This window comes from Rhinolophus hipposideros (assembly GCF_964194185.1).
Source record: "Rhinolophus hipposideros genome assembly, chromosome: X".
NCBI lineage: Eukaryota > Metazoa > Chordata > Mammalia > Chiroptera > Rhinolophidae > Rhinolophus > Rhinolophus hipposideros.
The window spans coordinates 83,233,079-83,294,026 of NC_138046.1; the positions used below are offsets into that span (position 1 = coordinate 83,233,079).

At 40.7% G+C, this 60,948-nt stretch overlaps 1 protein-coding gene across 3 annotated transcripts; it reads left to right on the forward strand.

Moving 5' to 3' along the window:
• The first annotated feature begins 36,497 nt into the window (after window positions 1–36,497).
• ALAS2 (5'-aminolevulinate synthase 2) lies at window positions 36,498–60,533 on the forward strand. Of its 3 annotated transcripts, XM_081043192.1 has the most exons (12): window positions 36,560–36,595; window positions 38,261–38,321; window positions 41,745–41,940; window positions 42,364–42,486; window positions 43,293–43,403; window positions 45,986–46,208; window positions 46,754–46,938; window positions 49,446–49,625; window positions 52,261–52,425; window positions 52,992–53,260; window positions 54,349–54,511; window positions 60,203–60,526. In XM_081043192.1, the coding sequence occupies exons 3-12, from the start codon at window positions 41,760–41,762 to the stop codon at window positions 60,364–60,366; spliced, it is 1,764 nt and encodes a 587-aa protein (XP_080899318.1). In that variant the 5' UTR covers window positions 36,560–36,595; window positions 38,261–38,321; window positions 41,745–41,759; the 3' UTR covers window positions 60,367–60,526. The 3 variants fall into 3 exon arrangements, with proteins under 3 accessions (XP_080899317.1, XP_080899318.1, XP_080899319.1); XM_081043191.1 differs by lacking the exon at window positions 38,261–38,321 and having other exon boundaries at window positions 36,498–36,595; window positions 60,203–60,533; XM_081043193.1 differs by lacking the exons at window positions 36,560–36,595; window positions 38,261–38,321 and adding an exon at window positions 40,478–41,590.
• The last annotated feature ends 415 nt before the right edge of the window (window positions 60,534–60,948 follow it).

Sequence of the window (60,948 nt, forward strand, 5' to 3'; positions counted from 1 at the left end):
AGGCATAAGACATGCAAGGCAGTTCCTCTGGGATGGCCGCTCTGACTCCATTTTAAAGTGACTCGTTTATATAAGTTTTAAACAACAGTTATTGTTTTACTTTGATGCTTTTGCAAAAGTGCTTCATCTTCAGAAAGATTAATGTAAAGGACTCTTGACAAGTACTCCAGAAATACAGGTTTCTGATAACTTTAAGATCATATTGCTGAACTGGGTAAGAATTTCCAGAACTAATGAAAAAAACTATTCAAGCCAAACAAGAATTAATAACATGGGATTAAATAAATTATGAGGATGATTATCATTCTTTTATTACAATTTTTGCTTTGAACCAATTACTGGTTCCTTAATGTTTTGCTTTTTCCAGATTTAGGGAAAACTTCTCTTTTCTCTTGAGCTATCTATGACTTACAGCAATTTAAAGTATACTTTTGTATATAGAATTGAAACATTTGCCTTTTCTCCCTACCTGATCCCTCCATAATTCAGAAACTTACTGAGTATTCTTATTTTGATGGCAATACAGTTATTGCATAAGGTCAATAAAAATTCGTTCTCATAATAGGACACAACTGGTTATACAGGAATCCCCCTTATCCACAGGTGATATGTTCCAAGAACCCCCAGTGGATGCCTGAAATGACAGCTAATGCTGAGCTCTATGTACACTACATTTTTTTCCTATCCATATATACTTTTTCACTTAAAGGAAGCACTTTACAGCTTCCCTTTGGCATGTCCAATTTGCCAGCATCACTACTCTTGTGCTATAGGGCCACTATTAAGTAAAAGAATGGTTATTTGTACACAAGCACTGTGATACCACGACAGCTGCATAGAGCGTGTAAAATGTATTATATATGTTGGATTGAGGTTTGCAAAACAAGTTGTTTATTAGTAGGGACAGGACTATGGCTGCACATGTGTGAGACTGATAAGAGTAAAGTGAAAGTAAACATGTCTGTGTAGAGCATATACATGAAAGTAAACATGTTTATGTTTATGTATGAAACTGAGCACAACAAAATTGAGTGATAAACACATTTACCAAAACAACTTCTGGTTACCACCTAAGAGGTAAACAACTCCTGGCAAACAACTTCTGGTTATCACCTAAGAAGTAAACAAATCCAAGGAAAAGAGGATAAAAGCAGAACTCCAGAGCAATGCCATGAGTAGTCTGACTGGGCACTCCAGCTAACACCCTCTGCAAGGCTCTGAGCAAGACACTCCGGAACAATCCTCTGGGACATGCGTCTGGGCGATCTGACACAGTCCTCTGCAAGGTGCAAGCCGTGATATTCTGGGACCGGGACTCTCCGAAATTCTTCCTTGCAAGACCAGCTTGCCGTAGACCCATTGTGGGCCCAGTCATCTCTCTTGGACCAGGGACCTTCTCCACCTCGATCTACTCTGGGACTTGGTTCGTTAATAAATTCTGTTCTATTCTATTCTATTCTATTCTATTCTATTCTATTCTATTCTATTCTATTCTATTCTATTCTATTCTATTCTGTGTAACCTTTTGTGCTTACCAGAGCATTGGCCTCTGGAGAGACATTGGTTCCCAAATAAAGCTGTGTTACTCACTCTGTCTGAACCTGTGTGTCAGGACTTTGTTCTTCACTTGCATCACGAGTACAACACAGGGATATAGGGCCCTGCTGAGAGGTTAACGCTCCCTTAACTTTCAGAAAGAGACTGAAATGTGGCGACTGCCCTTATAGGCACTCACAACAATAGTCAATCTGATAAATGAAACAGCTACTAAGTAACTAATAGCAGGTATTGTGTATAGGATAGATAATATTAAACAAAGGATGATTCACGTTCCTGGTGGGATGGAATGCAACACAAGCTTTCAACATGCTTCTCAGAATGGTGTGCAATTTAAAATTTGTGAATTATTTATTTCAGGAATTTCGCATTTAGCATTTTTGGACTGCAGTTAACTATGAGTAACTGAAACCATAGAAAGGAAAACCGAGGATGGGGGGGACCAAGGCTTTGACTATAATGTGAATTTAAAGAATATGCATAAAATCAGATATGACTAGACAGCTTTAAGGAACTAATGTTGACTTTATGGGGCCAATAAAAGCCCCTTGGAAAAACCAGCCTGGTTTGAACCCTTGCTTATAGGGTTCCTGGCAGCCTTACCAGGTGGGTAAGGATCATCACTTTCATGTAGGTCCAGGAACCTCAGGATATCTTGGGGACCTCAAGAAGAGAGGAAATAACTCAAATCCTTCAAGGAAAAGTCTGATGGTGACTTCTTAGCTTGGCTTCATAGCCTGGAGAGGCTTTTAAAAATTCAATCTAAGATTCCCTGTGAAAAGTTCCAGCAGGGTAGATTTAATGTGTCTATATGGTTTATCACTATTCTTGCTGCACTTATATAAATAATCAGGCTAGTGTCAATAAGACTAGACTTATTTTGCAAGCAAATTAATATTACTGAAATTATCTTTGATAGAAATGAGGGTGATTTTAGAGAAAAAAAATTTGTTTTAGTAAAAAACTATAACACAACCTTGTAGATATAAGATTCTAATCCTGTTCATTGTCTTTTGAGGTTTTGTTACATTCCTGTACTTGTAAACTGGACTGGATCCTGAATTCTTTTAGTATCCTCATATATCTGCCTACAGCTCTCCTAACAAACATTTAAGTTTTCTCCCACCCTTCTGATTTAGAATCACTAAGAAGAAAGACTGCCATTTAACTTCCTTGGATGGGACCATACCATGTCCTCCTCACTACGCAAACAGAAGCCAAACTTTAAGGACTTGAACCTTGGATCCACATCTCCCAATTAAAAAGGGTTCCTCCAGACTCTTGGGTAAGCATACCAGCTGGAGAGCTAAAATTAAAATTGAATCAGGAGACTCCTCCCCAGCAGATGGCATCTTGAGGTAAACATCTCTCCCAAGATCACAAATCAAAATCTTCATCTCTGATATAAAACCTTTATTCTTTTTGCCTTTTTGCTACTTGATTTTTCTCTGTTAATTCACAGGAAGACAATGCTCCCTAACTCTGATAACTATCACTAAATCTACCGCTAAGGCTATAGCTGCACAACCAAAGTCCCTAAACTTTCTTGATAAGGTAGTTTTGAACAATAGAATTGTTTTAGATTACCTGTTGGCTGAACAAAAAGGAGTCTGTGCTATAGAAAATGCCTCCTGCTGTACCCGGATCAACACCTCTGGTACTGTAGCAAATACAAGACATTAACCAACAAGCCATTTACATAAAATAGGTTGGTGACCCTTCAGGTACATTCTTTGATTTATTTGATACCAACTGGTTTGGTTCAGGGGGGCCCTGGCTAAGGACCATATTTCAGTCTCTTGGTATTATCCTCCTGATAGTCATCACTGTAGTCTCTCTGGTGTACTATAGTCTCTCAAAGATCTTAAATGCATGTTTGCAGCCATCAGCAGTACATCAGATGATCTTACTGTGTTTGGAGAAACAGAAACAAAATGAACAGTAAAAACAATGCTTCCATATATCTGACATCATAACCTATGAGTTTCACAATGAGATCAGAGCAACTTAACTCTGTTGGTGACGAACAGTGGCACTAATACCAAATTTTGGGTCAATCTTTCACATATGAATGGATGACCAAAAGGGGGAATTATCAAATTAGTTAACCAAAGAGGCCATTAGACTGATTTGGCTCTAATGCTATGGCAGCCTGCATAAACATACCAAAATCTAAGCCTGTAAATGCTTCAAGGTTATGAAATCAGAATGCTAAGGAGAGCCAATCACAGGTAATTAGGCTTAAAACTGTAGCCAATCAAACAATTTCATTTCCTTGCTTCTGTATTTTCTCTATAGAAATCTTTCTCCTGGCTTCTGTCAGCAGAGCACTCCTAACCACTCTGGTTTGGCACTGTTAAATTTGAATTGTTTTTTTCTCAAACAAACTTTTAAAATTGTTAATATGATTCAGCTTATCTTTTAAGAAGTAATACGTATAGGCAACATCATGAAACACAGCAATAAACAATGATGTTTATGAGACCTTCATTTCTTCAAGTAAGGAATCGTTTAAGAAATAATTGAAGGGTATCTCAGGAAGCAATAAGAGTTGAGGAAATAATGCACTAACAAATAGGTACCTCTACTAATCAGAGTGTAAAATAACAGCAATTTTATGTTTAAAAAGCCAATAACCTAATCATCTAATTGTACTTATTTGGTGCCTTATTCATGTTAGGTATATACATAATATCATATGAGTCTGACAATTAAGTTTGCGAACTTGTTGCAACAATGTTGCTAACCTTTTTTTGATATCAGAGGGATTGTTCATTATTAATTTGTACCAACTAGACCAGGGGTGTCCAAACTGCGGCCCCCAATCCGTTTTTTATTGGCCCGCAGCAAATTCCAAAAATATATTTAGTTTACTTAAATAAATCAGGTGAGGCAATACATATGTGGGGACAAAGCCCGCAAAAAACAGTTTCCAGGCTCTTGGCCTCACATAGAAAGGTGCTGGCTCGGGTAGTAAATGGCCATCAACTGTGATCAGATAGCCAGCAGCTGTGGCTAGTTGGCCGTCAGCTGTAACCCGTAAGCCATTGGCCACTAATATAACGGCTGTGGCTACGCTAGCAGAAGGAATGGGGGCTAGCAAGAAGATGGTGACTGGGCTGGCAAGCACGGATTGCAGTTAGCACGGAGGAGTGCGGGATGCAGATTGCGAGCAGTGTGGCTCCTGCTTCCTGTTCCTCCAGCCCAGCCGCCAGCGAGAATATATTGGTTTGACTCCCCTATATATGGCTCCTTGGGTGTTCCTTTTTGGCCTCACCATGTCCTGTGTTCTTATGTGGGGAGCGGGACCAGAGACCCCGCAGGCCGCCCCGCCAGACGCCCTGCACTACAAATGGCGCAGCGAGCAGGGTCCCCTGCGTGACAACGTAATTCACCTCGAGTGAGTGGCCCGGCTGTTTGTGTATTTTACCGCATATGGCCCTTGGTGAAAAACGTTGAAAAAAGTTTGGACACCCCTGATGTCACGCAGGGGACCCTGCTCGCTGCGCCATTTGTCATGCAGGGTCTCAGCTCCCACTCCCCGCCAAAGAACGCAGGACACGGTAAGGCCAAAAAGGAACACCCATGGAGCCATAAGTAGGGGAGTCAAACCAATATATTCTCGCCAGCGGCTGGGCTGGAGACACAGGAAGCAGGATCTACATAATCTGCCTAACAGCAGTCCGTGCTCACCAGCCACCATCTTCTTGCTAGCTCCCATTCCCCTTTCTGCTAGCGTAGCCACAGCAGTTATATTAGTGGCCAATAGCCTACGGGTTACAGCTGACGGCCAACTAGCCACAGCTGCTGGCATCTGATCACAGTTGATGGCCATTTACTACCCGAGCCAGCACCTTTCTATGTGAGGCCGAGAGCCTGGAAACTGTTTTTTTTGGGGTTTTGTCCCCACACTCCACCCCTACAGGGTCTCGCCTCACAATCTACGCAACAAGCGTCTTCTGCGAGGGGCCCTGTGCAAGGAGCCTGGAGGTAAATGCAATATCCCAGACACAGCCAGGCTCTCTGAGCACAGCCAGGGTTTCTCAGGGCACCACCAGTACTTCTGGGCACAGCCAGACTTCCTGGGCTTCTTAAGGTACCACCAGTCTCCCCGGGCACAGCCAGGGTTTCTCAGGGCACCACCCCAGTACTTCTGGTCACAGCCAGACATCCTGGACTTCTTAGGGTACCACCTGTTTCCCCGGGCACAGCCAGGTTTTCTCAGGGCACCACCACAGTACTTCTGGGCACAGCCAGACTTCCTGGGCTTCTTACGGTACCACCAGTCTCCCCGGGCACAGCCAGAGTTTCTCAGGGCACTGCCACTCTCTCTGGACACAGCCAGACTTCCTGGACTCAGCCAGGGCTCTCAGGGCACTGCCACTCTCTCTGGACACAGCCAGACTTCCTGGACACAGCCAGGGCCTCAGGGCACTGCCACTCTCTCTGGACACAGCCAGACTTCCTGGACACAGCCAGGGCCTCTCAGGGCACTGCCACTCTCTCTGGGCACAGCCAGACTTCCTGGACACAGCCAGGGCTCTCAGGGCACTGCCACTCTCTCTCTGGGCCTCTCGGGGTACTGTGTTGGAACAACAGCGGCTCACATCAAGGTGCTTACATATTCTCAATGGCGGCCAGTCAAGACACAAAAGCAAACATCAAACCAGTCCCACTACATGGTGGTATGTTCCCAAACAGTCAAGCGTCCAATAAATTAGGGATGGAAGGCAATTCTTCATAGTCCATAGTCATTCGCCAGGGCTGTCCTGAGGGTGAGGGATGACCTTGACCTCATCCTCATCTCCCACGGAGGACTCAGCAAGCGTTTCCTCCTGGGACTAAAAGTCCTGCATCCAGGCTGCCTCAGCAAGCAGTTCCCAGCCCACAGGGCAGCAACAACCTCTGCTTTTTTTGCTTTCTCCGGCCTCTGCTGGTTGGGGAACCATTTACTTCTTTCCACCCCTCCACGGGAATCGAGCTCTCCGGCAGCTGCTCCTCCTGGTCTTCCTCAGACTGAGCTTTTATACGCACAAACTGCTCCACTGCCCTTCGGAAAGCTTTGGCCAGCACCGTATCCTGCCGACTACGCCATGTGTCACGCAGGGGACCCTGCTTGCTGCGCCATTTGTCATGCAGGGTCTCAGCTCCCACTCCCCGCCAAAGAACGCAGGACACGGTAAGGCCAAAAAGGAACACCCATGGAGCCATAAGTAGGGGAGTCAAACCAATATATTCTCGCCAGCGGCTGGGCTGGAGACACAGGAAGCAGGATCTACATAATCTGCCTAACAGCAGTCCGTGCTCACCAGCCACCATCTTCTTGCTAGCTCCCATTCCCCTTTCTGCTAGCGTAGCCACAGCAGTTATATTAGTGGCCAATAGCCTACGGGTTACAGCTGACGGCCAACTAGCCACAGCTGCTGGCATCTGATCACAGTTGATGGCCATTTACTACCCGAGCCAGCACCTTTCTATGTGAGGCCGAGAGCCTGGAAACTGTTTTTTTGGGGTTTTGTCCCCACACCTGAACTAGACAAACAGTTAACCAAGTTTACTATTTGGAAGTGCTGAAAAGGCTGCATGAAGAAGTTAGACGACCTGAACTTTTCACCAACAATTCTTGGCTCTTGCATCACGACAGTGCACCAGCTCACACGGCACTGTCTGTGAGGGAGTTTTTAGCCAGTAAACACATAACTGTATTGAAACACACTCCCTCCTCACCTAATCTGGCTCCCAGTGACTTCTTTCTTTACCTGAAGATAAAGGAAATATTGAAAGGAAGACATTTTGATGACATTTGGGACATCAAGTGTAATATGCCAACAGCTCTGATGACCATTTCAGAAAAAGAGTTCCAAAAATGCTTTGAAGGGTGGTCTAGGCACTGGCATTGGTTCATAGCTTCCCAAGGGGAGTACTTCAAAGGTGACCATAGTGATATTCAGCAATGAGGTATGTACCACTTTTTCTAGGATGAGTTCACGAACTTAATTGACAGACTATATATATATATATATATATATATATATATGTGTATATATATATATATATATACACACACACACATACATCAGCATATACATTATCAGAACATATCTGTGGGAATATACATGTTTAGAAATAAAGCAATTAATTACAGAAAATAAATTTTCATTGGAAACGAGTCTCTTAAAGAGATGGATGGAAGGAGCTTATGCCAGGGATCTTCAAATCAAAGTATGCTTGCTAACATCAATATTCAAATACTTCCTTTGATACCTCCAAGATTTTTAAGCCTGATTCCAATTCACCATTATAACATTAACATGAGTTAGATATAGGATTTTCTTTTGAAATGTGGGAATAGGAGAATTATGAAAAGGGAAGTGGGAAATGGAAGCCCGTAAGCCATTCTCCAGGAGATCAGCTTTAGGAAAGAGCACTTATGGAAATGCACTTGTGGAAGAGCACTTGTGGAAGATCTGGAAATAGAATCCCTGAAGTCACCTGTGTTCATAAAATCTTGGAAAGACTTTGTGAATCCCCAGAGGTCCCACAAGTGTGAGGCAGTTGTTAGTTTCCGTTGTACACCTGAAACTAATAAAAAAATAAAAAAGTTTCAAAAAAAAAGATTTCTGCTTGCTCTACATGATTTCATGTCACAGGCAACTGTGGAAGTGATGAAGGTACAGTTAACACTAATGGTGCCATACACCAACATAGAACCCCAGGATGGCCTGTTGATGACTGGCAATGATGAGGACTTCACCCTGAAATTCTCTGTTCCATCCTGCATTTTCTCTAGTTAAGAAAACAATATATTGGACTGTCTCTCTATAAGGGAGAATACATATACATGCAAGAACCAAATGGGAGAAGAGATGGGAAGACCCTTTCTCAAAAGGTTTCCTTTTCTTTTCTTTTCTTTTCTTTTCTTTTCTTTTCTTTTCTTTTCTTTTCTTTTCTTTTCTTTACTTTTCTCTTTCTTTCTTTCCTTCTCCTTCCCCCTTCCCCTCCCCTCCTCCTCATCCTCCTCTTCCTCTTTCTTCTTCTTCTGCTTTTTCTTCTTCTCCTTCTCTTCCTCCTCCTCCTCTTCCTTCTTCTTCTTCCTCTTCTTTTCCTTCCTTTCATTCATGGATAGGATAGACATAAGGGAAAATGCTGGCCTCTACAGTGGGTGTGTTGGTAACTCTGTTCAGAAAAGGAAAAGGATCCAATCAGATAAATACTATGAGCATGACGAAAGTGCATCTTTAGAGCTCAGAATGTCATTAATATTACAGGGTTGCTGGATTGTTGAGATTCTCTGTGAGGCTTGATGTCTCTCCCAGACTGGAAGGGTAGGCACGTTGAGGGATTCACACCTAAGAAGCAAACAAAATTCCCTTCTCCCTCCTTTTCCCTGGTATTCTTTCAGTAAGTCCCTATTGCCCAGGTAGTTTTGCAACTTTAAAGAAACTGACTGGTATCTTCACAAAAGAGAAACATTTCCTCTCTTACAATAGCACTTGGGTATTTATAAATGAAAGAAATCTACCTTCTGTGTGAGCATCCCTTGCATCCTTCACCTGATATCTACCCTTCTGGCAGTCTGTCACGGGCTCTATTGTCAAATAAAGAGTATTCTACCCTTTTTTCATTCTGCAAGCAGTGAACAGAAAGTTTGGGGTCCATAATCGAGGAAACAAAGAAGACTGTTTTCCCATGGGCAATGTCTTTCCCACCACATCACGGCCTACACATTTTTCAATTTCCTGTCTGCCCAGAGCATGCATCTCAACTCACAACAAGACTATCTGTGACACCTCTCTGCAAATGAGGATAATAATAAGCTCACTCCCATAACCGTGGGGTGATGACTATATGAATTAAGTAATGTAAATGTTGGTGTTTCCAGGCATAATAATGACTGATTGGACTAACCATTAACATTCATCAGGAAGTATGATCAATTATATTTCAATAAAACTGGAAAAGTAATAGAGAGGGGGAGGGAGGGTAGAAAGGAAAGAGAGAGAGAGAGAGAGAGAGAGAGAGAGAGAGAGAGAGAGAGAGAGAGAGAGAGAGAGAGAGAGAGGAGACAGAAAAAGGAAGGAAGGAAGGAAAGAAAGAAGGAAGCCAGGCTGCCTGAGTTTCTAATCCCATCTCAGCAACTTCCAAGCACTTTAAATTTGTACAAAGTTCTGAGTTCTCTGAGTTGATTTCTCCGAGCTTGATTTCTCCCCCTTTGTAAATTGCAGATAGTGATGGTAACAAAAGGTATGTGGCTTTCGTGAATGACTAACTGAGGTCAAGCAGGGAACACAGGATGTAATTCGTACAACTCAATCACTTCTTCCACACATGTAAAACATTACTTTAACTCTCTAGTTCAATTTTGAGTCTGTGAGCTACAAATATAGCAGTCCTTTACTTTCCTCCCTTCCCCTCGACTTTGGGGACAAACCTTGTAAAGTCATTTGGATTTCATGCAACTCTTCCGTGCAAAACTCAAATGACCATTAGTGTGGAAATGGTAACAATTCTGGTAAGTGGGAGCTACCACTCTAATTCAAGCCCTCTCATCATTTCTTCCTAAAAGAGTAAAATCATCTCTTACCTGCCTCACCCCAACCCCTCCAACTCGTGACATCTGCCATCCTTTCTGAAAATGAGTTCTGTTTCCACAGCAGCCACCTTTGTCTTCATACTTGGAGTTTAAAATAGTCTTCAGTCATGCCTAGGTGACATACAGACCTACTAAATCAGAATTTTCAGAGATGGGTCCCCAGGAAATTCTCTTTTAAACTGTTCAATGGTTGATGGGAAGGGATGATCATAGCACACTCCCAAGGACCTCTCAGTTACTCTAAGAAGAACAAGGTACCAACCAAGGATCTAGTGGTCATACAGAACATGTAAGAGGCCAGGGTTCAGGCATCTGGCCACCATAAAGCCTGATTTTCAGCAGTAAGCAATAAAGACATGATGAGGATTAAATCAATTCATTCATGTAAATTGCACAAGGCCTGGCTACTAGGATATGTTCGGTGACTATCAGCTACAATTAGATTAGCCATGGTTCCTATTCCTTAAGGAGCCAGGCAGTTTTAAAGCCTGATCAGTAATGGGACCCCAATTATGCTTGTAGGCAGTGGCCTACCATGGTGGGATATGCAGAGCACTAACCAGACGCCACTGCCTCAAAATCCCTTCCCCAATCCCAGATGTCACAATGCCACACTCCTCATAGGATGGACGGTGAATACATAGCACTTGTTCTGAGGATCCCACCTCCTGCATGCAAAACAGATATAAAAAATGAGGCACTCTGACCCACTGAGCCTAGATGGGACCTCAGATAAGGCTTCTTTTCTCTGGGTAGAAATTGCCAAGAGATCTGAGATGGCCTAGGAGCTCTACCACTTGCTTCCCTGATTTACAGGTTTTCTTCCATTTCTTTTATTAAAAAAATGTTAAAATTTACTTGTCTTGTTGATGATAGCCACTTTAACATGTGTGAAGTGGCATCTTATTGTGGGTTTGATTTGCATTTCACTAATAGCTAGTGAAGTTGACCATTTTTTCATATTCTTGTTGGCTGTTCGTATGTCTTCTTGGGAGAAGTGTCTGTGCAGCTCCTTTGCCCATTTTTTTTTAAATTAAAGTTTATTGGGGTGACAATTGTTAGTAAAGTTACATAGATTTCAGGTGTACAATTCTGTATTACATCATCTATATCTCACATTATATGTTCACCTCCCAGAGTCAGTTCTCCTTCCACCACCATATATTTGATCCCATTTGCCCTCTTCTACACCTCCCTCCCCCTTTACCCTCTGGTAACCACTAAACTATTGTCTATGTCTATAAGTTTTGTTTCTTCATTTGTTTGTCTTGTTCTTTTGTTGTTTTCAGTTTTATATCCCACATATCAGTGAAGTCATATGGTTCTCTATTTTTTCTGTCTGACATATTTCTCTTAGTATTATAATCTCAAGATTCATCCATGTTCTTGCAAATGGCACTATTTCATTTTTCTTATGGCAGAATAGTATTCCATTGTGTATATATACCACAACTTCGTTATCCATTCATCTATCAAAGGACACTTAAAACCTATATAATTTTACTAAGCAATGTCATCCCAATAATTTTAATAAGTAAAAAAAGTTCAGATTTTGTTTTACAATTAAGTTTATCTGTCACTATTTATAATATATTTCTATTGGAATCGTTGTTGAGATAATTGTAGGTTCACATACAAATGTAAGAGATTATATAGGGAGATCTTATACCTTACATTGAGGCACCGCCACGGATAATATCTTGGAAACTGTAGTACAATCAAAATATTGACATTAGTACTATCCACTGATCTTATGCACATTCCCCCAGTTTTACTTGTCCTAAATTTATGTGTGTACATGTGTGCAGTTCTATGTAATGTAATCATATATGTAGGTTCATGTATCTATCACGACAATCAAGATACTCGGCTGTTCCATCGCCACAAGGATCCTTCTCGATGCCCTTGTGTAATCACAAGCACTTTCCTCCCAGAACCCAACCCCCATTCCTAATCATTGGCAAACACTAATGGGTTTGTCATTTCTATAGTTATGTCATTATCAGAATGATATATAAATGAAATCATAGAGTATGTAACCTTGTGGGATTGGCGCTTTTCACTCAGCATCATTCCCTGGCAGGACATCGACATTGTTGTGTATCACTAAGTAATTCATTTTCATTGCTGGGTCATATTCCATGGTACTACAGTTTATTTAACTGTTCACCCACTGAAGACATTGAGCTTTTACTGTAATTGTTTCCAATTTTTTGCTATTAAAAATAAAAATGTTATGAACATTCATGTAAAAATGAATGAATGAATAATTAAATAAATAAATAATTCCATAGGAGACTGTGATGTACAGCTGGAGACCCACAAGTGGGCACCCCATTTCATCTCTCTTGATTTTTTCATAATATCTCCTATTTTATTTTTAGTATCTCCTATTTTAAAAAATATTTTTTATTAAAATATAGCTATCATATAATATTATACTAGTTTCAAGTGTACACCATAGTTATTCAACATTTATATACTTAAAGAAGCGATCACCATAAGTTCAGAACCATCTGATATCATATCACACTATCACAATATTATTGAAAATATTTCCTATGCTATACATTTCATCTCCATGACTTATTTGTTTTATACCTGGAAATTTGTACTTCTTGTTTCTGTTCACATTTTTCCCCCTTTTAAAAAATTTTCAATTACAGTTGACATTCAATATACTCATACTTTACATTAATTTCAGGTGTACATTATAGTGGTTAGACATTTATATGTATAATTTAATAAGTGATCCCCCTGAGTAGTCTAGTCGTACCTGGCACTATATATAGTTATTACCATATTATTGACTATATGCATTTACATCTTCATGACTAGTTTGTAATTACAAATTTGTACTTCTTAATCCCTTCACTTTTTGACCCTGACCCACCCCCTCCCATCTATCACCCTGATAAATTTACTACCCCTCTGACGCCATACACAGATATTACAATATTATATTCCTTAAGCTATACCCTACATCCCCATGACTACTTCATAACAACCAATTTGTACTTCTTAATCTTTTCCCTTTTTTCATTCACCCCTCAACCCCCTCCCATCTAGCAACCATAAAAATGTTCTCTGTATCTATGAGTTTGTTTCTGTTTTGTCTGTCTGTTTATTTTGTTCTTTTGATTTCACATACAAGTGAAATTACATTGCATATGTCTTTCTCTGTCTGACATGCTCCACTCAGGATAATGCCCTCCAGGTCCATCCATGCCACTGCAGATAGTAAGATTCCATTCCCCTTTCATGACCAAACTATATTCTATTGTATATATGTACCATCTACTCTGTATCCATTCATCCATTGATGGACACCCAGGCTGCCTCCACATCTTGGCCATTGTAAACAATGTTGCAATAATCATATGGATGCGCATATCCCCTTGAAGTAGCATTTTGGGTTTTTTTGGATAAATACCCAGAAGTGGGATTACTTGGTCCTTCTTTGTATCTTGTTATAGCCTTTGTTTTAAAGTCTATTTTGTCTCATATAAGTATTGCCACCACAGCCCTTTTTTTTTTCATTTTCATGAAAATGAAATTTTCTCTTGTAGGCAGCATATGTATGGGTCTTGTTTCCTTATCCATTCAGCCACCTTGTATTTTGATTGGAGCATTTAACCATTTACATTTAAAGTAATCACTGATAGATATGTAGTTATTGCCATTTTATTATTCATATTTTTGATCTTTTTAAAATCGTTTTAACAAAGTCCCTCTGGCATTCCTTGTAATACTGATTTGGTGGTGATGAACTCCTTTAGCTTTTTTCGTTGTTGTTATTAAATTTATTGGGGTGACATTGGTTAGTAAAATTATACAGGTTTCAAGTGTACCCTTCCATAATACATCACCATATATTTGATCCCCTTTTCCAACCCACTCCCACTGGGAGAAAGGAAGAGGCCGCTCCTCCTAGCGCCCTCCTCCAAATCCTTTAGGACCTTCACCTTCTCACTCAGGAAATCTGCCCCCTCCAGATGAATGGAGGCCTAGGAGGACATCCTAGAATGGCCTGCTACGACCTTCTCCAGACTAAATTAGACCTAGGGAGCTATTCCATGCAGGATATTCTCCAGATTAAATTATACCTAGGGAGCTATTCAGAAGTTCCTGAAAAATGTATTGGCGGGTTTTGGAGACTTGCTCTTACCTTTGATCTCACCTGGAGAGATGTTAATGTTATCATAAGACAGACCCTCTCCAAGGCAGAAAGGGACACTATTGTAGAAGGTGCCACTCATCACACCAATGGTCTCTTTATGACTGACCTTAACTACCCAAAAGGAGCTATGACCATTCCCAGAACTGACCCCAACTGGGACTATAACACCACAGAAGGCACAGAAATAACCTAGTCCTTTGTTTGACTGAGGGTATAAGGCAGAGCAAGATTAAGCTGACCAACTACCACAAGCTAGCCACTATAGATCAGGGTTCCACTGAAAACCCCACGGCCTTCTTCGAACAACTAAGAGAGGCCCTGACTAAACACACTAATATAAGCCCTGGTTCTCCAGAAGGGGAATTAATGCTCAAGGACCAGTTCATCACACAGTCTGCCCCTAACATAAAGAGAAAGCTATAGAAACTAGCACTAATCCCCAACACCCAGCTAGGGGAGCTTCTCAAGGTTGCCTCTTCAGTCTTTTACAATAGAGATCAGGAGAAAGAGAGTGCCAGGAAGAGAGAACAAGAGAAAGAAAAACAAAAAGTTAAGAGACAGGTTCAATTATTGGCTGCTTTATGAGTCTGACAGTCAATTCCAGGTCGTCCAGGGAACAAGGCCCCAGGAAAATGCCACAACTACAGAAAGCCTGGACACTGGAAACGCAGACACCATGCCCCAAATGTAAGGAGTTCGGACATTGGGGAAAAGACTGCCCAGAGCACTGAAGTGCCCTCCGGACTACCAACCCATCATGGCCTTGAACTGAAGGAGCTTGATGCTGCCTGCAGTTCCTGGAACAAATACAAGTATTATCATCAATGGGACAGAGCCCAGGACAACATTGGACATGGCCAGTAGGACCATATATGTCTTACTTGATATGGCAGCCGCCTATTCTGTGCTAACATCTTTTTTCGGTACTCTCTTAAGTCTTGTCAGATAATTGGGGAGGGGCAACCTACAACCAGGAAGTTTACCCCTCTTTTGTGTTGCTCATGAGGAGAAATCCTATTTCACTCATTTCTAGTTATGCCAGAATGTCCCAGACCCTTCTGGGGTGGGATGTCCTCCAGAGGGTAGTAGCACACTTAATTTTTGAAAACCGTCTCCCTCACCTACTTGCTTTACTCTCTGAGGTGGAGAGTAATAATAGAATATATTCCTCTCCTCCAGAGGAACATAAATGGTTAGATCAGGTAGATTCAGGAGTCTGGGCAACAGACACCCCGAAAAGAGCACAGAATGCCACCCCAGTTACGATTCAACTTAAAGATCCTTCTTTCTTTCCCCATTAATGGCAATACCTGTTAAAACCAGGTATTAATACGTTAAAAAACAGGTATAACAATACCTGTTAAAAGCTAGCTTATAACCTCTATTGACAAATTTCTCAAGCATGGCTCCTTAAAGCCTTGCTCTTCTCCCTGCAATACCCCGATCCTTCCTGTATGGAAGAGTTCAGGGAATACAGCCTAGTCCAGGGCCTAAGAATTATAAATGAGGCAGAAATACCTCTCCATCCTATGGTCCCAAATCCATATAAGATTCTAGGGGAGATACCCCCCAAAACCAAATCATTGTCAGTCCTGGACTTAAAAGATGCCTTCTTTTGGACACCCCTCGACCCATCCTCCCAGTTTCTGTTTGCCTTTTAATGGGATGGAAGCGGCTGGATGACGACCCCACCAGCAGCTCACCTGCACTGTCCTCCCACAAGGATTCCAAGACAACCCTCAGCTGTTTGGCAATGCCCTGGCTAGGGACCTAGCCTATTTATCTCTTAAGTGGGGCAAGCTCATCCAATATGTAGATGATTTGCTCATTTACTCCCCCACCCAAGAATTAACACAACAACACATTATAAACCTTAAATTTTCTAGCTGAACAAGGATACAAGGTATCCAGACCAAAGGCCCGGTTAGTCAGTGAATAGATCCAATACTTAGGACTAATCCTTCCCCCAAGAGAATGAAGATTATCTCCTGATAGGGTCAGGCCAATTAACCAGCTGCCCCCTCCCATGACAAAGAGACAGCTCAGAACATTCCTTGGACTTTCTGGGTACTGCAGGATCTGGCTAATAAGTTACTGGCTCAGGGTTTGGCCTCTATATGAAGCCCCCTATCTCCCTGTCTCTATTACTACTACCCTCTTTATTCTTCCCCCTTTACAGAAAGCTCTCAAATTTTTAAACTTACCCAACTCTAATTATACCCAAGAATGTTGGATTTGTATCCATGACCAGGGAATGGGACCTCGGCTTGGCCTGCTTACATGCAACAGTGGGGACTAACCCATAGATACATGTACTGCACCACTTCTGGGGGATACCAAGACATATACATCGGCAGGGGGACCAAACAACACTATTCACAACCAATTATAGGTGCTATATATCAAAGGGTCTGGCTTAACACTCAGGTCCCTCTTTGTTTAAGCTCCCCACCTGTTAGTTTAAGAACGCCAGTGGGGTCGCTTTCCCTTTGGTTCTGCAATCTCACAGTTCACATACATCTAGATAACCACAGCTTAGACCCTTTCTCTAATCCCCTTATAGGCATAAGCAGGCTAAACCCTCCTCCTAATATATCCTTAGGGAGCCAATATAACCATTCTCGTTTTTTGCCAAAGGAGACTGTTAAGATGCTCAAATTTAGCCTTATTTTCAAACTCCAATTGGGGAGCCATCAGAAGAGATAACTGTTCTGTAGTCTACCCCAATCAGCCAAATTGAACCCTAATCGACACCATGAAGAGGTTACTCTTCTGGGAATGCCCTAATAACAGAACATATAATGACACCCCATGTTTTGGGTCCCTTAAAGGCTGTGTCTTTTGCTGCCAGTTATTTCTGGAAATATACAGATCAAGGTAACCACACCTCTCAGGAGTACTACCACGCACCAGGATGCCTTACCCCTGGGAGAGGCATTTACTTTCTCTGTGGGTCCTCCGCATATACCTGCCTTTCTACCAATTGGACTGGATTATGCACCTTTGCTTATGTACTTCCCCAAATCACTTTGGCCTCAAGGATCAACCCATCCCTATACCATTTTAGACAAATCCACATCCACAGAGAAAAAGGGCCCCCACACCTGCTTGTTTACTCACTGCACTTGGCACAATGGTCCCAGCAGGAGGCAGGGCAGCTGGAATCACCAGAGCAGTCTCTGTCACCCATGTTTACTCAAATCTTTCCCTTGAGTTAGCAAGGGTAAACCAACAGATCACGGCCTCACTATTGGTATTACAAGGGTAGATCAACTTTTTAGCCACATAGTTCTCCAAAACAGAAGAGGCTTAGATATCCTTACTGCTTCACAAGGGGGAATATGTGCTATGTTACAGAAACAATGTTGTTTTGGGGTCAATCATGGCAAATTAACACAGATATCCAGCACTTCCTAGACAAGGCAAAACAATACTCAGGCAACCCAGGGATGGCTAACCTGGGACAGGACATGGTCCTGGTTCTCCTGACTTTTGCCTTTATTAGGCCCTATTTTAGGAATTTTATTCATGCTTCTTTTCCAACCCTGCTTATTGAATATACTGACACATTTTTTCGTCTCCGGCCTAGGGTCCATCAAACTCCAAATGTTCATGCAGCCATTCCCCTATCCATCAATATCTTAATTTATGCTACTCTTCAATGGACCAACTCCCCAGATCTGTACCAGTCCCTTCTTGATGCCATTGCTCACGACTTCTGTGCCTCACCTGCAGAAAGCACTGGTGCAGCACCTCCTCTATCCTGACAGAGAGCAAGAAGATGAGACACTGATCATAACATCGCCCCCTTTCAGCAGGAAGTAGATACAGAAGAGATTCACCGCCCCCTTCCTAAAAGATTTTAGGGTCTCAAACTCTTGAGAGGGGAATGATAGAGTAGACAGGAAGGTAGAGATGAGCAGGAGGAGGAGGAACTAGCCCCGGCCAAAACTGCCACTAGAGACTGCCCCATTTCCAGACCTCAGAGCATGCCACAGGCATAGAGGCCAACTCCAGAAGTACAACTGCATTGTGGTCCCCCCCTTTAGTGGGCTTTCAAATGGGTTATGGGAAATTGGTGGGCTCACAGTTGCACCCTAGAAAGAGGAGACATGTCAGTCAGAAATTAGGAGGCTCCTGCTTGCGCTCTAGAAACAAGAGACATGTTGGTTACAAAAAACAGGGAGGTGCCAGAGAGGGAGGAGAAATCTCCTACTCACGAGAATAAAAGCCATCATCCACAGTAAGGAAAGGCTGCTACCCATCCTCGGGTCAGCCCGCTCCATGTCTTGGAAGATACTTGCCTCAATAATAAACCTTTTTGCCACTTTTGCTTTCTTGACTCCATCTCTTGAGTGAATTCTTTCCTTCAAGAAGAGAAGAACTGACAAAAACCGCCATTCCCAGTAACAAAGCAACCCCTTTTTACTCCCTTCTTAAAGTTTAAAGACAGTTCACTTTAACTTACAAGGTCTCTCTGGAGATCACATCATTAGCACCCGGTTAATATCAACGTGAATTTGCTGAAATCATCTCAGAGTATACAAGCAGATAATTGTTTATATTAAAATTACTAACAGAGACTGCATCAAAAAGCAGTTGCCAGAAAGAAGAATCTATTTTACCATCAGAAGAATATTATGACTAGTGGTAGACTACCTGTTTCAATCCTCTATAATCAAAAACATTAACAGGTTTATTCAACTGCATATCTGGAAAAGTCCAGATAGAAGTCTAAAATTGTTTACATAGCATTCAGATGGAAAAACTGCTCTGAGCTGCCTGAAGCTGTCAAGAGAGTGCAGTCTACATTTTATTTTACACTAGGGGTAGCAATGTATAAGAAACGGCAATGTATTCCGATGACATTTCCATTGGATAGTTCACTCTGATATTTGACCAAAAACAAACACATATTAATTACATATTGAAAGATTGATACTTTGGGGTCAATTTTTGGGGATTGAAGGGGGACCTCTAGGAGAAGATATTGATTTGTGTGGCTTGTACTTTTGTTGCTTTTAAAGCTAGGTGAAATGATGCCTTCATTTTCTCTCAGCACGAGACTGGCAGCATGGGGCCAAATGAGAGAGTAGAAAGAATGCAGCAGGGGCAGGATTCAAGGTCATTCCATAGAATGATTCTCAGCTAAATTTCTAGAAAAATCTGTTTATCTTTGTGTATTTATATTGTGTATGTAAAATAATTACAAGGATGAATTAGTTTGTGCTTGTTTGGTGAAAAACAATCCTCCAATACTATTTGGCAGTAAGAAAAGATGACATAGAAACATTTGTGACAACATGGGTGGATCTTGAGAGTATAATGCTAAGCGAAATAAGTCAGACAGAAAAAGCAGAGAACCATGTGATTTCACTGATATGTGGTATATAAACCAAAAACAACAAAAGAACAAGACAAACAAATGAGAAACAAAAACTCATAGACACAGACAATAGTTTAGTGGTTACCAGAGGGTAAGGGGGAAGGGGGATGGGAGATGAGGGTAAGGGGGATCAAATATATGGTGATGGAAGGAGAACTGACTCTGGGTGGTGAACACAAAATGGGAATTGTAGATGATGTAATACAGAATTGTACACCTGAAATCTATGTAATTTTACTAACAATTGTCAGCCCAATAAATTAAAAAAAAACCCATCCTCCACAGGTCTTGCATTTTTGAATACCAATTTTGTTTGTATCTCAGGAGCTTACAAATCAAGCATATTCAGCTTCAGTTTCCTTGGTAACCGAACTCTACTTCCTGTCTAGACTTCTGGTCTTGAAAAGAGAGAAAAGGTAAAGAAAAGAATGGGGGAGGGAGGCTGGAAAATGTTATAATTTGTCTCCTTTGCCTTTCCCTACCACAGTCTAATAATTCTTTACCACTCCAGCCATCATCCTAAGTCATCATCACTAAGTCTCCACTAAAACTGAACTAAGTCTGTTGGTGAGGTTGAGAGAGATTAATTCCACATGTAAAGTCCCAACTCACTTGCCCTCATCTGTGTATCAGTTTGGTAATGGACCATTCAATTTACCCATCTGGGGTACAAGCTAAGGTTTTAACACAAGCAAACCTGAGACTAAAAATCCTTGGCAGTACAGATGTCTTTCTACTAATTTCTGCATCTCTATGCTTCTGAAATATAGGATTCTTACCACTAATCATAGGAAAACCCTCCATCTTATCCCACACTATCACTCCATCAACATGTCTATGGAGAGAGACGTCATCAAAATGGCAGCCTGAGATGAGCCTCTGGAAATCTTCCCTGGAATTTACAACAAATTCAACAACTATAATTCCACAAAGGACTCCCTGCACAGCAGACAGTCAAGACGAACAGGCCCACTACTGAATTCACCTAGAGGTGGACAAATTGCACGAGGAGGGGAAGAGGGAAGGGAGAAGTGCGGAAACGGAACCACGCGGACACAGGACGCAGACCTAGCTCAGTGCTCCGAGCTCGCTGCGTCCCAGAACTACCACAGCTGCAACAGAGGGAAGAACTCACAGTGCTCGGGCTCTGTTTGTGGCCCAGAGGGCTGAAGGGACAGCATATAACACGTCTGAACCCAACACTCACGGCAGAGACCTCAGAGAAAAGACTTAGGGAAGAAGGCTGAAAACGGTGGTTTCAGCCATCACTGCCATGCAGAAAATGGAAGCCTTAGGCACTGAGACTAGCTGCACCCTCCCAACTCTCCAGAGCTCGCACTGCCCCCACCTGCCCACTGCTAGAAGCAGAAGAGTAACAGTGTCAGATCAAAGGACAGAATATTTGCAGTTCTGAGAACTGTGCTCCGCAGACAGAGATTTGCAGCCCAACTAATTCTGGCAAAGGGCAGGGAGCTGTGGAAGCAGGACCAGCTGTGGTGGTGGTCAGAGCCATTGCTCTGAGCCAATACTCACAACTCACCCCGCCCCTGTCCCGAACTATCTGGGCAGATCCCTGAAGGAGTAAACACAATTGCTGAAACACACGGACTCTGAATCTGGTGCAGGAAGAGCTTTGGAACTTCAAAAGCTCTCCGCATCCACACAGGGATGCAGTGCCCTATGACCCAGATGAACTGTTAACAGAGGAGAGACCCGTCTCCCAGGGAATCCCCCCATTGTGTGAGAAGCTGGAATAGTGCAGAAGAAACATAACACAATAGTGTGAGAGAGAAAAAAAGGCTGTGGTTAGAGAGAAAACAAAACATTCTACCAACAAATACTGGAAAACAAAAGAAAGATATCTTCCTATCAACCTGTTGCAGAACCCCCTCCAGTAGATGACTAGGAAGAAAAATAATAAATCATTAAGTGCAAAGAATAACCAAGGCAAGAAGACAGCTCAGAAAAGTCTCCAGAAAATTAACTTAAAGGTATTCACATATGTGACTTAAATGACAGAGAATTCAAGATTGCAGTTCTGAAAACACTAAATGGGATGCAAGAAAATGCAGAAAGGCAGTTTAATGAACTCAGAAACACAATCAAAGAACAACATGCACATTTTATGAAAGAGATTGAAATTTTAAAAAAGAACCAAATGGAATTCCTGGAATTTAAGAACTCAGTAGACGAAATGAAGAATGAAATAGCCAGCTAAGGTAGTAGAGTAGATCAGATGAAGAAAAGAATCAGGGATATCAAAGATAGAAACCTGGAAATTACACGGATGGAAGAACAAAGAGAGTTGAGACTTCAAAGAAATGAAAGAACTCTACAAGAACCTTGTGACTCCATCAGGAAGAGCACTATAAGAATAATGGGCATACCAGAAGGGGACGAAACGGAGAAGTGAACAGAGAGTATATTCAAAAAATAGTCGATGAGAACTTCTCAAACTTGTGGATAGAACTGGATCCTCGAATCCAAGAAGCAAATAGAACACCTAATTACCTCAACCCCAACAGGCTTTCTCCAAGGCACATTGTATTGAAGCTGTCTAAAATCAACAACAAAGAAAGAATCTTCAATGCAGCCGGGGAAAAGAAGACGGTAACCTACAAAGGAAAGCCTATTAGATTATCATGAGGTTTTTCAGCAGAAACTCTACAAGCCGAAAGGGAGTGGAACCAAATATTCAAACTATTGAAAGAGAGGAAGTATGAGCCAAGAATAGTATACCCAGCAAAGATATCCTTTACATATCTTTAGAGAAAATCAAGTATAGCCATAATGATGTCAGATAAAACAGACTTCAGGGTAAGAGAGGTAACAAGAGACAAAGATGGACATTTCATAATGGTAAAAAGGACTATACAACAAGAAGACATAATAGTCATCAATATTTATGCCCCCAATCAGGGAGCATCGAAATATGCCAAGCAAATACTAACAGAAATAAAGGGAGAAATTGACCACAACACAATTATACTAGGGGACTTAAATACCTCATTGACAGCTATGGATAGACCATCCAAACAGAAAATAAATAACGAAATAGCAGCCCTAAATGATACATTATATGAAACAGACATAGTCGACATATTCAGAACACTTCATCATAAAACATCAGACTATACATTTTTTTTTCTAGTGTACATGGAACATTCTCAAGGATAGACCATATATTGGGACACAAAATCAGCCTCAGCAAATTTAAGAAGATTGAAATCATACCAAGCATATTATCTGATCACAAGCCTTTGAAATTGGATATCAACTGCAAAAAGAAAGCAGGAAAAAACACAAATACATGGAGATTAAACAACATACTTTTAAAAATGACTGGATCAAAGAAGAAATTAGAGGAGAGATCAAAAGATACATAGAAACAAATGCCAATGAAAATACATCCTTCCAAAATTTTTGGGATGCAGTGAAAGCAGATTTAAGAGGGAAATTTATATCATTACAGGCCTGTCTCAAGAAACAAGAAAAATCTCAAATACATAACCTCATGTTACACCTTAAAGACCTAGAAAAAGATGAACAAATGAAACCCAAGGTCAGCAGAAGAAAGGAAATAACAAAAATCAGAGCAGAACTATATGAAATAGAGAATAAAAAGACAATAGAAAAAATTAATGTGACAAAGAGCTGGATCTTTGAAAAGATTAACAAAATTGACAAACCCTTGGTTAGACTCACTAAGATAAAAAGAGAGAAGACACTAATTAACAAAATCAGAAATGAAAAAGGGGAAGTTATCATGGACACCACGGAAATAAAAAGGATCATGGAAGAATACTATGAAGGACTATATGCCACCAAATTCAATAACCTAGAAGAAATGGACAAGTTCTTAGAAACATATAGCCTTCCAAGGCTGAACCATAAAAACTGGAAAATCTAAACAGACCGATCACCAGTAATGAAATTGAATCAGTCATCCAAAACCTTCCCAAAAGAAAAAGTCCGGGACCAGATGGCTTCACTAGTGAATTCTACCAAACCTTCAAAGAGGATCTAATACCAATCCTCCTCAAACTCTTCCAAAAAATTGAAGAAGAGTCAGTACTCCCTAACTCATTTTATGAGGCCAAAATGACCCTGATACCAAATCCTAGTAAGAACAACATACACACACAAAAAAACTGTGGACCAATATCTCTGATGGACACAGATGCAAAAATCCTTAACAAAATTCTAGTAGATCGAATACAACAATGCATTAGAAAGATTATTCATTACGACCAAGTGGGTTCATCCACGGGGCACAACGATGGTTCAACATTCGCAAATCCATCAATGTGACACATCACATAAACAAAATAAATGACAAAAATCATATGATTATATCAATTGATGCAGAAAAAGCATTTGACAAGATACAACATCCATTTATGATTAAAACACTTAATAAAATACGTATGGAAGGAAAATATCTTACCATAATAAAGGCCATCTATGACAAGCCCTCAGCTAATCTCATAATTATTGGTGAAAAGCTGAAGCCCTTTGCTTTACGTTCAGGAACACGACAGGGCTGTCTCCTATCACCTCTGCTTTTCAACATAGTGTTGGAAGTCCTTGCCAGAGCAATCAGGCAAGAGAAAAAAATAAAAGGCATCCAAATTGGGAATGAAGAAGTTAAATTATCACTCTTTGCAAATGACATGATGCTATATATTGACAACCCTAAAGACTCCACCAAAAAGTTATTAGAAACAATCTACGAATACAGTAAAGTTGCTGGCTACAAAATAAACGTAATAAAGTCCATTCCAGAGCCACCACATTTCAGTCCTGCGGGAAGAGGGTGACATGGCTGTGCTGAGAGAGAGAAGACCCCTTCATCCCCAGCCTCCACCCTTTCTGGCCTGCCTAGGGCGGGGCAACTGCAACTGCAGAGGCACTCCCAGAGATCAGAAATAAGTGGCAGATGCAGCTCCCAGCTTTCAGCAGCTCAGAAATCTCCTGCCCGCTCCCCCCGCCACACACACACGGAAGAAGTGCCCTAAGACTCAGGAGTACTGGACACAGGGCTGGTGTTGCTACTCTTAGTGTGCATATGTGCAGGCAAGGGCAGAAACTGTACTGACTTTGTAAAAACTATCATCCAGACCCCCCAACCCCTCGCATTTAAATCTACAGTCCCAAAGTCGCTCTGGGCACCAGGTGACTGGTTCTGCCTGTACAATAGGCAGGGGACTCTCTGGTACAGCAGAGGACAACCTGTAGATTACTTGGTGGGCTTAAGCCAAGACTGGCGCTGCTTTTTGTTTTGCTTTGTTTTGTTTTCTCTTTATATCTTGATATCTTTCCCTGTGTTGAAGGTTATCAGGTGCTTTTTCATGTGAATGTATTTGATTTTTTTCTTTTTTGCTGTTATTGTGGTTGTGATTGGTGATTTGCTTTGCTCTGAAATTGCCCTACCAGGGCCCAGCTTAAGATGCACAAGATTCAACATATCCAGAGGCCAACTCCAGGCCAAACCAGAGTGTTTGACCTAAAAGTCACACACCCAGAGGGAATTTTCTGCAAGCACGAGAGCCAATAGAGGCCAAACCACATTTAAGTGGTCAACCCTCACGCAGCAGAACACCCTGCGGTGGGCAGAGCCAAGTCTCACAACTAGTCAGCCTAGGAGTTAACCCCACCTACTCACAAGCAAAAAGCAATTAAAGATCTTCTTTAACAGGACAATATACACAACACAACAGTCACCTTTAGAGCACACGCAGAGGAGAACAACGAAGTAGTGCAAGTCAAATATAAAGGACACATACTACATAAGATAACCCAACAAGAACTGAGAACTGTAGGGATCTACATAATACATAGAAGCAAACACAGAGAGTCAGTCAGAATGGGGAAACAGAGAAACATGTCCCAAATAAAAGAACAGAAGAAACCTCCACAAGTGGAATCAAATGAAGCAGAGGTAACCAACCTATCAGAGACAGAGTTCAGAACACTGGTGATAAGAATGTTTAAGGAGCTTAGAGACGACATAAAGAGGGATGTAGAAATCATAATGAACAACCAGTTAGAACTAAAGAAGGAGGTAGAAATTATAACGATCAACCAGTTAGAACTAAAGAACGCAATTGCCAAAATTAAGAACTCACTTGAAGGAATGACCAGCAGGTTAGATGAAGCAGAGGATGGAATCAGAGACTTAGAAGACAAGTTAGCAAAGATCACCCAGACAGAAAAACAGAAAAAAAAAGAGTAAAAAACAGTGAAGATGGTTTAAGAGACCTCTGGGATAACATCCAGCGCAATAACATGTGCATCATAGGAATACATGAAGGTGAAGGGAGGAAGCAAGGGACTCAGAACATATTTGAAGTAATAATGTCCAAAAACTTCCCTAACCTGATGAAGGAAACCAACATACAAGCCCAAGAAGTGCAGAGAGTTCCAACCAGGATAAAACCAAACAGGTCCACAACAAGACACATTATAGTTAAAATGGCAAAGGTTAAAGACAAAGAGAGAGTCCTCAAAGCAGCAAGAGAACGACAGAGGGTTAAATACAACGGAACTCCCATAAGGCTATCAAATGACTTTTCTACAGAAACACTGAAGGTCAGGAGGTAGTGGCAGGAGATACTCAAAGTGATGGAAAACAAAGGCCTACAACCTAGATTGCTTTATCCAGGAAGGCTATCATTTAAACTTAATGGAGAGATAAAAAGCTTCCCAGACAGAATAAGCTAAAGCAATTTATTACCACCAAGCCAGCATTGCAAGAAATACTCAAAGGACTTCTGTAAATAGAAGAAAGATGAAAACAATCTAACCAGAAATTTAAAAATGGCAATAACTATGTACCTATCAATAATCACTTTAAATGTAAATGGATTAAATGCTCCAATCAAGAGACATAGGGTGGCTGAGTGGATAGGAAAGCAAGACCCTTGTATATGCTGTATACAAGAAACTCCCCTCAGATCAAAAGACACACACAGGCTGAAAGTGAAGGGTTGGAGTAAGATATTTCATGCAAATGGAAATGAGAAAAAAGCTGGAGTTGCAATACTTATATCTGACAAAATAGACTTTAAAATGAAGAACACATTAAAAGATAAAGGTGGGCATTATATAATAATGAAGGGATCGATCCTACAAGAGGACATAATCTCAGTAAACATCTATGCACCCAACATAGACGTACCTAAATATATAAAACAGGTACTGACTGACATAAAGACGGAGATCAACAGTAACACTATCATAGTGGGGGACTTCAACACCCCTCTTACAACAAAGGACAGGACTTCCAGACAGAAAATCAATACAGAAACAACAGCCTTAAATGATACGTTGGACCACTTGGATTTAATCGATATTTTCACAGCATTTCACCCCAATGCTGCAGAATACACGTTCTTCTCAAGCGTACATGGAACATTTTCCAAGATAGATCATATGTTAGGCCACAAAACAAGTCTTGATAAATTTAAGAAAATTGAAATAATACCAATTGTCTTCTCTGACCACAGTGCTATGAAATTAGAAATGAACTACAGGAAAAAAACTGGAAGACACACCAATTCATGGAGGTTGAACAACTTATTACTAAAAAATGAATGGGTCAAGCAGGAGATCAAGGAAGAAATCAAAAGATATCTCGAGACAAATGAGAATGAGAACACGATGACCAAAAAAATATGGGATGCCGCGAAAGCAGTCCTAAGAGGGAAATTCATAGCATTGCAGACCTACATAAAGAAACAAGAAACATCACTAATCGACAGTTTATCTTCACACTTAAGGGATCTGGAAAAAGAACAGCAAAATAAGCCCAAAGGAAGCACAAGGAAGGAGATAATAAAGATCTGAGCGGAAATAAATGAAATAGAAACCAGAAAAACAATACAAAACATCAATGAATCCAAGAGTTGGTTCTTAGAGAAGATAAACAAAATTGACAAACCTTTAGCCAGACTCATTAAAAAAAAAGAGAGAGAGAGGACCCAAATTAATAAAATCAGAAATAAAAGAACAGAAGTGACAACAGACACTGCAGAAATACAAAAAAATTTAAGAAATTACTATGAGCAACCATATGCCAACAAATTTGACAATCTGGAAGAAATGGACAATTTTCCAGAGGCACACAACCTTCCAAGGGTAACTCTTGAAGAAACAGAAAACCTGAATAGACTGATTACCATCAGGGAAATTGAATCAGTAATCAACAATCTCCAAACAAAAAAAGCCCTGGACCAGATGGCTTTACAGGTGAATTTTACAAAACGTTCAAAAAAGAATTATCACCTATTCTCCTCAAGCTCTTCCAAAAAATCCAGAAGGAGGGAAGACTCCCAAACACTTTTTACAAAGCCACTATCACCCTGATATCAAAATCAGACAAAGACACCACAAAATAGAAAAATACAGGCCGATATCTCTAATGAACATAGATGCAAAAATCCTCAGCAAAATATTAGTGAACAGAATTCAGCAATACATTAAAATGATCCTACACCATGATCAAGTGGGATTCATCCCTGGTATGCAGGGGTGGTTCAACACCCGCAAATCAATTAATGTGATACACCACATTAACAAAATGAAAAATAAAAATCACATGATCATATCAATAGATGCAGAAAAAGCATTTGATAAAATACCGCAGCCATTTATGATAAAAAAAAACCTTAGGAAAGTGGGAATAGAGGGATCATATCTCAACATAATAAAAGCCATATGTGACAAACCCACAGCTAACATCATACTCAATGGGGAATAGCTAAAACTATTCCCCCTAAGATCAGGAACAAGGCAAGGTTGCCCACTATCTCCACTTCTATTCAACATAGTGCTGGAAATTCTAGCCACAGCAAACAGACAAGAAAAAGAAATAAAAGGCATCCAAATTGGTAAGGAGGAAGTAAAATTATCATTATATGCAGATGATATGATACTATATATAGAGAACCCTAAAGACTCCACCAAGAAACTATTAGAGCTGATAGATGAATTTAGTAAAGTAGCAGGATACAAAATTAATATTCAGAAATCAGTTGCATTTGTATATACCAATAATAAAACATCAGAAGGAGAAATTAAAAAAACAATCCCATTTACAATTGCTCCAAACACTATAAAATACCTGGGAATAAATTTAACCAAAGAAGTGAAAGATCTGTACTCAGAAAATTATAAGACACTGAAGAAAGAAATGAAAGAAGATATAAATAGATGGAAACACATATCATGTTCATGGATAGGAAGAATTAAAATTGTTAAAATGTCCATACTGCCTACGGCAATATACATATTCAACGCAATTCCTATCAAACTAGCAATGACGTTTTTCACAGAAATAGAACATATAATCCTAAAATTTATATGGGACCATCAAAGACACCGGATAGCCTCAGCAATCTTGAGAAATAAGAACAAAGTGGGAGATATAACAATACCTGACTTCAAATTATACTACAAGTCTACAGTAATCAAAACATCTGGTATGGCATAAAAACAGACATATAGATCAATGAAACAGAATAGAGAGTCCAGAAATAAATCCATGCCTATATGGCCATTTAATCTACGACAATGGAAACAAGAATGTACGATGGGGTAAAGACAGTCTATTCAATAAATGGTGCTAGGAAACCTGGACAGACACATGTAAAAAAATGAAGCTGGACCACCTCCTTACACCATATACAAAAATAAATTCAAAATGGCTTAAAGACTTAAATGTAAGATCTGAAACCATAAAATATCTAAAAGAAAATATAGGAAGAAACTTCACAGACATTACCGGGAGCAAGATTTTTACTGATATATCCCCTTGCACTAGGGAAGTAAGAGAAAAAACAAACACGTGGGATTACAACAAACTAAAAATTTTTTCACAAAAAGGAAACCATCAATAAAACAAAAAGGGATCCTACTGCATGGGAAAAGATATTTGCCAATGATATATCTGATAAGGGGTTAATATCACAAATCTATAAAAAACTCACTCAACTCAACTCCAAAGAAACAAACAACCCAATTAAAAAATGGGCAGAGGACTTGAAGAGACATTTTTCTAAAAACGACATACAGATGGCAAACAGACATATGAAGAAATGCTCAACCTCACTAACCATCAGAGAAATGCAAATAAAAACCACAATGAGATACCACCTCACCCCAGGCAAAATGGCTATCATCAATAAATCAACAAACAACAAGTGCTGGCGCGGATGTGGAGAAAAGGGAACGCTTGTGCACTGTTGGTGGGATTGCACATTGGTACAGCCATTATGGAAAACAGTATGGAGGTATCTCAAAAATCTGAAAATGGAACTACCCTATGATCCAGTAACTCCACTCCTAGGTATCTATCCAGAGAAACCCACAACTCCAATTCAAAAATCTTTATGCACTCCTATGTTTATTGCAGCACTATACACAATAGCCAAGACATGGAAACAACCGAAATGCCCATCGGTAGATGACTGAATTAAGAAACTGTGGTACATTTATACAATGGAGTATTACGCAGCCATAAAGAAGAAAGAAATGTTACCATTTAAAACAACATGGATGGACCTAGAGAACATTATGTTAAGTGAAATAAGTCAGACAGAGAAAGACAAGTACCATATGATCTCACTTATATGCGGAATCTGAAGAATAGAATAAGTGAATGAACTTATCAGAAACAGTTTTGGAGACAAAGAGGAAAACTGAGGGTTGTTAGATGGGCGGAGGGGTGGGGATAAGGGAAAAGGTGAGGGGATTAGAAAACAGTCAGTAACCAAAAGATGGCCACGGGGTTTTGAAAATTAATTTGGAGAACGTAATCAATAATGTAAAGATTTTGTAGGGTATACGATGGACACGTCTCCCATTTGGGAGACCACCTCAGTGAAGATGTAGGTGCCTGATCACTGCAATGTACACCTGAAGCTGAACAATAATGAATGCCAACTATAATTTTATATGTATATGTATACATATGTATGTATATACTAACAAGAGGTGGAGTACAGCATTGGGAGTGGAGACAGTGGAAATGTGATTGCTCGATGCGATGTCAAAGAGATAATGGATGGGGGCAGGGGAGTCCACAGTGTGAGGGATATAAATGATTAACGTCTAAGTATTACTTTGTGTTGTGCACCTGAAACTAATACCATATATATATATATATATATATATAAAGTCCATTCCATTTGTATATACTAATAATGAAATCTCAGAAAAAGAAATACAAAAAACAATTCCTTTTGCAATTGCAGCAAAAAGAATAACATACCTAGGAATAAACTTAAGGAAGGATGTGAAGGACGTATATGCTAAAAACTATGAGACATTTTTAAAAGATACTGAAGAAGACACAAAGGAATGGAAAGACATTCCGTGCTCATGGATTGGAAGAATTAACATAGTTAAAATGGCCATATTACCCAAAGCAAAACACAGATTTAATGCAATCCCCATCAAAATCCCAATGGCGTTTTTTAAAGAAATAGAACAAAAAATCATCAGATGTGTTTGGAATCACAAAAGACGCCAAATAGCCAAAGCAATCTTAAGAAAAACGAACAATACTGGAGGTATCACACTCCCTGACTTTAGCTTGTACTACAGGGCTACAATAATCAAAACAACATGGTATTGGAGGAAAAATAGACACATAGACCAATGGAATAGAATCGAGAACCCAGAAATAAAACCACATAAATCTGGACAGACAATTTTTGACAAAGAAGCTAAAGACATACAATGGAGGAAAGACAGCCTCTTCAGTAAATGATGCTGGGTGAATTGCATAGCCAAGTGCAAAAGAATGAAACTGGACTGCTATGTGTCACCATGTACCAAAATTAATTCAAAATGTATCAAAGACTTAAGCATAAGACCTGACACAATAAACTGCATAGAAGAAAACATAGGTACTAAACTTATGGACCTTGGGTTCAAAGAGCATTTTATGAATTTGACTCCAAAGCTAATGAAAGTAAAAGCTAAAATAAACGAATGGGATTGTATGAAACTGAAAAGCTTCTGCACAGCAAAAGAAACCATCGACAAAATAAAGAGGCAACCAACTGAATGGGAGAAGATTTTTGCAAACAGTTCCTCCGATAAGGGGCTAATATGCAAAATATACAAGGAACTCATGAAGCTCAACAACAAAAAAACAAACAACCCAATTGAAAAAAGGACAGAGGACCTGAAGAGACATTTCTCCAAAGAGGACGTACAAATGGCAAATAGACATATGAAAAAATGCTCAACATCACTAATTATCAAAGAAATGCAAATAAAAACCACAATGAGATATCCCCTCACCTCAGTCAGAATGGCTATCATCAACAAGACAAATAGTAACAAGTATTGGAGGCTGTGGTGAAAAAGGAACCCTCATATACTGTTGGTGGGAATGGAGACTCTGCAGCCGCTATGGAAGTCAGCATGGAGGTTCCTCAAAAAATTACGAATAAAATTACCATATGACCCAGCAATCCCTCTCCTGGGTATCTACCCCAAAAAATCTGAAAACATTTATACATAAAGACACGTGTGCTCCAATGTTCATTGCAGCTTTGTTTACAGTGGCCAAGACGTGGAAACATCCAAAATGTCCTTCGATAGATGAATGGATAAAGAAGTTGTGATATATATACAGAATGGAATACTATTTGGCGGTAAGAAATGATGATATAGGAACATTTGTGACAACATGGATGGATCTTGAGAGTATAATGCTAAGCGAAATAAGTCAGACAGACAAAGCAGAGAACCATGTGATTTCACTGATATGTGGTATATAAACCAAAAACAACAAAAGAACAAGACAAACAAATGAGAAAGGAAAATTCATAGACACAGACAATAGTTTAGTGGTTACCATAGGGTCAGGGGGCGGGGGTTGGGAGATGAGGGTAAGGGGGATCAAATATATGGTGATGGAAGGAGAACTGACTCTGGGTGTTGAACACACAATGGGATTTATAGATGATGTAATACAGAATTGTACACCTGAAATCTATGTAATTTTACTAACAATTGTCACCCCAATAAATTTTAAAAAAGAAAAAAAAGATATCAATCAGATTTAGACTCCAAGCGTAGAGACATTCCCAGACAGGTAGAAGTCACCCAACACATGGAACAAATCAATGCAGGGAGAGAAACTATGGAGAAGAGGGTCAGGGAAGTGTTCCTTGAGGAGGTGCCATTTGATCACCTGGGACTGGAACTCACTCCAGATTTTATTGTCTCTCAAGAAGATAAGACCCACATAACCATCATCCAAAGAGGAAGAGAAAGATTGTCCCTGCAAAGAAGATGTGATGTTGGTCACAGCTACAGCTACCCATTCTCACAGACTCACCTGGACCAAGAATAGTACAGGGAAGCTTCCTAAGTATCCATCCAAATGACCATAGAAGCCCCAGAAACTTCCAGGGCACTTCATATGCTTCTCTAGAACATCGGGGAGGTCTACCTTCCCTTCAGTAGGTTTTATCTCCCAGTTTCTTTCCTGGAAATGAGCAGAACAAGTGGGAGGATCAGAGCAAATGCAATTAAAAGCAGCAAGTGTTTCTGACAGCCCCTCCTGCTGATGGTTCCAGATCCCTATCTTCAAGTTGCTCAAGGTCGTATATGTGTGAAAGACATAAAATAAGACTGAAATTACAGTGTAATAAGTGCTGGCAGGGGTATGTGGGAGGCCAGAAGAGGGGGCCAGATCCAATGTGGGGATTAGGAAAGGCCTCCCAGAGGTGATGATATCTGAGCTCAGTTTCCAACGTGACAACGCCTGCTAAAAAGTTGGCGGCCAAGTTTATTGCAGGTCTGTTTGAAATATCTTTTAAAAGAACTGGAGAAAATCTTCAATTTAAAAAAAAATAGTTAAATACACCATGCTATATTCATATTCTCCAAATGTATGCAGCTGTATCCCAAGCACCTACCACAGTGCTAGGTGTAGACACACTGTAGGCACTCAATAAATATTTGTTGAATGAATTAATGATTCCAGGTGGAGCAACAAATATCACAGAAGAAGGGTTAATATTTATACTATTCAAAGGTCTCCTCTAACTCAAAAAATGAAACTACAAACAATAATAATAGTTACATCTCGACCTAGAGAACAGTATGCTAGGTGAAATAAGTCAGTCGGAGAAAGACAAATACCATATGATTTTACTTATATGTGGAATCTACAGAACTGAGTAAACGAGCAAAGTAAACAGAAATAGTCTCAGAGATATGGAGGAAAAACTGATGGTTGCTAGAGGGGAGGGAGGTGAGGATCAGCGAGAAGGGGAAGGGATTAGACAGCATAAATTGGTAACTACAATATTGCCATGGGGATATGAAAGACAGTCTGGGGAATATAATCAATAATGTTATAAAGATTTTGTAAGGTGTCAGATGGGCACATGTCTTATTAGGGAGACCACTTGATGGACAGTGTAGATGCTTGAACACTGCACTATACACCTGAAGCTGAAGCTGAGTGATATTGTATGCCAACTATAATTTAATATATATAGTCACGGGATATGGAGTATACCCTGTTTCCTCGAAAATAAGACCTAGCCAGACAATCAGCTCTAATGTATCTTTTGGGGCAAAAATTAATATAAAACCAGGTATAATATAATAAAATAAATATAATAAAATAAATATAATATAATATAATGTAATACCAGGTCTTATAGTAAAATAAGACCGGATCTTATATTAATTTTTGCTCCAAAAGATGCATTAGAGCTGATTGTCCGGCTAGGTCTTATTTTTGGGGAAACAAGGTAGCATAGGGAATAGAGTCAATGGAATTGTAATAGATATATACGATGTCAGAGGGGCAATAGTTTGGGGGAGGGGGTTATCACTTTGTGAGGGGTGAAATGTCTAACTATTGCATTGTTTTGTACACCTGAAACTAATAATAACAAAAAAAATAATAGTTACATCTCACCCTCACAACAATCCTAGGAGGTAGGTTCTATGACTGCCCATTTTACAGGGAGGAATCTTAAGCTTAATAAACCACAACAGCTACTGAGTAAGATAACTTGGGTGAGTCTGACTCCAGAGCTCATACTTTTAGCCCACTACTCTACTGGCAACCCTTCCCCCAAATGGGCAAAGAACTAGATTGGGCAATTCACAAGAGGAAATAGGCAAATGACTGAGAAACATGAAAAAAATTGAGCAATCTTGTTAATAATAATAATAATAAAAGCAAATCAAAGCAACACTGAGATACCACTTCTAGTGCCTATCAGATTAACAAAGATTTTAAAAATTAATGAAAACAAATGGTGTTGGCGAGTTGGTGATAGAACAGGCACACACACACTCTTACGCACCATTGGTGGGAATGTATAACATATGTATAGGGCAAATTGACAGTATCAAGATTTTAAATGTCTATAGACCATTTGAGAACACACAAGGATTCTATTTTTTTTTTAGGATTCTACCTTATAAAATATATTTTCATGTATTCCCAAAGATGTTTATTGTAACATTATTCGTAATGGAGGGGAGAAATCCCTGGAAGTAATCTAAAGTTCCATCAGTAAGAGAGCGTTTAAATAAATTATGGGAACATTCAGATTCTGGAATATTATAACTCCACTAAACAGAAAGAATTTATATGGAAAGACCTATGTGGCACATGGTCAAATGGAAAAAATGGAATTGAAAATCAATATGTAGAGAATGATCCCATTTATGTAAATATAATGTTAATGATGATAATCTGCTCCACAGATAAAATGGCCTAGTTATGACATAGCCCTGCTGTGCTAGGATTGAGAAGGGAAGAAGACAGTGACAGTGAGGAGAGGAAAAATTAGAAAGAGATAAGTAGAGGGTAATAGAAAAGAACTTCAAAATTTTAAACTGTATATTCTAAAAGGGAGAGTAGTGCTTAAAGAGTGGATTTGGAACCAGACTGCCTGCGTTTATAGTTAGGCTGTACTTACCATGTTTCCCCGAAAATAAGACCTAGCCGGACAATCAGCTATAATGCATCTTTTGGAGCAAAAATTAATTAAGACCTGGTGTGATATGGTATGATATGGTATGATATGATGATATGATATGATATGATATAAGACCCGGTCTTATAGTAAAATAAGAACGGATCTTGTATTGATTTTTGTTCCAAAAGATGCATTAGAGCTGATTGTCCAGCTAGGTCTTATTTTCGGGGAAACATGGTATTGTCTGGGTAATTATCAGTTAATTACTTCACTTCCCTGGGCCTCAGTTTCTTCATCTGTAACATGGGGATAATAGTACCTATCTCATAAGGTCCTTATTAGGATAGGCTAAATTAATCCATGTAAAGCACTTAACGGAGAGTCTGGTACATAGTGAGCCCTCAATCAACATTAGCTATTATTTCTTTGGACCAGGTACTATGCCTAGTGTTTTCTGTTCATGATGCTATTAAATCATTACAACGACCTAGATATCACCTATGGAAGCTGACTGTTAGAGAGCCCTTCCCATTTGTGCTACAGTTGCTTCTGAGTTTTATTGCCCTCCTTTTATAGTTGAGGAAACTGAGGGCCAGAGAGGTGGTTTTGTTCAAGGTGCCCTAGGTATATATGGATGGTCTGATTCCAAAGCCCAGCAAGTTAATTTTACTACTCCTAAGGGAGAAGAGAAAGAAAATAGAGAGGATAGAGCCAGTGCTGGGTGAGTGGGGAGGTAAGAGGGGACTACACTGGGTTTTATCTCTAGCCTGATACCTTTGGGGCAATTGCAGAGTCAGGCCAGCAGAAGGCGGAGTGGGTGGAGCTGAGCCAAGGATGAAGGGATAAATGCCAGGTCCTGATCCACAGCACTCACCCGTCCTTCGTTCGTCCTCAGTGCAGGGCAACAGGTAAGAATCTCTTTCAGCCTGGTGCCCTCTTTTTGGTCTGCTGTTCCACCTCAAGGCTGCACATGCTGACTCTCTGGTCTGGCTACATCTGACTTTGTTTCTTAGAATCTGTCTCTGTCATTTTCTTTATTTTCCCCCATGTCTTTTCTTGCCTCTCCCTGTTTTCAGCTTTCCTTTGTTTTTTCCTGTTTCCTCTCCTTTGTTAGTTTTCAAGGTCACTCACTTCACTTCGTCTCTGACACTCTAGCTTTCTCTTATTTTTCCTTCATCTGAGTTCTGTCTGTATCCTTTCTCTAAATCTCTCTCTTCCTTTCTGTCTCTTTTTTCTACTCTGTATCTCTCAGCCTCTGTCTTTCTCTCTTTCTCTTCCTCTCTTCTTCTGTTTCCCAGGAAGATGTCTTGATATTTCTTCCAGCAATTCTCCATTCCTTGCTTACTTTGACTCTTTCTCTCTCAGCTGACAGCAGAGCTCAATAAGTCAGAGCCTAGGGGGCCAGAGGTAGGGAGAGAAAACTGAGGGAATGTGGAAATCATGGGCATGATGAATTGGGTAGGGAGAGATTTGAAGGAATTGAGATGAATAATTAGCAGAAGTAAAGGGAAAAGGTGAAAGAGGAATGTGTCACTGAAAGGGCCCTATGCTGAAAGTCAACAGATTTGTATCCTCACTCTAATTCATTGTGAGACCATAGGCAAGTCATTCACTCTCTGAAAAAGGGTCTTGATATGATTTCCACAGCCTCTTCTAATTTTGGTTTTGTGGTCTTCTAAAATTTTTGGTTTCTGAGAATTTCTGATTTTCTGCTTTCAGGTATCTAAAATTCTCTATGATTTTTCTGTGATGTAGAGAGGGTACTAGGAAGGGAAATAAAGCCTGATGCTTCCAACTCCTGAAATGAAGTGGTGAAGTGACCACTTCCCTTCCAGACCTAAATGATTTTTACAAAGCAGGCCACAAAGGGGAGATTGGGGGCAAGGAATGCTGCAGAGTGGTTTCTGTCTCTCTTTTGGGATAGAATTATGGTTGGCCCTTCTGATCTCTAGGACTACAGATTGGCTGCTGACATGAGAGGATTTTAAGGTGCAGGGAAAAACCTTCTAGTAATGATCTATCATTTGGCCCAAAACTTCACCATTATCTATTGGAGTGAAAGCATTGTTTTAAGAAGACCATGGCAAGGATTTCCACACAGTGGGTACATAAGTTGTTACGTGGTGGAATAAATGAATGAATGAACAAATGAATGAATGAATGAATGAATGAATGAATAAATAAATAAATAAATAAATAAATAAATAAATAAATAAATAAATAATAAAAGAATGAATGTTCGCCAGTGCCTGAAATTCTACCTCAGTTAGAAATCTGTTCCTTTGGTAAAGGCATTGGTCACAGTTGAAAATCAAATGTCCTAGAAAGGGGCCTGTCACTGTAGCAGAGGGGATTAACCTCTGAAGTCAGGCTCTCAGTCAAGAAAATATGTAGTAATATTTGAATCATAGATCCACAGTGGTTAAGTTCATAGGCTCTGAAACCTGATTCCCTAGGTTCAAATCCTGGTTCTCCTACTTACTAGCCCTGTGACCTGGACAGATTACTTAATCTTTTGGGGCCCCAGTTTCCTCATCTTTAAAATAAAGTTGATATTAGTGTCTACCTTACAGGGTTGTCACGAGGCTTAAATAAGTCAAAACATGTGAAGCATTTCCAATAAGGTCTGGAACAGTGAGTATTCTGTGAATGTCTGAATACTAGAATCTGATGGAATCTATGCAGTAATCTATTCCAGTGTCTATGGAGAAACTGAGGCTCAGGGAGAGAAAGTACAGACCCCAAATTCACATAGTAAATTGTAACAGAATAAAGACAAGAATCGGGATTGAGACAAGAATCAATTTTTGAGACCTGATCTGGTATATTCATGATATAACCTCCCTTGGATGTACCTTCACTTTTCCTACATTGAAAATGTAGAAAAAAAAAAAGCTAACACTTTTTCAGTATTTGCTATGGGATAGGCACTCTTGTATATACTTTATGTAGATTATCTTACTGAATCTTCACAACACCCCTGTGAAATAGATTACCTTTATTATTATCTACATTTTACAGATATAAGACATAGAGTAGAGGCATGACTTTTCTAAGGTCTCAGAGCTAGTAATTGGTAGAGCCAGTATTCAAATCCAAGTGGTCTGGCTCCAGAGACTGTGCTCTTAATACATTAAATTGCCTAAAATACTTCTTTTATTCAATCTTACTCACTCCAATTTCATGATAGGTAGTGGGATGGAATGTAAACAGAGCCCAAGGTAACTAGACTATAAGATTATGGGTCATAAAGATAGAAAGGCAGAGTGAGGCAGGGCAAATTCCAGGAAAAGAGTATCAGAACAGAGAAAGTGGAACTGAAGCTTGAAAGTACTTGATAGTTCAACAAATTCCAAGAAGTAGTCTATAGTTTTCTAGGTCTCTGAGAATATCATGGCCAAAACCTCTTAGAGAAGATGAGTGTATTGTACTTCTTCCATTTTTATATGAGGGGGCGGAAGTAGGCCTTAATCCACCATCATTCCAAAGTAGGACTGGACTTTGCTCCTAATCTTGGGGACTTTCCTTACCATTACATACCCCAATGTTGTTGTTATTACTGTCGTTGTTGATATTGGAAAAAGGAGTTTACAGGAGTCTGGAACCTGGCCATCTGCCTCGCCTGCATCTCCCTTGGCTATCCACTCCTCCTTACCACCAATAGCTGGGGTCAGCCACAGCCAGATGCTCAGACGTGATTCTAGAAAGGAGCTACTCTTCTCTCCCACACCCTGGTCTCATCTGGGGAGTGGTCAAACCCCAATGGAGATAAACTCTGGGAGCTTTATCTGTGGTCTGCAGGCTCAGCCCCAGGCAGGCAGGGGAAGGGAAACTGATATTTCCAGATACAAGGTAGGCATTGGATCCAATTCATTACCTACCATATGAGGTAGGCATAAATACCTTACATTTGACAGATGATGAAAGCTGAGATCCAGAGAGGGGAAGTGACTTTTCAAGAATGTCCAACAGGGAGTTGGGGAGCTGGAACTGTAATTTAAAAAGCTAGCATTTATTGAAAACTTACTATGTGCTAGGCACTGTCCTAAAGGCTTAACATGATGAGTTTCATTTAGTCTTTTAAACACTCCTTGGCCTTTCCCAACTTTAGGGCCCACAAACCCTGCCCCATATACTAACCTATGCTCCTATGATAGCCTGGGAGAGTTGGAAGGAGGATGCTCTAGGATAGAAAAAGGAGAAGAGGTTGCTTTGTGAGTTAGGGGGAGGATGCTTGCTCTGTGAGGTCTGGAAGGGAGGGGGTGTTGTTCTGTAAGAGGTGAAGGAAGTTGCCATATGAGGAAGGGGCCACAAGATCCTTCTGTTCATTTGTCCCTCGCAACATAAGACCCTATATCTAATAGCACTAGAGGTGCTTAGATTATACTCAGTAGCTCTCCTGGTGATGCCAGGGCCTTAGTCTTCCCACATTCCTTCGTATTTCTCACATTGTCTTGTCCCATATCTTGTCTCTTGATCCTCTAATGCTGGATATCCAGTTTTCCCTTTTTCTTTGAATCTGTTTCTCCTTCTTGCTCTTTCTAGTTGTCATTCTCTGTGTATCTCTCAGCCCTCCCTCATTGCAACCCCAAACCACCTTAGCCACTTCTCTGTCTCTAGCCTATGATTTTGTCTCACTCCCTCTCTCTGTCACTCAGTCTCTCTCTCATCTCCCTCAACAAGGCCCAGCTCCTCTTTACCTAATTCTTCTTTGTTGCTCTCCCCCACCCCCACTACATCTGGCAGCATTTCTCCTTTATCTTTGTGACTGACTGACTCTCTGCCTCTCTGCCCCTACTAGATTCTCTCTTCTCCTGCTCTCAGTTTTCTGAGTCTTTATATATTCTTCTATGCCTCTTGATCTCTCCTCATGTCTTTTTTGTGTCCTGTCTGTCTGTCTCAATTTCTGCTTTCTCTCTCTCTCTCTCTCTCTCTCTCTCTCTCTCTCTCTCTCTCTCTCTCCATCCCCTCCCCTCACCCTCCCTCCCACATACTCTCTCCTTCTATTCTCTCTTTCTCTCATCTCAGTCTCTTTCCGTACCCTTCTATATTTTCCACCATCTTTTTGTCCTCTGTTTTTCTGGATCAGTCCTCTTCTCCTTGTTCTTATCCCTGCACTGTCCCATTTTCCTCTGTACTTCTAACTCCACTGCTACCAGTGCACCTGTGTTCTCTCTCACTTCCTTTATTTTATCTTTCCTAATTTTTCTTTTCTTCTGACTCCTCCCCTACTTTTCTTCTCTTTCCTCCATTTGAGTCCTTGTTCATTCATTAATTTACTCCCAAATTCAACAAATATTTATGAATGTTTGGTTTCTTTTTATGATCTTCTCACTGTTACCTTCTATTCTGTTAACCTCCACCTCTTTCATTCACTCATAGACTTGTTTCCTAGACCCCTTGGGTTTGCTTTCACCTCCTTTCTGTAGTTTTCCATACGCCAGGAGCAAATCCAAAGTACCAGTCTGGTGGCACATGGTTTGTAGGGTCTAGGACTTGCCCTTTCACCTTTTTCCTTAATCTACTTAAGCTGGTACCTGTGGCCTCAAACTCCTTCTCCCTCTCTGTCTGGGCCTGCTCAGGAAAAACTCTGGGCTGAACCTCAGGATCCCTGATCAATGGCATCTGTCTGCATTATCAGGCTGAATTTTCACTTGACTGAAGCCAATAGTCTTTTAAAAATTGTTGTTCTTAAGTGTTGATTAAAGGGTTGGTGGGTTGTCAACTCCCATTTTGGCACACATAATCATACTTCAATAATCTTCACTATCATAGAGGAGGTCAGCGGCAGTTTGAATCAGAATTCAGGCTTCCTGAGCTCCAGTTGAAACTCTTTCACCTTTTCATCTAATAGTTTCCTATTCCTTCCTCTCTGATGTCCTATTGGTACATTTTAACATTAGGTAAGTTCTTACCCTGGAAGGACAATCAGAGCATCTCTGGGGAGGGCAGCAAGCATTGGGTGGGAAGCTAAAGGCAAAGGATCAAACACAGAAATGACAATTGCCTTTTGGCTAGGCTTTCATGATGGAATCTCATCTTCCACATCTTCTACAGGACTTTGGGCTCAAGATGGTGGCAGCAGCCATGTTGCTACAGTGCTGCCCAGTTCTTGCCAAAGGCCCCATAGGCCTCCTGAGCAAGGTGATTAAGACTCACCAGTTCCTGTTTGGTATTGGACGCTGTCCCATCCTGGCCACCCAAGGACCAACCTGTTCTCAAATCCACCTTAAGGCAACCAAGGCTGGAGGAGGTAAGATGCAGCTGCTGGCAAATGGTGAGAATGTCTGAGTCCTGGGGACAAGTTTCCAAGTCATACTGGTGATCATTGCCTAATAATTGGGTGTGTGTGTGTGGGGGGGGGTTTCATGTGAAAAGTGTCAAGGCAGAATGAGCTGGCCTAAAAATACACCTGGGATTCTGCCAGTATCTCTAAAAATAGCCTCACTCTCATAGTCTATGTTCTCCCTCCCATCCCAGCACTGTTTATAATGTGTCTTCAATGTGTGCCCTTCCCACCAGCTTAGGAGCTCTGCTAACACAGGGACTCATCTATCTCTGTGTCTCTACCATAGCCTGAGATGGAGCTTTGTGATACAGTAGGTCTCAGTAATAATTGTTAAACTGAACTTATGGTTAGAAATGCACTGTTACTTACTCTCTTACCTTTGCATAGACTGTCCATCTTGGGCCAAGAGCCACTGTCCCTTCATGCTGTCAGAAATCCAGGATGGGACAAGCAAGATTGTGCAGAAGGCAGCCCCAGAAGTCCAGGAGGATGTGAAGACTTTCAAGACAGGTTGGAGTCAAGTTCCATCTCATACAACCTCTGCTCTTAATGCTTGAATTCACTTCACTACAGTCCTGAGCTAAGCTAATCCAAAGGCACCTAGTACACATCCCATTATGGGAAGTCGAGTCTTTCCAGGGGAACCGTGGTATGCAATAGCTTAGACTGTGCAGTGAAATGCATCCTCCCCAACACACATATATGCACAGGCTCCTGTAACTTTTAGCTATTAGTCTAAAATGATCCCTCTAGAGTTCTGCCTCTTCTCTCCTAAGGGGTTAAATGGATCCCAAAAGACTAGGCTCTCACATTTAAGCATGCCATTCTATGACAATCTAAATTTGCATGAAAGAGTAATTGTTGGAAGCAGGTATATCCTATATAAGGGTATGGAGCCCAGGTCAGCTCAAATGATGCAGACACTAAAGACAATCACACTTCGGCCCTTTTGGGATATGATTAAGGGCAAAAATTTCAAAATTGAATTTTAATAACATTCAGGAAAGAAGAATAAGGTAGGTACACTGCCCTACATCTACCACCTAAGTGCAAGACCAGGATGGATACCCTAGTTTCCACACCCAAGGGAAAGTCCTAGTGGAGAGAAATATTATTCACTTTGTGGAAGGTTTCCTGACATAGGAGTCTCCACTTGGGGAGATGAATAGGGGCTCACTTTGCAGAACACTTTTTTCTCTCCGCATCCCTACTCCATAAACGTGAATTATCATGTGTTGCACTGAGTTTAAAGATGACTACACATGCTTTCTCCCCCCCACCCCTTCATGGCCAATGAATCCCATACTCCCTCTCAGACCTGCCCAGCTCCCTGGCCTCAACCAGCCCGAGGAAGCCATTCTCCAGTCCTCAGGAGCCAGAGCAAATTTCAGAGAAGGTCACACACCTGATTCAGCACAACATGACTGGTGAGTTTGCTGAGGTGGAAATAAAGGGTGTTGAGAATATGGAAGTTGTGCTTAAAGGGCTTCTGACAAAGTAGAGGAAATGGCACTTTGAAACCAAATGGAGTTTGAGTTTGAATTTTAATACTGGCACTTGCTGGATCTGTGTGCTTTCGCAAATAAGTCAGTTCCCTTCAGAGGGATTTTAATACCTGCCTTAATGGGAGGAAATAAAATTAATTTATAAATGTGTTTCTAGCTTGTTATGAGGCCTTATTTAATATTAGGTTTATTCCTATTATGTTTTCTCCATGCTTCCCTCAGAAATTCTCATCCTTCATAGAGAGTCTCATCCTTCATGAGAGTCTTTTCCCTCTTTTGTATCTGTTTATATTCATTTTTATAACGGAATTTGTTTTATTTTCTTTTTTCTTTTAATTAAAGTTTATTGGGATGACAATTGTTAGTAAACTTATATATAGATTTCAGGTGTACAATTCTGTATTACATCATCTATAAATCCCATTGTGTGTTCACCACCCAGAGTCAGTTCTCCTTCCATCACCATATATTTGATCCCCTTTACCCTCATCTATCACCCCTTACCCTCTGTTATTTTCCTAGTATAAAATGAATATGATTCATTGTCAAATTTCCAACAGATATAGGAAAGTATAGAGAGAAATTTAAATCAATCAGATTTCCACCGTCCATCATCAACTTTTTATTATATTTTCTTCCAGATATTTCCTTATGACTAAACACACACACACACACACACACACACACACACACACACACACACCCTACACTCTCCTCCACACGTTTTTATTAGGAATGTGATCTTCTTGTACCCAGAGTTTATTTTGCTTTTTCGCTTAACAATATGTCATGGGCATCATTTAATGTCTCTAAACATAGAGCTGCATAATAATTATTAATGGTTGAAGTGTGTTCTGTAACATGGATGCAATATCATTTAGTTAATAAAGCACCTATATTTCAGGTTATTGTTTCCAATTTTGTGTGTGTGCTTTTTCAGTTTGTTTGTATGTTGGTTTTACATACATATAAATGTACCCAAATATAATATATAGTATTATCTTAGACTTAGTGCGAATATACTTGGGATTATTTGTCTATTCCTCTGTTGGGTTACATCCAATTTTTCCTATTACAAACAGTGGTGCAACAAAAATCATTGAATATACCTCCTCATGCACATAGGTAAATATTTCTCTAGTATAGACACTAAGAGATGGAAATTCTCAGGGTGTAAGGATGTGTACATTTTCAATATTAATAAATATTGCCAGTTAGCCCTCCAAAGTGACATACCAGTTATCAAAGAGAGTACCCATATTCTTCTAACCTCTCTACCACTTGATGTTATCAAACTTTTAAATTTTTATCAATTTGATGGGTGAAAATTTGTTTTTACATTTTGATTTTCCCAGATTAAGCATCTTTTTCTACATTTATTTAATTCTCTGTTTATATCCTTTGCCCACTTTTCTACTGGGTTGAAATTTTTTCATAGTAATTTTTCAGTTTATAAAAATAAATTCTGGGTACCAATAATTTTTCTGTTAAATATGCTCTGGAATTTCTCTAGGTTTTTCAGTATGCCCATTTTAAAAACTGTTGATATGTATTTCCAAATATCCCTGCAGCAAAGATGTTATCAATTTACACCCCTACCTCATAAGTTGCCATCTGCAACAATCATGATTTCTGTCTCGAGTTCCAGAGTTTAACAAGCCTTTTGGCATATGTTTTTCCAATTTATCCTGAAAATAGGGTTGCTCCAATTTTGTAGTGGCAGTGGTCAAAGAGGTGGACTCTAGGCCACTTACTTTAAGGCCACTTACGTGCTTCATGACCTTAGTCAAGGTACTTAACCTCACTATGCCTCAATTTCTTTGTCTGTAGAATGAAGATACCAATAGAACTTTCCACATAGAGTGGTGGTGAAAATAAAATAATACCTATAAAGTTCACAAGCGAGGGCATTACATGTAATAGGCACCCATTAAATGTTGAAATAATAATATAATTAAATACTAGTTGTTATTATTATTACCACTACTACTATTTCTATAGTTGTAATCATACTACTATGTGACAGATATTAGTTTGGGTGTATAACATTCTGAATGTCATTAGATACTCATAATTCTGCAAGGAAGGTATTATTAGCCTCATTTGATAGATGAGGAAATTAAAACTAAGAGAGAGGATTCATGCCTTGCTCAAGGTCACATAACTAGGAATGGTTACTAGATACTCTTGTCACTGAAACAGGAAGTAGTGTTTCCAGTAAGAAGACTTCCATACTAACCTCAGGAAAAGAGATGAGGCCATTCTGGGGTGGAAAGCCTGAATGCATGTGTGAATAAATAACTGAGTGAATGAGTGAGTGAGTAAGCAAAGGGATGGTGGAATGTAGTGGAGAGTTAATGTGGCCCAACAAGTTAATGAGTGATCAAATATAAATAACTGGAAAGAGAATTGGAGAATGCAAAATTAACAGCATGAATAAAATAGGGACTAGCCAGGAAGTGATTTAAAATGAATCATTTTCATACTCATCTCTACTCCTGCAGGAAACCATGTCTTTGGTTATGACAAGTTTTTCAGGAACAAGATCATGGAGAAGAAACAGGACCACACCTACCGTGTGTTCAAGACTGTGAACCGCTGGGCTGATGCATTCCCCTTTGCCCAACACTTCTCTGAGGCATCTGTAGCCTCAAAGGATGTGTCTGTCTGGTGCAGTAATGACTACCTGGGCATGAGCCGGCACCCTCGGGTCTTGCAAGCTATAAAGTGAGTAGTAGGGTCTGAGCCATGAGCTGTGGGGATACATCCAGAGAATAAGCCAAAGCCACACATGGAAAGAAAAGGCAGAGCTGGTAGTGGAAATCTGTGTTCTACCCACCACCTCTTTTGTACAAGGTCCTCCAGCATATTTAATCTGCAGATATGAACTAAATCAGTCAACAAACTATGTTTGTTGGGTGTCCAGTGCTATGGAGGAGAGGATGGGAAACCAAGCAAGCCCGCTCTCCATGAGCTCCTACTTTGGCTGCAGAATGAGTATTGCCAGAGATGGTATGTAACCTCCTCTAAAAGGTCTTCCAAGCTGCTCAAGCTCAACCTGGCTTCTCCCTCCAACCCTGAGTGCCTCAGCCTGAGAAGGAGGGTCCATTGCTCTCCACTATCCCCATCCTGCCCTCTCCTTGGTCGTATAGGACACATCTCACACAGGATCACTAAGTCAGCATTGACCCCATCAAGGAAGAGAAACCTACCAAGTTCCTCAGTGTCTGACAAGGGTTTCTTCTGTCTCCCCTCTGTTTTTTCCTGGCCAGGGAGACCCTGCAGCATCATGGAGCTGGAGCTGGTGGCACCCGCAACATCTCAGGTACCAGTAAGTTTCATGTGGAACTGGAGCAGGAGCTGGCTGAGCTACACCAGAAGGACTCAGCCCTGCTCTTCTCTTCCTGCTTTGTGGCCAATGACTCTACTCTCTTCACCTTGGCCAAGATCCTGCCAGGTAAGACTGGGGACTGAGCTTTGTTCAGGGCTGGTACCCTGCACTACAGCATCCAGTCTCACTTTCTCCATCACTCCTTTCCTCTATTCTGAGTTCAGTTGCTTCCATTGTCCTTCCTTGTTACCCACCTTGCATATCCTCAACACTGGATGACTATATCCCTCTTTTTTCCCCTTCTACACATAGGCTTAAGCCCCACTACTGAGGAACATTGCCCAACTTCACAGAAGAGTAACACCATACATTTGTCACCTCCCAACTCAACTGGGCTCTTAACACTCATAAACAGTCACTTTATGTCCACATGTCGGCTTTTTAAAACTTTAGTCCCCTTTCCAAAACCTCTCTTAGCAAATAACCTCACGTTACATCACAAAGAAAACAGAAGTCACCAGAGACTCCTTTAACTTATAGCCACCAAACCCATAAACTTATTTGATTGCTTTTATTCTTTCATTTTACAATTTGAAGGTGCACCTCTCCTTCCGCCTAAAGCTAATCCCTTCCCTTGTACATTGGATCCTACCTTCCCACTCTCCCACTCTCCCACTCTCTAGCCAATAATGTCCTCAACTCATATGCCTGTCGTCCTTCCACCACAGCCCCAACCCTGGATGAATATAACTCTCCACCTTCTCTGTCAATCCTGGGCTTATAGAATTGCTTAAAAATTTATGGTTCCCAATCTCTACCAGGTCCTCTATGCTCTCTGGCAATCCTGATTTCATGGTTAAGTCTGCAAGTCTCCAGGGCAGCTTTGCCAATGCCCACTGTCCTCCCGCCCTCTGCACTTCTACCTCACCCTCACCCCATGAACATCCCACAAGCCCTCTCATCATTTCTTCTCTCCTGTCACAGTGGAAGAGCTGTCCTTTTTCTTGTTGACTAATCCTGCCGTTGGTGCTCTGTGTCCCATTCCTCTCTACTTCCTCAGGAACTTTGATCTATCAGTTCCCTCTCTCCCTCCTGTATCTTCAGCCTCTCTCTCTCTAAACATGTTTAAGTCTCTTGCATCTAAAAAAAAAGTTCCCTCATCACCCTCTAGTTACCGCCCTCTTTCTTCCTTAAACTAGAAAACTGCTTGAGAGAAGTCTCCACACTTGCTGTCTACTTCCTCACTTCCTGCTGATTCTTCAGCACACTGTAAACATTCCCATTGCTTCTCAGAAACTTTTTCTTGAGTTCACACATAACCCCAACTAAATCCAACATCTTTGAAAATGTCTTCGGTGTACCCCTTCCTCCACCATTATAATTCAACTTCTTTCCATTTTCACTACCACCATCCTAGCCCAAACAAATATAATTTTCTTGATTTCACCTTCACCCTCTTGCAATCTATTTTTCCCATCGAGCAGCATGATATTTTAAAAAAGCAAACCTCTATTTGTTACTCCCCTGCCCAAAACCCTTTAATATATCCCCATTGCCCTTAGGACCAAATCCAAAAATTTTATCATGGCTTCTAAAGTCCTAAATAATCTGGCCTCTACCTACCTCATCAGCCTCATTTTTTGACACCCGTCTTCTCATTCTTTTATTTGGTAATATATTCATTCACTCACATATATAAATCAGTTATGTTTCTTCATCCATTCATTCAAGAAATGTTTACTTAGCATCCACAGTGTATTTAGCTTTATACTGGGTATCAGAGACAGAGACAGAAAGATAAAAAGATGTGGTTCCCGCTCTCAAGAAACTCCCTGTCTACTTGTCCTTCATGGCAGGTCCACCACCAAGTCATGCCTGATTTCTCCAGGTAGAAGTGATCCCTTACTTTAACGAAAGGCCAGTTACTTGATGTCAGTGCAGTTTGGGAGACCAGGAATCAACTCCCTCCACCAAGTTCCCACCTCCCCCTGTCCTCCCAGCATTGCTTGGTTAAAAGTCCTGCATTTCTCAGGTCCTAGAGAAAGATCTCACTTTCTCTGGACCTTAGCTTCCTCACTTATACTTTAAAGAGGCTGGATTTCATGGTCATTATTGGCCTTTCCAGCTGTGACATGCCATGAGCTTATGATTCAAACTGTGAAAGTCTGATAAGTATCCGCCCTATAAATATAAGCAGAGGGATGCTACCTGGAGGGGGTGGGATTTCATCTGCACCAGGAAGAATCTAGCATCAGTCCAAATCAAGAAGCATTCTCTGGGATAAACTCCTTTCCAACGCTTGGTCTTATATGTCTAGGAGAAGAAACCTAGGCCCTGTCTTCAGGAAATTCTAGAGCTTCTTTGGAAATTAAAATTTCCTCCACCCCAAAATAGTAAAGGCCAGACCAGGGTTAGAAATGACTAGAGGGAAAGGTGTTGGGGTCAGAATTTTAGGACAGGGGAGTTCATCCAAGGAAGGAAGAGGCATTACAAAGGCTTCCAGAGGAAGGGGGAGCAGAGCAGGGTCTTCAAAGGGAGGAAAGGGTTGGCCCTCTGCTCCTGCCAGATCAGTACTGAGGTTGAAGTGCGAATACTGGGACAGAAGCTTAAGAATTATGCATCTGATTCCTCAGGGTGTGAGATTTACTCAGATGCGGGCAACCATGCTTCAATGATCCAAGGTATCCGCAACAGTGGAGCAGCCAAGTTTGTCTTCAGGCACAATGACCCTGACCACCTTAAGCAACTTCTAAAAAAGTCCAACCCTGAGACACCCAAAATTGTGGCCTTTGAGACTGTTCACTCCATGGATGGTATGTATATGTGTGAGTGTATGTTTACCAACATTGGTCTCACAAAAACCATGATGACAATGATAACAGTGAACATTTACAGAGTACTTATTATGTGCCAAGAAAAAATATTAGTATTTTATGTATATTAATTTATGGAATCTTCACAATTCAATGAGGTAGCTACTATTATTTTTTGTGGTCATTTACATGAGGAAACTGATACACAAACAAGTGCAGTAACTTGCCCAAGATCACACAGCCAGCAAATGCCAAACGATGGAGGCAGCTGTTATACTGATCTTACAGGTTAAGAAATTAAAGTTCAGAAATAGCACCCAGTTTATCTTGGGCGACTCAGTAAATTGGTGCCAACGTGAGTGATTTTTCACCCTAGGACATATGATTCCAATTTCTTCATAAAATGCTCCTCCATGTGAAATGATGTGCAAATCAATGATCCAGTGTCTGCTTTCTGCAATGGAAAATTTCACAAATTATTGCCTGAGAGTTTTTTCAAGGTCCCGTATGAAGCAGTGGAATCAAAATAGATTAAGTCAGACAGACCTGGGTTCAAATCCTACCTCTGGCACTTACTGGCTCTATGACCTTGGGTAACTCTTTAACTCTCTGAGCCTGTTTTCCCCAAAGTAAAACATCTGGTTGTAAGAATTAGAGATGATAGAAGCCATTCCATTTATTATGATCTAAGTAGAAATAAATGACCTTTACCCTCCTACCACTTTTTTCCCCAAACTGAAACAATGCCCAAATCATTCTATTGCTGCCCCTCTCGAGCAGAAATCATGTGTTTTAGGCATCACATTTTGGATTTATTAAAGGGAACAGGTCCTCACCTCATGTCAATTTGTCATTTTTCCAAATGAAACAAAGGAGAGTCCATGGTATTCCTTGATTTAGCCAACATTAATGCCATCAGCATCATGTAAGGGTGATGGCTATGGAACTAGACTATCAATGTTCAAATCCCAGCATGACAACTTACTAGCCTGGGCAAGTTTTTTAATTGTTCTGTGTCTCAGTTACCTTAATTTAAAAAATGGAGGTGATAGTAATAGAGTAGCTGAGAGAATTAAATGAGTTATTATATGTGAAGAACTTATTGTCATGGCCACTCCCACATTTCTATAACTAGCAATAAATTGAAAATATCCCATGATTATATTTCTACTAGCGAGACTACTCTAATTCATTACTTTTCTAGTGGAAACCATATTAGGACCATTCTACTTCCTTACATTTGCAAATGAATACTTTATTTTTCCATGGAAACTCTGCCTAAACTGTCAATCCTAGGGTGGAATTTCTCCCATTGAAATGATGCTTAAGCCATCAAATTGTCCCCTTTGTCTCGGGCTCCATCTCCTCTGGCTGTCTCCCCTCATGTTGCTCATATTCTTTAATCCTGGCCTGGAGTCCGTTTCCACCTGAAGAAGTTTCTTCTGTATTCCAACTCTTTGAACATCAGCAATTTCCAGGGATGGAGAAGGTATGAGTTCTTGTATATGGAGAATGGCCAAAAAGTCTATATATGAAATTCACCACCATTTAAAGGCCTTATAAACAATTATCAGCATAGATGATGTCTAGAATAACATGGAAAATAGTAAATCTGTATGGAAAATTGGGAGGAACATACAGATCACTTCTAATTCATTTTCTTTTTTTAAAAATTAAAGTTTATTGGGGTGACAATTGTTAGTAAAATTACATAGGTTTCAAGTGTACAATTCAGTGATACATTATTGATATATCACATTGAGACTAAGCCTGTGGGAGGGGAGGTGCCCTCATGTCACAACATTGACAGAAATGAGAAATACATTCCCACAGAGACATAGAAAAGACAGAGACAGAGGTACAAAGAAACTCAGAAAGAGACACAAAGGTACAGAGAAAGAAAGTGTGAAACAGAGAGATAGTCAGAGAGGTAGACAGAAAGGGACACAAACAGTGAAAGAGGGGAGGGAGAGAGATAGAGAGACAGAGAGGAAGGAAGGGGAGGAGAGAAAGCAAAACAAAGGTAGAGACAGAAAAACAGAGACATTGAAACAAAGACGGGAATGGCCACAAAAAGAGACATATTTCTGACAGAAAGCCAAGAAGATAGAAACAGGGAGGACCAGTGAAGAATGAACACATTGACAGGCCTGCCAACAGCACTTGATTCAGGGATTGAGTGGGATCTGAAATCAGGAGTGCATTAACCTGTAGCAAAAGGTGACTTTTTTCAATTTGTTTAAACAAAGGTATCACATACACTAGTGCCAACCCTAAATGGAAATACACAGACTTGTAGAAAACAACAACAAAAACACACAACAACGGAAGCAGAGAGAGGCCAGAAATTGGCATAAACAAGAGAACACACATTGTCAGAATGAAGTAAAAATAAAAAGACGGAGAGGCAAGCCTTGATCACATGCTGGAGAGAGACACAGAGAGAGAGAGAGAGAGAGAGTGAGAGAGAGAGAGAGAGAGAGAACACACTTGGATGGGAGTGAAGTGAAGGCAGTCAGTACATATAAAGAGGTTTAGAATAGTCCCAAAGTAATTGTGGGTCACAAATTCCATGCTGAAAATGGAGCTGGGGAAGGGTTATGATCTCCTACCTCTATTCTTTGGTTTTGCTCAGGTGCCATCTGTCCCCTTGAGGAATTGTGTGATGTAGCCCACCAGTATGGGGCTCTGACCTTTGTAGATGAGGTTCATGCTGTGGGACTGTATGGTTCCCGGGGCGCTGGGATTGGGGAGCGTGATGGAATTATGCACAAGATTGACATCATCTCTGGAACTCTTGGTAAGTGAGTGCTTTGGACTGTCCTTACATATAATCCAGAAAGGAACCCCCTGCAAGACCCTTTTCTTACCCTCCCCCAAGCTGCAGGAACTATTTGGGTAGAATTCACAGCCCAAGGCTGCGGAACTCCTGGATTCCCTCCTTCCACTCCCTCCCCACTGCAGAGTTGCTGAAAAAACCTGTTTGTTTTTTTTTTTTTTTAGAAGACCCCTGAGCTGAGCCAAATAGCCAGTAAGTGGAGAGCTGTAGTCCTAAACTCCTTTCTTACTCCAGCCCCAATCTTCATCTTAGCTCCACTTTTGGGCCTAACCAGCTGAAGATCCCCTCTCAGTTTCTGCCTATCTAGTCACTGCATATGGCAGGCCTTGAAATTCCTATCTCAAAGCAGCAGAATTATCAGCTCTGTCTGCCTTGTCACGGACAGGAGAAATGAGCAGAGAGGCCTGGAAAGTGAGTCTGGAGCTCTAGCTTCTGGTGCACACCATTGTGTTACCTGGGGCATGATCCTGTTCCTCTGGGGACTGATAATAGGGGTCTGTGCATATCTTCTTCCTCCCTGTTTCCAGGCAAGGCCTTTGGCTGTGTGGGCGGCTACATCGCCAGCACCCGTGACTTGGTGGACATGGTGCGCTCCTATGCTGCTGGCTTCATTTTCACCACTTCACTGCCTCCCATGGTGCTCTCTGGGGCCCTGGAATCTGTGCAGCTGCTCAAGGGAGAGGAGGGCCAAGCCCTGAGGCGGGCCCACCAGCGCAATGTCAAGCACATGCGCCAGCTACTAATGGACAGGGGCCTTCCTGTTATCCCCTGCCCCAGCCACATCATTCCCATCAGGGTGAGAGCCCCACCCTTACCATTGCCCTCCCCTGCTATCTCTTCTGAGAGCCTTCCCACACCCAGCAAACTGACACCTGCTCCTGTCATCAACTCTTTGCTTTCCTGTTAACCCTTTTTGAAATATTATCAGCCATTCTGGATTAACCAGTATTTTTGTTCTTTTGCATTAGCTATCATCTCATGCTTATTAGATGGTCCTGACCCTCATAATATTGAGTATCCATAACCTATAATTCAGTGTTTTGCAAACTGTGCATCAAGACCACTAGTGGCCTATAACATCACTTTAGTAGGTCATGACTCGCATTAACAAACAGAAGAAATAGAATAGAAAATGTTGGAGCACATCACACATAGTAAGGGTTTCATTTTATGAGAAATCTATTTCAGTTTTGTATATGATTACATGCATATGTATGTATATACGAATATAGTACGATCATGGTGTGAAACATATTTCTTACTGAGAACTGAAGTCAGAAAATACAAAATCAAAAACCATAAGACTAGCTGCTATTTTGGACTCCCAACTATGTTTGAGTGTTCATTGCCTTTAAAAATGAACTGCTACTTCTTTCTTAAATAACATCTATTTGTGTGTGTCAGTAACTCAGGGTGTGGGGAGGATACTTTTCTGTGACTGTTTTATGGATGAGAAAGAAATAGTCACTGCTCCTTGGGCTAACCCAACATTCCCTTGAAAGACTGATTTTGTAAATAATCTATTTTTTTTTAATTAGCTCTGTGACAGCACCCCAGAGGTAGCTTGATGGATTTATCTTCTTACCCAGAACCACCCACAAATTAACATACTAGTTAAGTAAAAGCAGCATGCTTGCTCTGCAAACAGCTTCAAGACATGGTCCCTAGTACCACCCCCACCCCACCCCCTTAAAATTTGATTGCTGCCTCTGAGCAACTCCTTGATAGATATTCTGGAGCTGCCACTGACTAAGCCCCTTATGAAAAAAAAAACATGTTCCAAAATTCAGTGGTCCCTAATCTGATTTCCTCCACCTGCTTAATGAAGCTGGTAACAATGGGGCCGGGGTAGCAGATACTGACAAGCTTTTCTCCTGAGCCCAGGTTGGTGATGCAGCACTGAACAGCAAGCTCTGTGATCTCCTGCTTTCCAAGCATAGCATCTACGTGCAGGCCATCAACTATCCAACCGTCCCCCGGGGTGAGGAGCTACTGCGCCTGGCACCCTCCCCCCACCACAGCCCTCAGATGATGGAAGATTTTGTGGGTAAGTCCTCAACTTGGTTGCCTACAGCACTCTCTCTCCTTTTGGCCCCAGGATCTGAATTAGTTGAGAGAATGGATGCCATTTAGTTTAAAAATACAATAAATTTCTGGAACATCCATCATGTGCCAGACTCTACACTAGGATCATAAATGAATGAGAAACAGTCCCTAGACTTGTAGGGCTCTAGTTTGGTTAAGGAGGCCATAGAAAACACAAACAATGAATTCAAGGGGTGATCAAAGTTCAACAAAGACAGTGCATCGGGGAGTTGTGGGAGCAGAGAGGAGGGGCCTGACCCAAGACAGGCTTCAAGACAGGCTTCCTAGTGGAAGTAACACCTGAGCTGAGAGCTGAGTCTTTCAAAGTGAATGGTATTGGACTAAGAGAAGAAAGAGGGTGTGGATGGGGTATCCTAGCAGAGGGAAGAACATGAAGAAAGGCAAGGAGGAGGATGAGTAGCAGCCTAGGATTTGGCAAGAACAACAGCAGGTGTTACAGGAATGTAAGATAGTAACAATGGAGTGGGGTAGGGGAGTGTCAACCTACGAGTCTACAAAGACAACACAAAACAGGGACTGGATTGGGAGACTTGTAGAGCTAACTGACTAGCTTGAGTTTTATCCTAAAAAATGGCAGTTTAGTCAATTCGCCTAAAGTTTACTGGATTCCTGTTGGGTGCAATTTTTAGCACAGGGCCTAGCATAGAGCAGGTGTTCATTCCAGGTCTGTTGGGTTTGAAAGACATGTAGGCAGTTGATGGTCTAGCAGAGGAGACACACATAGACATGGATGGTACTGGTCCAGTGTGATGAGCTCCATTGCTCTAGTCATTTATGGTTAGAGAGGCTAGGAAGAGTGAAATTAGGGAGGCTCTATGGGCGAGGAAGTCCTTGTGAGGCACCTTGAAGTGCATTTGGTATGGTGTAAGGACATTCCAAAATAAGGGAATTCCATCAGCAAGGACCTAGAGATAGGAAACCAGAGGGCATACATTGGCAACAATCACTGCTTGTCTGGAGCATAGACAGTATAAGACTTCAAGGAAAACAAGATAGATAGGTACCATTCATTCATTTATTCATTGAAAAAAATCAAATAATGCTAGTCAACATTTATTAAGCACTTATGTGCCACGCACCATTCTAAAAACTTTCATGTATTCACTCATCTAATTCTCATAAGGTAGAGATGTTATTTTTAGCATTTCCAATTTACATATGTGGAAAATGATGCATAAAATATATAATAACTGGTCCAAGTTCACACAGCCACTAGATTTGAACTAGGGAGGCTGTCTGTACCTCCTTGGTCAAAACCACTTGGTCTACTACCTCTCTCAGCTGATGATCCAGACTTCTGTACCTTTAGCTCAGTCCTCTCAGTTGCTCTGGGCTTCAATTACAGAGCTCTCAGCACCCTCAGTTCACTGAGTGTCCATTTATGCTGAGCTTTTGCAGGAAAGAAATATGAGAGGTATCCACAGTAACTCTACCAGTCCTTCAAACCTACAGCCAACCCATCCTGAAATCTTGCAAATATCCTCTACAATCTCTCAAATTTGTTTTCTTCACTGAGACTTTTTCAATCCATATCAGTGTGATTTCTTCCTAATTTTTCTGCTTTTGTCTTGCTTCCTTCTAGTCCCTTCTCCATACTGACCACCTGAGGGATTTAAAAAAAATCTGATCATATAGCTCCCTTGCTTAAACCTCTTCATGTTTCCTTACTGTCTAGACGAGAGCAGTGGTCTCCAAAGTGAGGTATGACAGATGACCCATAAGGTGAGGGAATTTACTAGAATTTTATGTTTACTTTTTATCTTAAATATAGGAAAGTAAACGGTACTGAAAATGATCTTTTTAAAAATTAGTTTGAGGTGTACAAAACAACAGTGATTAAACATTTATATACCTCACAAAGTGACAACCCCAATAAGACTATTGCGCATCTGACACTGTAAATAGTTATTACAATATTATTGACTATATTCCCTATGCTGTACTTTACATCCCCATGACTATTTCTTTAAAATATAGATGACATTCATTATTATTTTATATTAGCTTCAAGTGTACAGCATAGTGCTTAGACATTTATATAATTTATGAAGTGATCCCCCAATAAGTCTAGTACCCACCTGACACCATGGTTTTTAGAGTATTATTGACTATAGTCCTCATAATGTATTTTACATTCCTGTGACTATTTTGTAACTACCAATTTGTACTTCTTAATTCCTACACCTTTCTCACCCAGCCCCTCAAACCCCTGTGACTATTTTTTAAATTACAGTTGACATTCAATATTATTTTATATTAGTTTTAGGTGTATAGCATATTGGTTAGACATTTATATAAATTATGAAATGATCCCCCCCGATAAGTCTAGTACCCATCTGACACTAATTTTTACAACATTATTGACTATATTCCACAGACTATGATTTACATCTTCAATGACTCTTTTATAACTACCAATTTGTACTTCTTAATCCCTTCACCTTTCTCACCCAGCCCCCCAACACCCCTCCCATCTAGTAACCATCCGTTTGTTCTCTCTATATATATGAGTTTATTTCTGTTTGTCCATTTATTTTGTTCTTTAGATTCCACATATAAGTGAGATCACATATTTGTCTTTCTCTGTCTGACTTATTTCACTTAGCATAAATAACCTCTAGGTTCACCCATGTTGTTTCAAATGGTAAGATTTCATTATTTTTTATAGCAGAGTAATATTCCATTGTATATATGTATCACCTCTTCTTTATCCAGTCATCTATTGATGGGCATTTTGGTTGTTTCTGTATCTTGGCTATTGTAAATAGCATTGAAGTGAACTTAGGGGTACATATGTCTTTTGAATTAGTGTTTTGGATTTCTTTGGATAAATACCCAGGAGTAGAATACTACCAGGAGTAGAATTGCTGGGTCATAGGGTAGTTCTGTTTTTAATTTTTTTAAGAACCTCCATATTGTTTCCCATAGTGGCTGCACCAATCTGCAATCCCACCAACAGTGCACAAGGGTTCCCTTTTCTCCACATCCTTGTCAACACTTGTTTCTTGATTTATTGATGATGGCCATTATGACAGGTGTGAGGTAACATCTCATTGTGGTTTTTATTTGCATTCCTCTGACGATTAGTGATGTTGAGCATCTTTTCATATGTCTATTGGCCATCTGTATGTCCTCTTTGGAGAAATGACTATTCAGGTCCTCTGCCCATATGTTACTTGGATTGTTTTTTTGGTGTTGAGTTGATGAGTTTTTTGATCTTTAATATACAGACTATGATACATGTTTAGAATATATAACTATACATACATAGATTGGAAGTACATATTAAAACATTTGTACTGATAGAATGTATAGTCCAAAAATCAGACAGCACTGATCTGTAGAACAGGCGGAACTTCTTGGCATGGTATTCAATGCCTCAACATGGTGATCTCTATGCCCTTACCTCTTCCCCACATTCGTTTTATTTCTCCAGATACACTGAATGACTTGTAGTTCCCTCATTTTACTCTATTCTCTTACCTCTGGGACTTTGCTAATAATGCTTCCTTCTAATTGGAATGCCCTCCCTCAAACTCTCCTCTGGCTTACTTTCTTTTCCTTCCTCTTCTTCACTTAATTAGCCATCCATTCATTCATTCATTCTTTGAACAAATATTTATTGAGAGCATACTGTGTGCTAGACACAGTTCTAGGTACTAGGGAATTCAGTAGTAAACAAAACAGACACAAAATCCCTATCCTTCTGGAGCTCACATTCTAGTGGAAGGAGATAATAAAAAAAAAAAATAACACCACTGTAAACATAAGTAAATCACACTTGACCCTTAAACAACACAGGTTAAAATTGTGTAAGCCCACTTATACCTGGATTTTTTTTCAATAAATACACAGTCAGCCCTCCGTATCTCCAGGTTTTGCATATGTGGATTCAATCAACCGTGGATCAAAAACAGTATTTTTGATTAGTGGCTAGGAATTCGCAGATGTGGAAGGCTGACTGTATGCACTGTTCTATGCCATTTTATGTAAGGGACTTGAGCATCCGTGAGTTTTGGTATCCATTGGGGGGGTCCTGGATCCAATCCCCTGTGGATAAGGAGGGACTGTAATTAAGTTTGGGGGGAGTTAAGTCATATGAGAATTTTTGACTGTGTGGGGGTCAGTGAATATGTTGTACAAGGGTCATGTTGTACAAGGGTCAAGTGAATATAGCCTGATAGTTCTAAGTATTATGAAAAAAATTGAGTAGGATAAGGGTGATAGGAAGTGCTCTGGGTGGGCAGGGGCTAGACTGGAGGAGGGTTGTAGCATTAAATAGAGTGTTAAGGGTAGAGATCATTGAGATGACACTTGAGCAAAGATACGAAGGAGATGAAGGAGTTAGATGGACACATATCTAAGGGAAGGGCATCCCAGGCAGAGGGAATGGCATAAGGCAGGGAAAACACTAACACAGGAGTATCCCTTTTGTACTATTTGAGAAACAATAAGAAAATGTAAGTGGAGTGGTGTAAGCAAGAGGGAGATAGAAAATTGAGGACAAAGGGGCAATGTGGGCCCAGACTATATAGAATATTGTAGGCCATTGTTAGGATTTTGGCTTTAACTCTGAAATGAAGAGCCTCTTGAATGATTTGAGCAGAGGAGTGACATATTTGACTCAGGTTTTAACAGAATTGCTCCAATTTCTATGTTGAGAATAGACTAAAAGGGAGAAAGAGTGAAAGCAGGGAAATCCATTAAGGGGCTACTATAATATTTCAGGTAAAAGACGATGGTGGCTCAGACCTGATGATAGCGTTAGAGATGATGAGAAGTGGTCAGATTTTGAAGGTGGAGCCAATGGTATTTGCGGATAGATTGCATGTGTGGTAGGAGAGGAAGAGAAAAATAAAGGATAGCTCTAAAATTTATGGACTGAGCAATTGGCATTGCCATCAACTGAGATGCATAAGACTGAAAGCAGAGTCAGCTTGGTGGAGGGTAAGGGGATCAGTAGCTCAGCTGTGCTCATGTTAAGTTAGAGATACCTATTAGACACCCGGGTAGAGATGCAGAATGGCAACTGGATATACAAGTCTAGAATTCAGGAGAGAGGTTTGGGTTGGAGATGAAAATTTCAGAAACATCAACATAAAGATGATGTTTAAAGCCATGAGATTGGATGAGATTACCCAGGAAGTGAGCATTTAAAAAAAAAAGTCACAGATGGAGCTCTGGCACACATCTGATGCATTTCTTTCTGATAGTGGGATCAGGTTCTCTCCTCTGGGTTCCCACCCGCTAGGGACAACCCCCACCCCAGGCTCTCAGGTCACAATAATGACACTGTGTAGTTATTGTCAGTGTCATCTTCCTCACCAGGCTAGGCGTTTCCAAGCAGATGGATTTACTTCTTGGGCAACAATATGTCCTGTACTTAGGGAGTAGTCCAGACCAGGCTAATACAGCTACAGATTCTGTCAAATAAGTGCTTCCCAATTTCTTATATGTCACAGCAACCATACACAAATGGTAACATTCATAGCACACAATGGAGTAAACTGGTTGCAAGACATCTTGAAGGGTTGAGAGGATCAGTTATCTTAGGACATTTGTACTGTGACACAGGGATTAAGAAGACCTTGTCTAACCAATTATTTCCCTCCTCTGCCCCCACCACCTTCAGAGAAGCTGCTGGCAGCCTGGACTGAGGTGGGGCTGCCCATCCAGGATGTGTCTCTGGCTGCCTGCAATTTCTGTCGCCGTCCTGTGCACTTCGAGCTCATGAGTGAGTGGGAACGCTCTTATTTTGGGAACATGGGGCCCCAGTATGTCACCACCTATGCCTGAGAAGCCAGCTGCTTCATATCCCCACCCCACATGCACTTCACTTGGGGCTGTGCCCCTCCTGTCCTCTGCTTTGTTGTATGCCTCTAGCTGACTTGAGTCTGAAAATAAAGAGCAAACTGCAGCAGCTGTAGCCCTCTGTTGGACAGAGGACAACTACACTATACCTGACTCCCTGAGACAAGTGGCAGAGCAACCAGGAAACCACAGATCACTTGTGGTCTAACCATCCATTTTACTGATAAACTGAAATCCAGAAAGATGGGTAAAAACTACACAGTAAGCTGCACAGAGCTGAGACACTTGGCAGGTTTATTCGAAATGGCTCTTTCCCAATGTTTTCAGTAGAAATCTAGGGATTGACTCACTAGTAGGCCTGGAAACCTGGGCCTCAGGTAGCCCCTGAAGCCAGGAGAGTCAGCCCTAACCAAACTGCCTGGAGGAGTAGTTCCCCAAAACTTTGGAGGTATTTTCCAGCAGAGGGAATGAATGAATGTCTTCCTCAATCCATTATACTCTTTCCTTCCCACACCTTACAGAACACGACTTATCAGCCCCATTTTTCAAGGTAACTATAGCAAGCAG

Excerpts from the sequence above, each read along its gene's own strand:
- ALAS2 (XM_081043191.1), top strand. The coding sequence starts at position 41,760 with ATGGTGGCAGCAGCCATGTTGCTACAGTGCTGCCCAGTTCTTGCCAAA. Across the intron at positions 43,404-45,985 it reads GATTCAGCACAACATGACTG|GAAACCATGTCTTTGGTTAT; the intron begins GTGAGTTTGCTG and ends CTACTCCTGCAG. Across the intron at positions 54,512-60,202 it reads GATGATGGAAGATTTTGTGG|AGAAGCTGCTGGCAGCCTGG; the intron begins GTAAGTCCTCAA and ends CACCACCTTCAG.